This window comes from Nerophis ophidion, linkage group LG08, assembly GCF_033978795.1.
Source record: "Nerophis ophidion isolate RoL-2023_Sa linkage group LG08, RoL_Noph_v1.0, whole genome shotgun sequence".
NCBI classification, from domain to species: domain Eukaryota; kingdom Metazoa; phylum Chordata; class Actinopteri; order Syngnathiformes; family Syngnathidae; genus Nerophis; species Nerophis ophidion.
The window spans coordinates 9,135,616-9,207,704 of NC_084618.1; the positions used below are offsets into that span (position 1 = coordinate 9,135,616).

Below are 72,089 nucleotides of genomic sequence, written 5' to 3' on the forward strand. Positions count from 1 at the left end.
ATTTTAGCATCTTTGTTTTCTACCTGTCAACTGTCCCTTTAGCATCTTTGTTTTCTACCTGTCATCTGTCAGTTTAGCATCTTTGTTTTCCACCTGTCAACTGTCAGTTTAGCATCTTTGTTTTCTACCTGTCAACTGTCAGTTTAGCATCTTTGTTTTCTACCTGTCAACTGTCAGTTTAGCATCTTTGTTTTCTACCTGTCAACTGTCAGTTTTGCATCTTTGTTTTCTACCTGTCAACTGTGAGTTAAGCATCTTTATTTTCCACCTGTCAATTGTCAGTTTACCATCTTTGTTTTCTACCTGTCAACTGTCAGTTTAGCATCTTTGTTTTCTACCTGTCAACTGTCAGTTTAGCATCTTTGTTTTCCACCTGTCAACTGTCAGTTTAGCATCTTTGTTTTCTACCTGTCAACTGTCAGTTTAGCATCTTTGTTTTCTACGTGTCAACTGTCAGTTTAGCATCTTTGTTCTCTACCTGTCAATCGTCAGTTTAGCATCTTTGTTTTCTACCTGCCAACTGTCAGTTTAGCATCTTTGTTTTCTACCTGTCAACTGTCAGTTTAGCATCTTTATTTTCTACCTGTCAACTGTCAGTTTAGCATCTTTATTTCCCACCTGTCAACTGTCAGTTTAGCATCTTTATTTTCCACCTGTTAACTGTCAGTTTAGCATCTTTGTTTTCCACCTGTCAACTGTCATTTTAGCATCTTTGTTTTCTACCTGTCAACTGTCCCTTTAGCATCTTTGTTTTCTACCTGTCATCTGTCAGTTTAGCATCTTTGTTTTCCACCTGTCAACTGTCAGTTTAGCATCTTTGTTTTCTACCTGTCAACTGTCAGTTTAGCATCTTTGTTTTCTACCTGTCAACTGTCAGTTTAGCATCTTTGTTTTCTACCTGTCAACTGTCAGTTTTGCATCTTTGTTTTCTACCTGTCAACTGTGAGTTAAGCATCTTTATTTTCCACCTGTCAATTGTCAGTTTACCATCTTTGTTTTCTACCTGTCAACTGTCAGTTTAGCATCTTTGTTTTCTACCTGTCAACTGTCAGTTTAGCATCTTTGTTTTCCACCTGTCAACTGTCAGTTTAGCATCTTTGTTTTCTACCTGTCAACTGTCAGTTTAGCATCTTTGTTTTCTACGTGTCAACTGTCAGTTTAGCATCTTTGTTCTCTACCTGTCAATCGTCAGTTTAGCATCTTTGTTTTCTACCTGCCAACTGTCAGTTTAGCATCTTTGTTTTCTACCTGTCAACTGTCAGTTTAGCATCTTTGTTTTCTACCTGTCAACTGTCAGTTTAGCATCTTTGTTTTCTACCTGTCAACTGTCAGTTTAGCATCTTTATTTTCTACCTGTCAACTGTCAGTTTAACATCTTTATTTTCCACCTGTCAACTGTCAGTTTAGCATCTTTATTTTCCACCTGTTAACTGTCAGTTTAGCATCTTTGTTTTCCACCTGTCAACTGTCATTTTAGCATCTTTGTTTTCTACCTGTCAACTGTCCCTTTAGCATCTTTGTTTTCTACCTGTCATCTGTCAGTTTAGCATCTTTGTTTTCCACCTGTCAACTGTCAGTTTAGCATCTTTGTTTTCTACCTGTCAACTGTCAGTTTAGCATCTTTGTTTTCTACCTGTCAACTGTCAGTTTAGCATCTTTGTTTTCTACCTGTCAACTGTCAGTTTTGCATCTTTGTTTTCTACCTGTCAACTGTGAGTTTAGCATCTTTATTTTCCACCTGTCAATTGTCAGTTTACCATCTTTGTTTTCTACCTGTCAATTGTCAGTTTAGCATCTTTGTTTTCTACCTGTCAACTGTCAGTTTAGCGTCTTTGTTTTCCACCTGTCAACTGTCAGTTTAGCATCTTTGTTTTCCACCTGTCAACTGTCAGTTTAGCATCTTTGTTTTCCACCTGTCAACTGTCAGTTTAGCATCTTTGTTTTCTACCTGTCAACTGTCAGTTTAGCATCTTTGTTTTCTACCTGTCAACTGTCAGTTTAGCATCCTTGTTTTCTACCTGTCAACTGTCAGTTTTGCATCTTTGTTTTCTACCTGTCAACTGTTAGTTTAACATCTTTGTTTTCCACCTGTCAACTGTCAGTTTAGCATCTTTGTTTTCTACCTGTCAACTGTCAGTTTAGAATCTTTGTTTTCTACCTGTCAACTGTCAGTTTAGCATTTTTGTTTTCCACCTGTCAACTGTCAGTTTAGCATCTTTGTTTTCTACCTGTCAACTGTCAGTTTTGCATCTTTGTTTTCTACCTGTCAACTGTCGGTTTATTATCTTTATTCTACCTGTCAACTGTCAGTTTTGCATCTTTATTCTACCTGTCAACCGTCAATTTTGCATCTTTATTCTACCTGTCAGCTGTCAGTTTAGCATCTTTGTTTTCTACCTGTCAACTGTCAGTTTAGCATCTTTGTTTTCTACCTGTCAACTGTCAGTTTAGCATCTTTGTTTTCTACCTGTCAACTGTCAGTTTAACATCTTTGTTTTCTACCTGTCAACTGTCAGTTTAGCATCTTTGTTTTCTACCTGTCAACTGTCAGTTTAGCATCTTTGTTTTCTACCTGTCAACTGTCAGTTTAGCATCTTTGTTTTCCACCTGTCAACTGTCAGTTTTGGCTGCTCGCTGGCTCCTCATCACCACTTCAAGATGGCGGCCCAATTTCTCGCGTGACAGCAGCCAATGCTGCGTCTACTTACAAGATGTCTACGGTTATAACTGTCATATTATAATTGTAGACATGTTATAAGTAGACGCAGCATTGGCCGCTGTGATGCGAGAAATAGGGCCGCCATCTTGAAGTGGTGATGAGGAGTCGGCGAGCAGCCTAAACTGACAGCTTCAGTTAGGGTTTAGATCAAGGTGTATGCTGTACGTGGCGTTACGTCAGCAACTTTTCTCGGGCTGGAGCAAGTTCTCCGTATTTCTGTGCAGTCAAGTCAGCATCCCATAAAGACTAATGGCTGGCTCCCCGTGTTTACATGTGGGACGGCGGCTCAATCCCCCCGGCGGGTTCCGTACAGGACGGCGGGGGGTAAAAGTTTACATGTTCATGCCTCTTCCTGTGCAAAGTCACGTAAAAACCTGACGTCTTTTTCTAGCTGTTAGCAAGCACGGCCTCTTTATTGGAGCTCTGTCCTCCGGGGGAAAGTGATCCGAACTCAGTTTTAAATCCATGCAATTACCAACAAAAGACCGGAGGCCAATGTCAGCACTTCTGGCAGTTTGGGCTCGAACCGTGATTGTTGTAACGCTTCAATGTCGGTTAGTTGTTCTGGGGTTCTGTGTTGGTTGCAGGTGGACCAACAGTCTAGACCAGGATCAACCTACCTAAAGCAAGAGCAGCTAAGGCACTTATTGATTGGGTACATAAATAGTAGGGCCAGGGTGTGCGAGCAGAGGAGCATGTTTGGCAGTGCACGCACACAGAGTACTTACAAGCAGACACAGTGTGTGGACAGAAAAGGGAGAATGGATGCCTTTTGGTGTAAAAAGTCAAGACAAAGGTGAAGTTATAGCACTGAAACATTTAAGACATGGCTAGCTCATTAGCGGATAACGTCCATCTGCAGTCTTCAATCACTAATCTTCGCCTCCATGGCAACAGATTAGGTATGTTTCTTACAAGTATTAGTATCACCGGAGGACGAGGAATGCTGTAGCTAAACATTCTTCACTAAACACCATAGGGGGATACATTAGCTCACCGGCGTCACCGCTAACAAAAGCTAGCGCGCCAGAATGTAAACCAGGGGTCTCAAACTCAATGTACCTGGGGGTCACTGGATGCAGACACTGGGTGAGGCTGGGCCGCAAGAAAAGATTTCTTAAAAAAATCTAACATTTTAGCATATTTGTTATGTTTTTGGACATCGCAACTTGTCGTAGTTGTAAGCAATGCATGATGAGAATCCCGATGTTGTGTCGTTGAAGTGCTGGCTGAAATAAAGACACGCTAAGAAATAGCTCCGTGCCCGTCTACTTTTTGGGTCGTAGACAAACCTACAAATAAAAAACAATATTCAATAGCTTGGACCTTAAATCCTACTGAATAGCTCTTAATCTTCTTCCCTTTATGCGATTTCAAATGATTGAAATCAGCCTCCTCCATTTTGAAAATGATGACAGGTGAAGTGTCACTCGTGACGTGACGAGTTTGACCCGGTGGAAATTCTAGGCATGTGCTAATTATTTTGCAAAACGAGTTTGACCCGGCGGAAATTCTAGGCAGGCGCATACTATATACCCGGCGGCAATTCAAGGAAATACAGTAAGCGCAGAAAATATGACTTACCTTACTTAGCAACAACAAAAGCGATGAAAGGACTTTTTCATATGAACCGGTGCAAGCATATTTATTCATCTCAAACCACTATTGTATGTTCTACAAGGGCCCCAAGCTGCTTTTGAAATTGAACTACAGAAGCACCTACAGCAGGGGTCGGGAACCTTTTTGGCTGAGAGAGACAAAAAGCCAAATATTTTAAAATATATTACCGTAAGAGCCGTATAATATTTTTTTTTAACACTGAACAAAACTAAACACGTACATTTTTAAGTAAGACCAACATTTCTAGAGTATAACAGTTCTCTTATTCTTTGTAATAACACTGTTATTCTGAAGCTAACTGTGGAGGGGCGTGGCCTGCGGGCCTGCAGCGACAGGTGCGTAGATGGCCCACCTGGGCCTTGTTATCTAATCACCTGTCGCTCTGTTCTAAGCAGCAGCCAGGAGGAGAGACGGGGTTGGGACTGGAAATACTATTGCTGGAAAGCAACTGAGAGACTTATTGAAAAATAAAACAATATTGTAACCCTGAAACAGGCTCTCATGTCGGTGCTTGGGGGTCTGAAGAACCCCCAGGAGGGCAAGTCCCACACTAACCAATAATAAATAAATAACTTCTTACCATTAACGCAACTTCTTGAACAGGTGCGGTAGAAAACGGATGGATGGATTAAAAATGCATGAGAATGTTTTATAATTCTAACATTATTTTCAACACTGTGATTACAAGTGGAATTATTCATTACTTATCGTCAGATTTATCAGAGAGCCAGATGCGGTCATCAAAAGAGCCACATCTGGCTCTAGAGCCATAAGTTCCCTACCCTTGACCTAGAGCCACGATAAAACACCCCAGGATGCAGAAACAACTCAAATAAACAAAATCCTTGATCTTACCCAGTAAAAAAAAACTGTGACGACATCTAATAGGCGCTCAGTTTTTACCTTCAAACAAAAAGCTTTCATTGAAACGTAAATATGCAACATGGCTGAATATATTTCTACAATAAACAATAATGTAAATACAACAGATAACAGGACTAGAAACGGTACGTGGTTCAGCGCCGAGGAACTTGTCCAGCTTGTTGAGTACCGATCACAGGCTTTTGGCCGCGGAGAGGACAATGTTTTGTTCAGGTTGCGGCGTCCAAAAAACATCTGTTTTTTGTCCCTGCCGGACACATTGATGGCTTGGTCTTTACGGGTCTCAGACGGGGACGGGACTGGAGAAGTCGTTTGGCAGAGGACAGTAGAGAAGCTCCGCGAACAGTGTTTGGAAGAGGTATCGGAATCCCAACCATGGGATAATTCCGTCTCAGAAAATCAATGGGGCTTCGACAGGGTAGAATTTAGAATATACCAAAGATCATTGGACTCAGAGTTTGGGAACACACCTGCACCTTTTTGGACCGGGACCGGCTTTCTTGAAGTACAATAATTAGACCACGACAGATCCGTATGGCACCTCAATTTCTGACAGGGTAGACTTGAAATATATACCACACAGTCTCTGGACAAAACACGATTCAGGACTTCTCTTTGAGAGCACAGAACCATACCTGTATCTTTTTGGACAAGGAACCAAACAGCTCGTTGGAGCCCAATAATTAGTCTCCATATGTGTAGATCCTATGATAAGGGACAGATTCTAAGGGTGCCTACAGTTTTTTACAGGGTATACTTCAAAATACTCCGGACATCTGGACAAAACCAGACTCAAACCTTGCCTTCTAGGGGGTTTGGAACATACCCTGTTTGGACCGGGATCAGCTATCTTGGAGTAAAATAATTAGTCGACAGAACTCCAGATGGTACCACAGTGTAAAGACTATTAAAAGGTACCCCTATATCTGACAGGGTCAACAAATTGTCCAACAGTTTAAGAACAACATTTCTCAAGCAGCTATTGAAAGGAATTTAGAGATTTCCTAATCTACGCTCCGTAATATCATCAAAAGGTTCAGAGAATCTGGAGAAATCACTGCACGTAAGCAATGACATTACAGACCTTGGATCCCTCAGGTGGTGCTGCATCAAAAAGCCACATCAGTGTGTAAAGGATATCACCACGTGGGCTCGGGAATACTTCAGAAAACCACTGTCAGTAACTACAGTTGGTCGCTACATCTGTAGGTGCAAGTTAAAACTCTACTACGCAAAGCCAAAGCCATATATCAACAACACCCAGAAACGCTTTGCTGTGCCCGAGCTCATCTAAGATGGATCCATACAAAGTGGAAAAGTATTCTGTGGTCCTACGAGTCCACATTTCAAATAGTTTTTGGAAACTGTGGAAATTGAGTCCTCCGGAAAAAAGAAGAAAATAACCTGTTCTAGGGTGAAAGTGTTCTAGTCCGCATGTGTGATGGTATGGGGGTGTAATAGTGGCCAAGGTAGGGCTAACTTACACATCTGTGAAGGCACCATTAATGCTGAAAGGTACATACAGCTTTTGGAGCAATATATGTTGCCATCCAAGCAACCTTATCATGGACGCCCCTGCTTATCTCAGCAAGACGATGCCATCATTCATAGTAAAAGAGTGCGGGTACTAGACTGGCCTGCCTGTAGTCCAGACATTGAAAATGTGTGAAGGCTAAAAAATGAGGCGGGAGACTGTTGAACAACTTAAGCTGTACATCAAGCAAAAATGGGAAAGAATTCCACTTCAAAAGTGTGTCTCCTCAGTTCCCAAACCTGCACTGAGTGTTGTTCAAAGGAAAGGCTATGTAACACACTGGTAAAAATGCCTTTTTTGCAATGTGTTGCTGCCATTACATTCTAACTTCATGATTATGTGTTAAAACTCTACTATGCAGAGCCAAAGCCATTTATCAACAACACCCAGAAACTGACGAGTCCAAATTTCAAATTGTTTTTGCAAAAAATAACTTTTGTCAGTATGAAGATGAAATATCTTGACTTTGCAGTCTATTCAATTGAATATAAGTTGAAAAGGATTTGCAAATAATAATTTATTTAGCATTTACACAAAGTGACAACTTCACTTTGTAGATGTAAATAAGTGGCAGTCTTGTGACCGATTGTATTATTATTGGTTGTTAGTATCTTTCTGCACTATTTTGTTGTATATTGTCTGTAAACCTGAGCAAAAGAAGTAATAATAGTCCACTCTGTCACACTAAGCTTTGTCTTTAAACTTATGTCATGTCTGTTTGCAGCATTTTTGTTTTGTTTGTGTTGACAAAATAAATACAAATTAAAGCTGCAAGCAGCGATGGACGGGACCGACTTTTGCTGCTGTTTCCTACCTTTACCCATTCAACATGTGTTGCTGCCATTACATTCTAACTTCATGATTATTTGCAAAAGTTTCTCAGTGTGAACATGAAACACTCAGTGCAGGTTTGGGAACTGAGGAGGCACATTTTTGAAGTGGAATTCTTTCCCATTCTTGCTTGATGTACAGCTTAAGTTGTTCAACAGTCTCCCGCCTCATATTTTAGCCATCACACATTTTCAATGTCTGGACTACAGGCAGGCCAGTCTAGTACCCACACTCTTTTACTATGAATGATGGCATCGTCTTGCTGGAATAAGCAGGGGCGTCCATGATAAGGTTGCTTGGATGGCAAATTATGTTGCTCCAAAAGCTGTATGAACCTTTCAGCACACCGTATTTTCCTTCAATTGCCGCCAGGACGCCAATTAATTTAAAACCTCTTCTCACGCTTACTAAAGGCATGCGGTCAATTTAAGCCTGCGCTTATAAATTTGAGTGTGATGTAAGGACACCATCATAAAAGCACATTTTATTAAAAAAAAAGTTATTATGGTCATACCTTTACTTATAAATGAAGTCCATGCGCAGCTCCTTCTGATCAAAAGCATCAATAACTTGTTTATAGAAGTCTTCCTTATCTTTCTTCAGTTTTAAAAGTCTCTCTGTCTCGATAGAGATCTTCCTTTATTACCTCCTGCTTCGACTGAAAGTCCAGTTTAGAAAACTGTTTTATTTTAGATTTGTAATCCTCCATGTTAAAAGTGCAAGCGAGAGGAAAAAATAAACGATCGCTGCTCACTGTTGAAGTGAAGCGAATAATATTTATATAGCGCTTTTTCTCTAGTGACTCAAAGCGCTTTACATAGTGAAACCCAATATCTAAGTTACATTTAAACCAGTGTGGGTGACACTGGGAGCAGGTGGGTAAAGTGTCTTGCCCAAGGACACAACGGCAGTGACTAGGATGGTAGAAGCAGGGATCGAACCTGCAACCCTCAAGTTGCTGACACGGCCACTCTACCAACCGAGCTATACCGCCTCTTGCTGCTTGTTGTCACTTCTTCTGCAGCCGAGTAGTCGCAAGAAGGATCACCAGCGCCCTCTACCACCAGGAGGCGGGAGTCATTTAATGACTCATATTTGACACACGCAGCTACGGTATGCTAATAAAACATAGCTGCTTACTGTTCTTTTTAGCATATTCAATAGCTTGGACCTTAAATCCTACTGAATAGCTCTTAATCTTCTTCCCTTTATGCGATTTCAAAATGATTGAAATCAGCCTCCTCCATTTTGAAAATTATGACAGGTGAAGTGTCACTCGTGACGTGACGAGTTTGACCCGGTGGAAATTCTAGACATATGCTATTTATTTGGCGAAATGAGTTTGACCCGGCGGAATTTTTAGACACGCGCTAATAAAAATAAGATTTTGCGAAACGAGTAATTCTAGGCAGGCGCAGACTATACACCCGGCGGCAATTCAAGGAAATACGGTAAGTTAAAAAGGTTTTGTTGTATTCTCTTTTAATTTAGCATTTAAACAAGGTGACAACTTCACTGCTTTTTGGCTTTTGTAAAAGTTTACCGTCCCAAGCAAACTCCTACTCCAATCTAGAGTACACCATTCAAAAGCTTGGACTCACTTTCTTGCACTTTTGAATGCTAAATTCTGCACTGTTGATGGTTTGGGTGCGCCTCGGGGTTCTAACTGTTGCAGAGGAGACGCCACATTCAGAAGAGAACCGGAGAGTCGGGAGACAAAACCAGATTTAAGGGTGTCCACGTCACATTTTTGAAACAGCATTCATCTCTGGAGGAGGACGGGAGGGGGCGGGGCTCCACGCCAGAGCTCACGTTCCTGATTGGCTCCTCCCTGACGTCCAAATATAGACGGCGTGTCATGTGGCTGGAAGATGTCTGCTCTCAGCTCGATACAAACTATTACAAGTTATGAAAGTGCTTTTTTGTGTGTTATTATTATTATTATATATAACCTTGCACTTCCACCATGTTGACTGCACATACTTTCTCTTTGCTGAAACACAAAGTCAGCAGAGTGGCGCTGGCGAAAGGCTTCGTGCTTTTTCTGTTTTTTTTTTTTTTTTTTCAAGCCCTCCACCATTTGCTCATGTTATGCCTTCAATTGTTTCTTCTTCTCCTCTTCACGGTGTCCACGTCCGCAAGCGGGAGAGGAGGTGCTCTGACTCTCATCAGCGTTTGGTTTCCCAGGCCTGCCACATCCACAAAGGGAGGGATATGAGGAAAAATGTATCCAGAAGAAAGAAAAAAAAAAAAAAAAAACAGAAAGCGACGACCACAGAAGAAAAAAGGCGGAGCTGTAATGATGGTGATGATGATGATAATGGCGATGATGATGATGGGGGGATAGAGGGGGGTGAATGTGCTTTTTGCACTCTTTGACATGTCAAATCTTCGTTAAGAGTCGTGACAATATGGATTTTTATGTCTCATTATTATTTTTGGGGATGATTATGTCATGAGGAAGAAGAAGCAGGTGGTTTGAGTTAGGACAGTGTTATTCAACCTTTGCGTTGACAAAAATGCAGAGGCCCACCACCAGCAGAAATCATGAAAAAAACGTCAGTTGACAGTAAAAAGTCGTAGTCGCAATTGTTGGAAGTGACTTTAAAGCAGGGGTCGGGAACCTTTTTGGCTGAGAGAGCCAAGAATCCGAATATTTTATAATGTATTTCCGTAAGAGCCCATCCATCCATCCATCTTCTTCCGCTTATCCGAGGTCGGGTCGCGGGGGCAACAGCCTAAGCAGAGAAACCCAGACTTCCCTCTCCCCAGCCACTTCGTCTAGCTCTTCCCGAGGGATCCCGAGGCGTTCCCAGGCCAGCCGGGAGACCTAGTCTTCCCAACGTGTCCTGGGTCTTCCCCGTGGCCTCCTACCGGTTGGACGTGCCCTAAACACCTCCCTAGGGAGGCGTTGGGGTGGCATCCTGACCAGATGCCCGAGCCACCTCATCTGGCTCCTCTCCATGTGGAGGAGCAGCGGCTTTACTTTGAGTTCCTCCCGGATGGCAGAGCTTCTCACCCTATCTCTAAGGGAGAGACCCGCCACCCGGCGGAGGAAACTCATTTTGGCCGCTTGTACCCGTGATCTTATCCTTTCGGTCATGACCCAAAGCTCATGACCATAGGTGAGGATGGGAACGTAGATCGACCGGTAAATTGAGAGCTTTGCCTTCCGGCTCAGCTCCTTCTTCACTACAACGGATCGGTACAACGTCCGCATTACTGAAGACGCCGCACCGATCCGCCTGTCGATCTCACGATCCACTCTTCCCTCACTCGTGAACAAGACTCCTAGGTACTTGAACTCCTCCACTTGGGGCAGGGTCTCCTCCCCAACCCGGAGAGCCATATCATTTTTTTTTCAACACTGAACACACCTAAACGTGTGCATTTTTCAGTAAGACCAACAATACTAGAGTATAACAGGTTTCCTATTCTTTGTAATAACATTGATATTCTGAAGCTAACTGTGGAGGGGGCGGGGCCTGCGGACCTGCAGCGAAGCGGCGTGTGCCAGGACCGGCCTGGAAATCAGCAACAGGTGCGTAGACAACCCACCTGGGCCTTGTTTTCTAATCACCTGTCGCTCTGTTATAAGCAGCAGCCAGGAGGAGAGACAGGGTTGGAGCTGGAGCCAGAGTGCGAGCAAGAACGAAAGAGAAAAAGACAATTGCTGGAAAGCAACTGAGAGACTTATTGAAAAATAAGAAAATATCGTAACCCTGAAACAGTCTTTCATGTCGGTGCTTGGTGGTCTGAAGAACCCCCAGGAGGGCAAGCCCTAAAAAAAACAATAGTAAATAAACTGCGGTAGAAAAAAGGATGGATGGATTCAAATGCATCAGCATTTTTGATATTTTGAACGTTATTTTTAACACTTTGATTACAAGTGAATTGTGAATTGAATTATATTTATATAGCGCTTTTCTCTAGTGACTCAAAGCGTTTTACATAGTGAAACCCAATATCTAAGTTACATTTAAACCAGTGTGGGTAGCACTGAGAGCAGGTGGGTAAAGTGTCTTGCCCAAGGACACAACGGCAGTGACTAGGATGACGGAAGCGGGAATTGAACCTGCAACCCTCAAGTTGCTGGCACGGCCGCTTTACCAACCGAGCTAAGCCGCCCCATCGTTCTCTCGTACGGCTACGTTAGCAGCTAGCGTTAGCCACGTCGCTATGTATGTAAGAATGTGCGCCTGCTTGTCTGCGAGAAGTGGAATTAGTCATTACTTATCGTGTTAAGCAGTGTTAGCTCAGATTTATCCGAGAGCCAGATGCACTCATCAAAAGAGCCACATCCGGCTCTAGAGCCATAGGTTCCCTACCCCTGCTTTAAAGCATAAGCAAGCATGACTGACTATAGCTCTTGTCTCAAAGTAAGTGTACTGTCACCACCTGTCACATCACAACCTGACGCATTTGCACTTGTTGAGTGTTTTCCTGTGTGTAGTCTCTTACTTCTTGTCTTGCGCTCTTATTTTGGTGGCTTTTCCTCTTTTTCTGGCAGTTTCACGTAGGGCTGGGCGATATATCGCGGGTTGGTCTCTGTGCGATACAGAAAATGACTATATCGTAATATTCGAATATACGTTCACAAGCAGGACTTTTAGCTGCGGGCGTACACTTCAGGCTCTCCTCGCTCTTTCCTGTCTCTCCTTCTCGCAGACAAGCAGGCGCACATTCTTACATACGTCACATACGTAGCGACGTGGCTAACGTTAGCTGCTAACGTAGCCGTACGAGAGAAAGATGGTGCAGATCTGGTAACAAATGAAGGAAAACTTCATTCCCAATAACAACAGCAGGGTTTTCGTAGTCTGGCGGTGGTTTGGCTTCAATGGGAATATGTCGACCAGCCAACTGTAATTTGGGGGGAAGTATTGCTATAAAAAGTAGCATTACTGCTAATATGTAGCATCGTTTGTAAAGTCACTCGCTAGGGCAAGGGTCGGGAACCATTTTGGCTGAGAGAGCCATGAAAACCAAATATTTCAAAATGTATTTCCGTGAGAGCCATATCATATTTTTTAACACTGAATACAACCAAATGTGTGCATTTTTAAGTAAGACCAACATTTTTAGAGTATAATAAGTCTCTTATTCTTTTTAATAACATTGTTATTCTGAAGCTAACCAATAATAAATCAAATGCCATGTCTGTTGATCATGTTTTTGTTTGGCCATGTGCTGTTTGTCTTTTGGACTCTTTAAGTTCCTGTTTTTTTTCCACTCCCTTGTCTGGTTTCCTTGGTTACTCATTTTGTCCACCTGTCTCTAGTGGACAAAATGCCGCTCACCTGCTTCCCGAGCACTAATCAGAGGCAGTAATGAAGCTTGTCTTTGCCAGTCAGTCGCCCTGGCGTCAATGTGATCTTTTCTTGCTCTGTGCTGACTTGTTTCATGCCTTGCCATAGTTTCGTGCTTCATGCCATGCCAAGTAAGTTTGGATTTATGTTCATAGTCTGTTTATGCGTTAGCTTTGTTCCTTAGCCCAAGTTGTGCCTCCACTGTGAGCGATTTTTGTTTGTATATTTTTTTTAGTTTAAATGAAATCATGTTTTTACCCAAATGCCATGTCCCGAGTAGTCCGTCTACCTTCCTGGGAGAACGACTCTGCAGCAAGCTGCAACCCCCCCATCGTGACATTAAACACTGTTTACCATTAATGCGACTTCTTGAACAGGTGCGGTAGAAAACGAATGGATGGATTTAAATGCATGAGAATGTTTTATATTTTGCATGTTATTTTTAGCACTGTAATTACCGGCGAAATTATTCATAATTATCGCATTAAGCAATGTCAGCTGAGATGTATCTGAGAGCCAGATGCAGTCATCAAAAGAGCCACATCTGGCTCTAGAGCCCTAGGTTCCCTACCCCTGTTCTAGAGAATGAAGAGAATTTCATAACCTTAGTAACATCCCACATAGTGAAGGACGAATACTATTTGATTTCCTGTTATGCAACTCATTTTTATTTGACACTTAAAATGTCTCTGACAATCTTGCGATTTGCGTTTTGGAAATGACTTGAATGTTTGTGCCATTGCTTAAAAACTTTAATAAATACACTTTTGTTCAATTGACTTTGTTGTGATTTCCCTCTCTGCATGAAAGTTTAAAAGTAGCATATATTATTAATGCAGTATGAAGAAGAATGTTTGAATGTAGACACATAGAATCATCATACTGCTGTGATTATATGCATCAAGTGTTCATTCAAGGCTGAGGCAAAATATCGTAATATATATCGTGTATCGCGATATGGCCTAAAAATATCGCGATATTAAAAAAAGGCAATATCGCCCAGGCCTAGTTTCATGTCTTCCTTTGAGCGATATTCCCTGCATCTGCTTTTTATTTAAGCAATTTTTATCCTTCTTTGTGGGTGCATTGCCGATTGTCATGTCATGTTGGGATGTACTTTGTCTTTGCTCCACAGTAAGTCTTTGCTGTCGTCCAGCATTCTGTGTGTGTTTACTTTGTAGCCAGTTCAGTTGTAGTTTTTGTTCTGCATAGCCTTCCCTGAGCTTCAATGCCTTTTCTTAGGGGCACTCACTTTTTGTTTATTATTTTGTTTAAGCATTAGACACATTTTTACCTTCGCCCTGCCTTCCGCTGTTTCCGTCATCTACAAAGCAATTAGCTATTTGACATGGAAGAGTATTACACGGTTACTCTGCCCAGCTCTAGACGGTATCGACACACAACATCCATCCATCAATCCATTTTCGACCACTTGTCCTGTTCGGGGTCAAGTGGTCGAAAGGCGGTGTACACCCTGGACAAGTCTCCACCTCATCGCAGGGCCAACACAGATAGACAGACAACATTCACACACTAGGGACCATTTAGTCAACAACTGCCCTTTATTAGCAATTTCTAATTGCTTATTTGCAAAAAAATATATTTTTGACCCCTGATAGGTGAAATTAGATTATCTCCCACGACACACCAGACTGTATCTCACGGCACACTAGTGTGCCGCGGCACAGTGGTTGGAAAACACCGGGTTAGACTTTCTTTGCAGGACGTGGCGTGGCACAGGTGGCACTTCAGGCAGGTAACCACGGGAGATGCTCACTTTCTGTGTCGAAAGCGCGGCCAGCTTGTATTTTTCAAGTATTCTAAAAATATCACCCCCCCACCCCCAAAAAAGTGGAATATAAGAGTAAAGAGGTGTAATGTAATGAGAGAATGTTGCAATATTTACACAGATAACACAACAGGCAGTTTGCATCACTTTAAAACTCTCATTTCTTACAAAATGATAACTAATCAATTTACTTTTAAACGGTAATTCCTTAAAAAAGTATAACTAATCAAAATCTATATTTAAAAAAAAGAATGACTGTGCATGTGAGCTTGGTATTTTTATGTGTTTTTATGTATTTATCAGAGTACCATGTTCCATGTACCATATTCCAACTGCTCCCACAGTGGACTGTTTTAAGTCTCGTCTTAAAACCCATTTTTATTCTCTGGCTTTTAACAGAACGTGAGTTGTGTGGTCCTCTGTTGCCCTCTGTGTTTTGACATTTGGATTTCTATTTAATATTTTAATTGGTTTCACCCTTTTTAATCATATTTATTTTATATTGTTTTTATATTGGTGTTATATGTATTTATTTATTATTATTTATTTTTATTTTTATTCAGTCATTGGTGGAGCTCAGGATAGTATTTGAATGTTGTTTTTAATATTGTTGTGCAGCACTTTGGAAACATTTTGTTGTTTAAATGTGCTATATAAATAAAGCGGATTGGATGTTCTTATGTTTTTATGTGTTATTATCAATTTGCACTAAATTAATTTGCTTGCAATTTTCTTGTACAATGATAATAAAGATATATTCTATTATTGACTTGTTCATGTACTTCACATCAAATATTTCACGTTGGACAAAATACTGCATATTTTGTGTGTTTGTCATATAAATCAGTGGTCCTCAACCACCGAGCCGCGGCTCGATTGGTACTGGGCTGCAGAATAATTATTTATTATTATTATTTTATTAAATCAACATTAAAAAAAACACAAGATACACTTACAATGAGTGCACCAACCCAAAAAACCTCCCTTTTTCATGACAAAAAAAAAAAAAAAAAAAGAATCCCCCCCACCCTCGCCAGGCCACGGGAAAAACGATCGAGCGTTGACCGGACCGCAGCTACAAAAAGGTTGGGGACCACTGATATAAATAACACATTTCTTTGACTAAAAGGCATAAAACTGATCTGAAGCCGATCTTAAGATGTAAGTATTTCATGTCAAAATACTTTATTTTTTAACACCTCTATGAGTGGGCCTGATATATCTTTTTTTTTTTTAAACGGTCATTGCTCAAAAAACAATAATGAACCAAAATCGATGTTGTTATTTACATTTTTGCCAGTTGCTTCACATCAGATGTTCCACTTTAAACATTTTTGCATCTTTTGTCGTAAACGTTACTCAAATTAAAACTTTATGGAATTGATTTATGGATATTTAAGCTTCTCTTGAGGGTGCCTGGGTCCTTCAACATTAACTTGAAGTGAGCCCTGAGGGTTATGACACATGTTGTATTGGTTTTGAAAACATCACAATGGTCGCCGCTTGCTCTCATTTTTTTCAGTGTGCGGTCCTCGGTGTAAAAGTTGAGTCCGGACACCTGGACTGCAGCTGTGGAAAGTCCAAGAAAATAAATTCAAGACTTTATTTTTCCTTCCCGCTCCTGTCCCGACCTGCCTGGTGCATTGCTCAACTGCTTCACACAAACCATCCCCCCCCCCCCGCTGCCCGGGTCTAAAAAGGGTGTCCCACCCCAGGGCGTCGCTCTTTAAGCGTCCACGGGGGCGGCACATGAGGCAGACTCCGCCCCACTTCTCGTCTCAGGGCACGCCCATCGCCACTCCCTTCCAGCTTCACGCTGACTTCCTGCCAGATTTCTTATAAATTCAAACACATTGTCTTTTTGCTCACACGATGGCTCCTCCCAATTTGTCTCCCGGCAACTTTTGCCTCATATTAATAAAAAAAATAAATAAAAAGGCTTTCCTACTTGACGTGCTAAAAGTGAGATCCAAGTTGGAGAAGCAAAGCAAAATGGGCTTCAAACATCCTCCAGATGAGTGTGATTGCGGGACCATCTGGAATCGCTTAAAGTGACTTCAGCTTTTGGAAGAAAAAAAAAAAAAAAAGCTCCAGAAGGAAAAAATGAAAATAGTCCCAAACCAGCCTTTCGCTCTCCCTTTGGTTCCTGCGAGTGAACAAGCCAGCGTGTCCACAACACAACAAGACACTCTCCTCTTATTCTGCACTCTTGCTGAATAAAAGTGAGAAAAAGTGAGGATTACAACATCCGGGCCTGGAGGACTTGACAAGCCACAACACGTCAGCTTCCACCTGCACAACTACACACTACATCCATGTACTACAGTGTGTACATACACAATAACATACATAAACACTAGATCTACAACTCTCTTAAAAACTAATAATAATAATTAAAGGCAGCGATGGACGAGGCTGCTTGGGCTGCTGCCCCCGTGACCCAAGCCCGGATAAGTGGTAGAAGATGGATGGATGGATTATTACACAGAGAAAAAGTTGTATACACATGTGTTATACATCAGTCTCATAGTAATAACAGTTGTAAAGTGGCTTGGGCATTTTATAAGGACGCCATTTTGAGACTCTAATGCAGGGGTGTCAAACTCAAATACAAAGTGGGCCAAAATTTAAAACCGAACAAAGCCGCGGGCCGAGGTTGAACAAATTAACTTTTTAATAGGGACCCAAACAACTTTTGCATTGAATATTGAACAAGCAAGGCTTATATAACTTTATAGTGACATGCAAAATCCAGTTTCAAATAATAATAATAATTAAAAAATATCAATGGCATATCAAATAAAATGTAAATAAAAATTGGTGTATATTGTAGCGTCCTGGAAGAGTTAGTGCTGCAAGGCGTTCTGGGTATTTGTTCTGTTGTGTTCTCCCGAAATGTGTCTTTCTTGTTTGGTGTGGGTTCAAAGTGTGGCGCATATTTGTAACAGTGTTGTTTATACGGCCACCCTCAGTGTGACCTGTATGGCTGTTGACCAAGTTTGCGTTGCATTCACTTGTGTGTGTGTGTGTATAATCCGCATATATTATGTGACTGGGCCGGCACGCTGTTTGTATGGAGGAAAAGCGGATGTGGAAACAGGTTGTAGAGAACGCCAAAGGCAGAGCCTTTAAAGCCCACCCCAAATATTGTTGTCCGGGATGAAAATCGGGAGGGGCACGGAACTTCGGGAGTCTCCTGGGAAAATCGGGAGGGTTGGCAAGTAAGAGTATTAGCGGTGAATGCTGTATAATACCGGCGGGCCAGCTCTAATGTTAATTTGATATTGCCTCAAGGGCCAAATGAAATTACACGGCGGGCCACATTTGGCCCGCGGGCAAGAGTTTGACACCCATGCTCTGATGCATGGTGAATGTAACGCAGTTGTTGTATTGAAGTGGGAATAGCAAACTTCCTGTTGATTTTAGTTGGGGGCGGTCAGTGTATGAAATATAGGTCTCAGTGAGACCTATATGGAGGCTTTTGTTTCATGTGTGTATGACAGTCCTACAGTTTTGTCTGAGCAGAAAGCTGCCATTTTGTGACAACAGCAGCAGCGCAATGGTTCTTTGCGGGCTCATAAAATCCAAACCGGGGTAGTAATTAAAACTCTTTCTTCAACTTTTAACCAGAAGGGTTCAATCTCTCGTCTGTGCTTTTTTGAAGCCGCAACGACAAACGGCCTCAGGGGAGATAATATTTGAAAAAAAGCAACATTTTTTTAGCCAACTTTTGTATTGAAGTGGGAATAGCAAACTTCCTGTTGATTTTAGCCGGGGGTTCTCAGTGGATGAAATATAGGTCTAACTGAGACCTACGTGGTGGTTTTTGTTTCATGTTTCTACGACATTCCTACTGGAAGTTGAATTGATTAACGTGGACCCCGACTTAAACAAGTTCAAAACTTATTTAGTGGTCAATTGTACGGAATATGTGCTGAACTGTGCAATCCACTAATAAAAGTTTCAATCAATCAATCAATCAGTTACAGACAGTTGTGTCTGTGTTTTCTTCCTAGGGGGCGCTAGAGCGCAATTTTGAGTTTTAGGGTTTGGTTTTTTGATTAGATCTCAATTTTCGCCAGTCCTGATGTGTGTGTCAAATTTGGTGAGTTTTGAGCATGTTAAGGGGGTCAAATTACAACTCAACGAGGCAGCGGTATAATAATAAATAATAATAATAATAAAACCTTAGAAATTCAATAGGGTCGTCTGTCCCAAAGCACATCGGTCCCTAATAATTTGTACTGTAATTCTAAATAATTACATTAAATCAAATGAGTGTTTGAAATGAAGCCATCATGATTGTTGTACTGTTAATAATAATAACCAAAAGCACTTTGGTGAGGTCGCACACTGTTGTTGGTGGCTCTCAGTCTCCGAGGTGTTCCATCGGGTTTTGGTCAGGATCTCTGTGCAGGCCAGTCAAGTTCATCCACACCAGAGACTTTGTCATCCATGTCTTCATGGACCTTGCTCACAGTCATGTTGGAAGAGGAAGGGGGCCCACTCCAAACTTTTTATCACAAGGTTGGACGCATGAAATTGTCCAAAATGTTTTGGTATCTGGCCCTGCGATGAGGTGGCGACTTGTCCAGGGTGTACCCGCCTTCCGCCTGATTGTAGCTGAGATAGGCACCAGCGCCCCCCGCGACCCCAAAGGGAATAAGCGGTAAAAAAAATGGATGAATGGATGGGTTTTGGTATCCTGCAGCATTCAACGTTCCTTTAACTAGAACTAAGGGGAACTCCTGAAAAGCAACCCCGCACCATAATTCCTCCGCCACCAAATTTCATACTCGGCACAATGCAGTCCGAAATGTAGCGTTCTCCTGGCGACCTCCAAAGCCAGACTGGTCCATCAGATTGCCAGATGGAAAAGCATGATTCATCAGTCCTGAGAAGACGTCTCTACTGCTCTAGAGTCCAGTGGTGATGTCCTTTACAACACTGCATCCCACGCTTTGCAATGGACTTGCTGATGTATGGCTTAGATGAAGCTGCTCAGCCATGGAAACCCATTCCGTGAAACTCTCTGCTTACTGTACGTGGGCTAATTGGAAGGTGACATGAAGTCTGGAGCTCTGTAGGAACTGACTGTGCAGAAAGTATTTGCACTATGCTGACCTCTCTGTCAGTTTACCTGGCCTACCACTTGGTGGCTGAGTTGATGGTGTTCCCAAACTCTTCACTTCTCTTCTAATAAAGCCGACAGTTGACTTTGACAGTTAACATATTTGTGTTATACACTGTATACCGTATTTCCTTGAATTTCCACCGGGTATACAGTATAGTATGCGCCTGCCTAGACCTACTGCCGAGTCAAACTGGTTTTGCAAAATATTATTTTTATTAGCGCATGTTTAGAATTTCCGCCGGGTCAAACTCATTTCGCTAAATACTTAGCATATGCCTAGAATTTCCACCGGGTCAAACTCGTCACGTCACGAGTGACACTTCACCCGTCATCATTTTCAAAATGGAGGAGGCTGATTTCAATCATTTGAAATCGCATAAAGGGAATAAGATTAAGAGCTATTCAGTAGGATTTAAGGTCCAAGCTATTGAATATGCTAAAAAGAACAGTAAGCAGCTATGTTTTATTAATATACCGTAGCTGCGTGTGTCAAATATGAGTCATTAAATGACTCCCGCCTCCTGGTGGTAGAGGGCGCTAGCGATCCTTCTTGCGACTACTCGGCTGCAGAAGAAGTGACAACAAGCAGCAAGAGTGAGCATCGATCCTTTATGTTTTCCTCTCGCTTGCACTTTTAACATGGAGGATTACATATCTAAAATAAAAACGTTTTCTAAACTGGACTTTCAATCGAAACAGGAGGTAATAAAGGAAGATCTCCATCGAGACAGAGAGACTTTTATAACTGAAAAAAGATAAGGAAGACTTCTATAAACAAGTTATCGATGCGTTTGATCAGAAGGAGCTGTGCATGGACTTTATTTATAAGTAAAGGTAAGACCATAATAACGTTTTTTTTATTAAATGTGCTTTTCATGGTGGTATCCTTACATCACACTCAAATTTATAAGCACAGGCCTAAATTTACCACATGCCTTTGGTAAGCGCCGGAGTGAGAAGAGGTTTTAAATTAATTAGCATCCCGGCGGCAATTCAAGGAAATACGGTAATAATGTAGTATTTAGCATGATTAGATAATAAGGTTGAGTTTGTCGCCTGTGATCTAAGACCATGGCACAGTTTTCAGCCCTAGGTTACAATGTAGAAATGAGCCACATCGGCATGAACATCTCATCCATTGAGCACGCACTGAAAATCCCGGGCAGGATTTTCTGCACTGGGACTTGTTCTGACATCATGACGTAGTAACACCACTTCGCCGACAAGTCGGGCCCGTGTGTGAGACGCTCGCCACCGCCGTGCTAAGGCCTCACGCAAACAGAGGACGCGAGGCCATCAACAAGTCTCAGCAAACTGTGGAACACCAGGAACCTGAAGTCTTATTTAGACAGCGTGGTTTCTCAGTGTGACGCGGATATAGCGCCGCTCCTCCATTAGCGAGCTCGCCGTGTAAACACTACTCGGCAGGGAGAGCGGTGATGTATGCAGACGCATTTTTGGGGTGGGGTCGGAGGGGGGGGGGGGTCTCATTGGTCGGTGGGTGTGGACGCCAGGACTCGGTGGAGAAATGTGAGATCTCGGATGGTGTGGACTGTGGAGCAGAAGACTGATTAACTCTTTCACTCTATGGAGAGATTGATAAAAGATCTTGAAACTCCTGCATTTCCACTTATAAAGAGTACCGTGTTTTATGGACCACCGGATTAAAAGGCGCACTGCCAAAGAGCGGGTCTAGTCAGGTCTATTTTCATATATCACACTGGATTATAGGGTGCACTAAAGGGGTCCATACAGCCATCCATCCATCTTCTTCCGCTTATCCAAGGTCAGGTCGCGGGGGCAGCAACCTAAGTAAGAAAGCCCGAGGCGTTCCCAGGCAAGCCAGGCGACACAGTCTTCCCAACGTGTCCTGGGTCTTCCCCGTGGCCTCCTACCGGTCGGATGTGCCCTAAACAGGGAGGTGTTTGACCAGATGCCAGAACCACCTCAACTGGCTCCTCTCCATGTGGAGGAGCAACGGCTTTACTTTGAGCTCCTCCCCGATGGCAGAGATTCTCACTCAATCTCTAAGGGAGAACCCCGCCATCCGGCGGAGGAAACTCATTTGGGCCGCTTGTACCCGCGATCTTGTCCTTTCGGTCAAAACCCTAAGCTCATGACCATAGGTGTGTCAGTACGTGGACTATGAGGTGGTTGTTTTCCCGAGATGGCGTGAAGGTAGAGACATCTTTTATTTTAACACTACAACTACTACAAAACAGGAACAAACAAAAGGCGCTGACAAGGAGGTACAAAAACTTGGCAGAGAAAACAAAATTAGCACTAACGCAAAACTATGAACATAAAACAAAAACTTGCACTGTGGCATAAATAACGAAAAGCTTACTTGGAACTGAACGAGAGCGGGACATGGATCGTTGGCATGGTTCATTACAAGGTGCGTAGCAGGTGATAGGTGGTGATGTTGCCAGGACGAACAACAGAAACAGACCGGCTTAAATAGCAGTGACATGATCAGTGAAAACAGTGTGCCAGTGCAAAACGTGAGACAGGTGCGTGACATGTGGACAGGGGAAAACTAATGGGTAGTCATGGAAACAAAACAAACAAGGAAGTGCAAAAACAGGACATACACCTGGTGATAGGCCCCTCCCACCTCTAAAGACATTCACCTGGGCATAGGTTGATTGGCAACACTAAATTGGGAATGTTGTCTATCTGTGTTGGCCCTGCGATGAGGTAGCGACTTGTCCAGGGTGTACCCCGCCTTCTGCCTGAATGCAGCTGAGATAGGCTCCAGGACCCCTCTGCGACCCCAAAAAGGGACAAGCGGTAGTAAATGGATGGATGGACAACATAATACATATTGTGTGTACATGTATTTTTTTCTAATAACCCTGACCTAAGTCTAAGGTTTATTTGTTAAATCAATAATATAATCTTCGTGATTGACTCATGCTTTTATATAATTTTACAAGATATTAAACTGTAAGTAGGGTAGATATTTAATTTTATTGAATATGATCAAAATCAAGAGTGAGATTACTAATTTAGTGTTAATATTGGAGTGGTCCCCTGGTCTTTGTGTCACTGTTTTGTGGGCGATTTTATCTACGTGCCTCCACTTGGACAGCGTCTTCTCCCCGTCATCTTTGTTGTAGCGGTGTAGCGTGCAAGGACGGGAGTGGAAGAAGTGTCTAAAGATGGCGCTAACTGTTTTGATGACATTCAGACTTGACTTCAATCACGAGTGCAACAACAACGCCCGAAATGTGTCCCGTGAAAAATATGTCTGACCGGAACTTTCTAATAAGTAAAGTTCCTTGGGTGAATAATGTAAAGTCACTACACCGGTATGTTTTAGTGATTTCATGGCGAGTTTACTGACCGATAAAAGTAAGAACTTTACACTACTTTATATTACAAATGGCAACACCGGAGGATGAATGTCACATAACAAGAAGATAGAGAAAAAGAAGCTTATCGACACCTAGTACAAAGGCGGACATGCACAAATTTACAGGACTTATGCAGACCCTAAATACACATCAGCAGGTATCAGAAGGTAAGAAAAGTTGGTTTTGCATGATATTGTGAAACAAAACGCCAGATAATATGTCTGCTAATGGGTGTCCTTACACACACACCATAGTAATACCGGTATCTCTGACTACGGTAGCCCTAATGGCCGACAATCCATCAAGCGGTGTGGCTTCAAAGTCCAACTAAAAACAATTTGACAGATCTTTTTAAGCGCCGTGTGTAATGTTCTTTATTATCAATGGAACATTTAAAGTTTTGGTGTTGTTTACTGGCGTCACATTGCAGTCCGTACGTTATCTCTTATGTGTGACTGCCATCTACTGGTCGCATTTATCATGACACCATGTACCAAATAAAAGAGTTTCGAGGTCGGTAAGCACAACCAGAATCATCCTGTACAATAGGCGCACCGGGTTATAAAGCGCACTGTCCATTTTTTTTTTGAAAATTAAAGGACACATCTGTGAAGGCACCATTAATGCTGAAAGGTACATACAGGTTTTGGAACAACATATGCTGCCATCCAAGCGCCGTCTATTCCATGAACGCCCCTGCTTATTTCAGCAAGACAATGCCAAGCCACATTCAGCACGTGTTACAACAGCGTGGCTTTGTAAAAAAAAGAGCGTGGGTACTTTCCTGGCCCGCCTGCAGTCCAGACCTGTCTCCCATGGAAAATGTGTGGCGCATTATGAAGCGTAAAATATGACTGTTGAAGGACTGAAGCTCTACATAAAACAAGAATGGGAAAGAATTCCACTTTCAAAGCTTCGACAATTAGTTTCTTCAGTTCCCAAACGTTTATTGAGTGTTGTTAAAAGAAAAGGTGATGTAACACAGTGGTGAACATGCCCTTTCCCAACTACTTTGGCACATGTTGCAGCCATGAAATTCTAACTTAATTATTATTTGCAAAAAAAAAAAAAAGTTTATTAGTTTGAACATCAAATATGTTGTCTTTGTAGCATATTCAACTGAATATGGCTTGAAAAGGATTTGCAAATCATTGTATTCTGTTTATATTTACATCTAACACAATTTCCCAACTCATATGGAAACAGGGTTTGTAAATATGTACCAAAATATTTAATTGCAATGCATTAGGAAAATATACTAAACATTCAGTGGCAAGTACAATAGTTTACAACAACAACATGAAAGACTTATATTTGGAATATGTGCTAAAATGTGAACTATTTTAAATGGAAAGTGCAAAACTATTTGATCTGCCCAACCACTAAAAAGAACTAAAACCTACATAAAATATTTAAACAAGTTAGTCACATTGATTTTATTGTAAATACTAATAGCGGCTTTCACTTAATTACGTAAATAATTACTTAAATATTTCTGAATATAATTAATCAAAAATTGAACTAGCTAACAATGATTGACAGAATGCCAGCAAGCAATCACTTTAACAGCAAATTAGATGGTGAATAAATAACAATCTGTTTTTAATAAAACAACAAAAAACATTATTTTCCTTTGATGGTTCCCACAACAGACACAAAAATAGTAAGAAACGGCCTTACTTCATCTTGGCTGGTGACGTCATCTGTGAGCTGGTGACGTCATATGTGAGCTGGTGACGTCATATGTGAGCTGGTGACGTCATCTGGGAGCTGATGAGAACATCTGTGAGCTGGTGACGTCATCTGTGAGCTGGTGACTTCGCTCGCTCACGTTAGCTTCGTGCTAACTCCCCGTTAGCTTCGTGCTAACTCCCCGTTAGCTTCGTGCTAACAACCCGTTAGCTTCGTGCTAACTCCCCGTTAGCTTCGTGCTAACTCCCCGTTAGCTTCGTGCTAACTCCCCGTTAGCTTCGTGCTAACTCCCCGTTAGCTTCGTGTTAACTCCCCGTTAGCTTCGTGCTAACTCCCCGTTAGCTTCGTGCTAACTACCCGTTAGCTTCGTGCTAACTCCCCGTTAGCTTCGTGCTAGCATCTTCGTTGACAATCTTCCACAGAAACATGCTCTTCTATTTGCGCCCTTTGTGTATCTTAATCAACACTTTGTTGTTTTTTTTTACACTTTAAACCCTTTAACTCACTTGGTTGTTAGCATAGGTGAGCTACTCTGACGTCACCAAGTACAGGCTGTGCGTCAGTCTAATAGGTGTACCAGGAACAAGGACACGCAGAAGAAGAGTACCGCGACATTTGTGACTAATTTATCAAAATGAGGTATAAATTCTATAACTAAAACAATAATATACGCTTATAGTTTCCCCCATGCTGCCTGGCGTTTTTAAAACTACCCTATGATGCAATTGTGTCCAAAATGGGTGTTTTTAATGGCCTGTGACACATTCTAAACATACTATAAAAAAAAAAATTAAATAAAAAGGACAGACAGGTTTAATGTAACAACAAACATTAGCAATGTTGACTAATAACACAAAGCTGATATGCAAGATTTTATTTTATTCGTCATTGCTCAAAAAAAAAAAAAAAGAATCAAAATCAACGTTGTTAGGAATTATTAACCTATTGACATCAAATATTCCACTTTGAAATATTCTTTGAGGGAAAAATACTCCATATTTTTTTGTTTTCGGCATTTTGAAAACAAAGTTTACTTTGTGAAAAGGGCATAAAACTAACCAAAAAAAATGTATGACTTTCTTTTTTAAACAATTATTAATGGGGCCCTTTTGGATTCCAAAGAATCTTAGTGGGACTTTTTGGTTTTTAACTGTCATTGCTCAAAAAATGATAATGAAAAACAAATCAATGATGTTATGAATTATTGACCAATTTAATTTTGCATATTTTGCGGTTTGCCATAAGAAAAGGCCGTAAAACAAACAAACACAAAACATTTTTAACTTTGACAGACACACCTGAAATTTATTTAGAAATTCAAGCATTGAAAAATGAAAAAATAATATAGAAAATATAAATATTATAATTAGATGTAAATGTATATATAATGTGTGTATGTATATATATATATATATATATATATATATATAAAATTAACTGTGGGCCACACTTTAAACACCTGTTATATAAAGATAGAGGCGGGTTTAGCAAATGAAGTGTTCTGATTGGCTGTCTGAGCAAAAAAAAAACAAAAAAAAACAGGCCGAACCTTTCAAAGCTGCAAATGTGTTTCAATTCTCCATTTGGCCCAATGGGGGCGCTGCATGCTCCCCCCTCTGCTCGACCCTCACAAGAACTGATCCTCTCCGGCCCGCTCTTGTGAGATTCCCGTCTGATTGGGAGCAGCTGTGACCCAGCCGGCGGTGGGAGGCGGCTTCAGGCTGGTGGGAGGGGCTTCAACATCTGGAAATAGAGAAGAAAGCTGACACGAGGGAGGACCAGAGTTGTGGTGTTAGCTTCGCACCCGTCGCTGCTCCTTGTGCTTGGAAAGGGACTTATGGTACAGAGTGGACCTCGACTTCTAGGACCTGACCCGGGCTGAGGGCCTCTGCTGAGGGGCCCTCAGCCTGGGTCCCCAAACATGTGGGCACAGTGAAGTTTGAGTTAAGAAGAACTTCCCCTCCCACATTAATGTTCCAGCAACAACACTAAAACACTTTTAGGCATCCCATGCTGGAATTCCTCATTGTAGACAACCACCACGTATCAATGGCATCTGTGAGTTTGTGCATTCTTCTGTGCCAGGAGTGGTTTCCACTGAGGGCCACTTTGCCGTTCCAGCTGCAATATTTAGTCATTAGAATATGTCATCGTCTCATTATGCTTTTGTACTTTTTATCCTTTTACAAGATTTAATTGTTCATTTTAAACCAGAATCAGAATCAGAAATACTTTATTCATCCCCCAGGGGGAATTAAAATTTACAGCACAATCCCATTCAAGATCAAACAAACATTACAGGGAGACAGAACAGGATCAGACATTACAGGGAGACAGAACAGGATCAGACATTAAAGGGAGACAGAACAGGATCAAACATTACAGGGAGACAGAACAGGATCAAACAATACAGGGAGACAGAACAGGATCAAACATTACAGGGAGACAGAACAGGATCAGACATTACAGGGAGACAGAACAGGATCAAACATTACAGGGAGACAGAACAGGATCAAACATTACAGGGAGACAGAACAGGATCAAACATTACAGGGAGACAGAACAGGATCAGACATTACAGGGAGACAGAACAGGATCAGACATTACAGGGAGACAGAACAGGATCAGACATTACAGGGAGACAGAACAGGATCAAACATTACAGGGAGACAGAACAGGATCAAACATTACAGGGAGACAGAACAGGATCAAACATTACAGGGAGACAGAACAGGATCAGACATTACAGGGAGACAGAACAGGATCAAACATTACAGGGAGACAGAACAGGATCAAACATTACAGGGAGACAGAACAGGATCAAACATTACAGGGAGACAGAACAGGATCAAACATTACAGGGAGACAGAACAGGATCAGACATTACAGGGAGACAGAACAGGATCAGACATTACAGGGAGACAGAACAGGATCAAACATTACAGGGAGACAGAACAGGATCAAACATTACAGGGAGACAGAACAGGAGCAGACATTAAAGGGAGACATAACAGGATCAAACATTGCAGGGAGACAGAACAGGATCAAACATTACAGGGAGACAAAACAGGATCAAACATTACAGGGAGACAGAACAGGATCAAACATTACAGGGAGACAGAACAGGATCAAACATTACAGGGAGACAGAACAGGATCAAACATTACAGGGAGACATAACAGGATCAGACATTACAGGCAGACAGAACAGGATTGCTGACGGGTCTGCTAACTTCCGGCGCTCCTTAAAAAAAAGGTGAGATACAGGTAAACAAAAAAAAAGTGGGTGTAAGTCTGGGCCCCTGGAGACGGGGTCCAGACTGAGGCCAAGGGAAAAAAACAACTCGTGATCAAGCCAATTAGAAAATGTAGCTTTTTCTTTAAAAAATCGACATTTATGTAGAATGATTTATGTATATTATTTAGATTTATTTTTCTTTTTTGGTCGAATGTGTAGACTTCTTCTTCTACTCACCCACTGCTGATGCATTGTGGCACATGTGCCTCGCTGTTGCCCCCCACAGGGTGGCGGGAGGACTGCATGCAGGAGCTGGAGAGCTTGCAAAAGTGTTGCTTGGAGCGCGTTTGCAGAATGGAAACATCAGAATAGAAACATCAGAATAGAAACATCTGAATATAAACATCAGAATAGAAACTTCAGAATAGAAACTTCAGAATAGAAACATCAGAATAGAAACATCTGAATATAAACATCAGAATAGAAACATCAGAATACAAACTCGCCCAATGGCAAGAAAAAAGGTATTTCCCTTTCAGCAAGAAGTGGTAAGTTGGTCTACTTGGGTTAATGGCAGTGTTGAAAGTGTCTCCCCTCACAGACCCTCCACGTCCTGCAGGGCAGCGCTGGTTCTGGTTCTGGTCCCACACTCAGGTGGGGACAGAGGAGAGCATTCATCTCCTCGGACTCCTCACCGCCGAGGCTGGCAGGGCCGCCGTTTACTTGAGGAAATGTCCACTTAGCACAGGAAGTGTGAGGTTTCCCTCAAATGTTTGATTTCGCTGGTCGAGCAAACACCAGCGGGGTGAGACGTCGGGTCAGGACTACTCAGGTGGGACATCACACGGGTGTTGACGAGGGGGGACTCCGGGAACCCAGCCGTGCACTTTGTCCTCTGTAAGGGACCGTGCACTGTGTCCTTACATGCACTTTGTCCTCTGTAAGGGACCGTGCACTGTGTCCTTACATGCACTTTGTCCTCTGTAAGGGACCGTGCACTGTGTCCTTACATGCACTTTGTCCTCTGTAAGGGACCGTGCACTGTGTCCTTACATGCCCGTTGTCCTTACATGCACTTTGTCCTTACATGCACTTTGTCCTCTGTAAGGGACCGTGCACTGTGTACTTACATGCACTTTGTCCTCTGTAAGGGACCATGCACTGTGTCCTTACATGCACTTTGTCCTCTGTAAGGGACCATGCACTGTGTCCTTACATGCACTTTGTCCTCTGTAAGGGACCGTGCACTGTGTCCTTACATGCCCGTTGTCCTTACATGCACTTTGTCCTTACATGCACTTTGTCCTCTGTAAGGGACCGTGCACTGTGTCCTTACATGCACTTTGTCCTCTGTAAGGGACCATGCACTGTGTCCTTACATGCACTTTGTCCTCTGTAAGGGACCGTGCACTGTGTCCTTACATGCACTTTGTCCTCTGTAAGGGACCATGCACTGTGTCCTTACATGCACTTTGTCCTCTGTAAGGGACCGTGCACTGTGTCCTTACATGCCCGTTGTCCTCTGTAAGGGACCGTGCACTGTGTCCTTACATGCACTTTGTCCTCTGTAAGGGACCGTGCACTGTGTCCTTACATGCACTTTGTCCTCTGTAAGGGACCATGCACTGTGTCCTTACATGCACTTTGTCCTCTGTAAGGGACCGTGCACTGTGTCCTTACATGCCCGTTGTCCTCTGTAAGGGACCATGCACTGTGTACTTACATGCACTTTGTCCTCTGTAAGGGACCATGCACTGTGTCCTTACATGCACTTTGTCCTCTGTAAGGGACCATGCACTGTGTCCTTACATGCACTTTGTCCTCTGTAAGGGACCGTGCACTGTGTCCTTACATGCCCGTTGTCCTTACATGCACTTTGTCCTTACATGCACTTTGTCCTCTGTAAGGGACCGTGCACTGTGTCCTTACATGCACTTTGTCCTCTGTAAGGGACCATGCACTGTGTCCTTACATGCACTTTGTCCTCTGTAAGGGACCGTGCACTGTGTCCTTACATGCACTTTGTCCTCTGTAAGGGACCATGCACTGTGTCCTTACATGCACTTTGTCCTCTGTAAGGGACCGTGCACTGTGTCCTTACATGCCCGTTGTCCTCTGTAAGGGACCGTGCACTGTGTCCTTACATGCACTTTGTCCTCTGTAAGGGACCATGCACTGTGTCCTTACATGCACTTTGTCCTCTGTAAGGGACCGTGCACTGTGTCCTTACATGCACTTTGTCCTTACATGCACTTTGTCCTCTGTAAGAGACCGTTCACTGTGTCCTCACATGCACTTTGTCCTCTGTAAGGGACCATGCACTGTGTCCTTACATGCACTTTGTCCTCTGTAAGGGACCATGCACTGTGTCCTTACATGCACTTTGTCCTCTGTAAGGGACCATGCACTGTGTCCTTACATGCACGTTGTCCTCTGTAAGGGACCGTGCACTGTGTCCTTACATGCACTTTGTCCTCTGTAAGGGACCGTGCACTGTGTCCTCACATGCACTTTGTCCTCTTTTTTTACTGTTACAAAAAAATGTAACAGTAAAAAAAATGAACATAAAAAGAGAAAGTAGGCAATAGTGACCATGTTAGGAAAACATGAAATACAAATAAAATTAAAGCTGCAAGCAGTGATGGACGGGACCGAGTATTTAAACATGTACATACAAAAAAATAACTTACCATGGACCTGAAAGGGCTTATCAAAACTCTCTCATCAACTTTTAATCAGAAAGGTCCAATCTCTCTCCTGTGGTAGTTTGAAGCCGACACGACAAACGCGCTCAGAGGAGATAATGTTTGAAAAAAGGTGACTGTTTTGAAGGGGGAATTGTCAACTTCCTGTTGATTTTTGCTATGAGTTGTGAGTGTATGAAATATAGGTCTAAGTGAGATCTACATAGAGATTTTTGTTACAAGTTTCTACGACATTCCTACTGGAAATTAGAGACAGTTTTGTCTGTTTTCTTCCTTGGAGCAGTTTTGTCTGTGTTTTATTCCTAGGGGCTCTAGAGCGCAATTTTGAGTTTTGGGGTTAGGTTTTTTGATTAAATCGTAATTTTCGCCAGTCCTGATGTGTGTGTCCAGTTTGGTGAGTTTTGAAGCATTTTAAGGGGGTCAAATTACAGCTCAAAGAGGCAAAGGTGAGTGTTTTTACAAAAATGTAGTTTTGAAGGGGGAATTGCCACCTTCCTGTTGATTTTTGCTGGGGGTTGTCACTGTATGAAATATAGGTCTAAGTGAGACCTACATAGAGGTTGTTGTTTCATGTCCCTACGACATTCCTACTGGAAGTTACAGGCAGTTTTGTCTGTGTTTTCTTCCTAGGGGGTGCTAGAACGCAATTTTTAGTTTTGGGGTTAGGTTTTTTTGATTAAATCACAATGTTCGCCAGTCCTGATGTGTGTGTCAAATTTGGTGAGTTTTGAAGCATGTTAAGGGTGTCAAATTACAGCTCAAAGTTGCGGAATAATAATAAAGAAAGAATAAAACGCCAGAAATTCAATAAGGTCCTCTGTCCCAAAGGGACATTCGGTCCCTAAAAATGAAGAAAAATGGTAACAGTGTGGATTCTATGAGAGATGTGATGTGTATGTTGCACCTTTAAAATCTTATTTTATGTTTTTGTTTTTTGTTGCACTTTATTCCAGCAATGTTATTGCTTTGCATCCCCCTCATTATATATTGGAAATAAAAATAAACTAGTATTTTGTGGGTGTCCGCGTATTAAAGAGGAACTCGGGTTCAAAGTAGAATAAAGAAAAAGTCAATAAAAGGCAGCAAGGATTGTCTTTTTTGTTTTTTAAATATGCATCAAACATGTACAACATAAACAACATCATTACACGGCTCATAAAAAAACATTCTGTCCGCCATAAAATCTACAAACCAATAAATATGCCGGTGATTATTTGTATACAATACAATCAAATTGTGGACGATGAATTGGGCGAGAAGAAAAGGTCACAGTGGTGTGCAACAGGCGGCACCTGAGAAGAAAAGGTCATAGTGGTGTGCAACAGGCGGCACCTGAGAAGAAAAGGTCATAGTGGTGTGCAACAGGCGGCACCTGAGAAGAAAATGTCACAGTGGTGTGCAACAGGCGGCACCTGAGAAGAAAAGGTCATAGTGGTGTGCAACAGGCGGCACCTGAGAAGAAAAGGTCATAGTGGTGTGCAACAGGCGGCACCTGAGAAGAAAAGGTCATAGTGGTGTGCAACAGGCGACACAGGTGCACCTGCAGCTCAGTGTTATTTCTCCAGGAGCCCGTTGGAGGCAGAGTGGCGTCACTGCAGCTTCTTGAGGCCCAGCTGGGCCATCTCCTTGGCCTTCTGCCTCTTCAGCTTCTTCTTCAGGAAGAGCAGGTCCACATAGACGATGCGATCGAGTACGGCCGAGGCGCAGAGGATCCCGCCGTGCAGCGCCCCGGCGATGCCGCAGCTAAACACGTCCTGGCCTGCGGCGTCACCCACAGCTGGGGGTCAGCTAACGTGCTAATGCTAACCAGGTCGGCGCGGTGGACACGTACCGGAGAGGAAGAGGTTCTTGACGGGGGTGTCACACCGGTTCCTCGCCACCGCCTCGGCTTGGAAGCGCTCCAGGTTGTGCTCGGCGGAGTACATGGCGCCGCGCTGGGAGCCCAGGTAGTGCATGTTGGTGAGGGGCGTGGCCACGTCCTGGAAGACCAGCTGCGGGGCAAACATCCCCGTTCACAGAACAATGTTGGACGGTTACATACTAACATTAGCATGCTAATATAAGAGACGTTAGCATACCACCAAGATAGCGGCAAATACCCAAATCAATCCATCCATTACATACCGCTTGTCCCGTTCCCATGATTTTTTAAGTTTGAAAATACAAAATAAGCCAAAAAAAATAGCATTAAACATTATTTTTAGGTTTGAAAATACAAAAATAAGCAAAAAACTAGCTTTAAAAATGTGTATGCTAACATTAGCATGCTAATATTAAAAAAACTAGCATTAAACATTTGCATGCTAACATAAGCATAGCATACCACCTATATGGCGCCGAGTATCCAAATCCATATTTTTTTAGGTTTGAAAATACAAAATAAGCAAAAAAAAAAACTAACATTAAACATTTCTATGTTAAAATTAGCATGCTAATATGAGAGACGTTAGCCTACCACCAAGATGGCGCCGAGTATCCAAATCCATGATTTTTTTTTTAGGTTTGAAAATACAAATTAAGCCAAAAAAACTACCATTAAACATTTCTATGTTAAAATTAGCATGCTAATATTAGAGACGTTAGCATACCACTAAGATGGCACCAAGTATCCAAATCCATGATTCTTTAGGTTTGAAAATACAATATAGGCAAAAAAAATAGCATTAAAAATATGTATGCTAACATTAGCATGCTAACATAAGGGACGTTAGCATACCACCTATATGGCGCCGAGTATCCAAATCCATGATTTTTTTAGGTTTGAAAATACAAATTAAGCCAAAAAAACTAGCATTAAACATTTGCACGCTAACATAAGAGATGTTAGCATACCACCTATATGGCGCCGAGTATCCAAATCCATAATTTTTTAGGTTTGAAAATACAAAATAAGCAAAAAAAAACTGCATTAAACATTTATATGTTAAAATTAGCATGCTAATATGAGAGACGTTAGCATACCACCAAGATGGCGCCAAGTATCCAAATCCATGATTTTTTTTAGGTTTGAAAATACAAATTAAGCCAAAAAAAATAGCATTATATCTTTTTTTAGGCTATAGTAAAATAAGCACCAAAAAATTGTATTAAAAATGTACGCTAACATTAGCATACTATTATAAAATAAGTTAGCATACCACCAAGATGGCGCCGAGTATCCAAATCCATTATTTTTTAAGTTTGAAAATACAATACAGGCAAAAAAAAAAAACTAGCATTAAACATTTGCACGCTAACATAAGAGATGTTAGCATACCACCTATATGGTGCCAAATCCATATTTTTTTACGTTTGAAAATACAAAATAAGCAAAAAAAAACTAGCATTAAACATTTCTATGTTAAAATTATCATGCTAATATGAGAGACGTTAGCATACCACCAAGATGGCGCCGAGTATCCAAATCCATGATTTTTTTTAGGTTTGAAAATACAAATTAAGCCCAAAAAGCTAGCATTAAACATTTTTTTAAGGTTTGAAAATACAAAAATAAGCACAAAAAAATAGTATTGAAAATGTGTACGCTAACATTAGCATGGTAATATAAAATAAGTTAGCATACCACCAAGATGGCGGCAAGTATCCAAATCCATGATTTTTTTAGGTTTGAAAATACAAATTAAGCCAAAAAAACTAGCATTAAACATTTTTTTAAGGTTTGAAAATACAAAAATAAGCACAAAATAATAGCATTAAAAATGTGTAGGCTAACATTAGCATGCTAATATAAAATACGTTAGCATACCCCCAAGATGGCGGCAAGTATCCAAATCAATGATTCTCTAGGTTTGAAAATACAATCTAGGCAGAAAAAAAATAGCATTATAAATGTACGCTAACATTAGCCTGCTGATATTAGAGACCTTAGCCTAGCACCAAGATGGCGCCAAGTATTCAAAGCCAAGTTTTCTTTAGGTTTAAAAATACAAAATAAGCCAAAAAAAAAAGCTTTGAACGTTTTTTAGGCTTGAAAATACAAAAATAAGCACAAAAAAAAACTAGCAATAAAAATGTGTATGCTAACATTAGCATGCTAACACAAGAGACGTTAGCATAGCACTAAGATGGCGCCAAGTGTCCAAATCCATAATTTTTTAGGTTTGAAAATACAAAATAAGCAAAAAAAAATAGCATTAAGCATTTCTATGTTAAAATTAGCATGCTAATATAAGAGACGTTAGCATACAACCAAGATGGCGCCGAGTATCCAAATCCATGATTTTTTTTAGGTTTGAAAATACAAATTAAGCCAAAAAAACTAGCATTAAATATTGTTTTTGGGTTTGAAAATACTAAAATAAGCACCAAAAAATAGTATTAAAAATGTACGCTAACATTAGCATACTATTATAAAATAAGTTAGCATACCACCAAAATGGCGCCGAGTATCCAAATCCATACTTCTTTAGGTTTGAAAATACAATCTAGGCAAAAAAAAGCTAGCATTATAAATGTACGCTAACATTAGCATGCTAACACAAGAGACGTTGGCATAGCACCAAGATGGCGCCAAGTGTCCAAATCCAAGTTTTCTTTAGGTTTAAAAATACAAAATAAGCTCAAAAAAAAAAGCTTTGAACGTTTTTTAGGCTTGAAATTACAAAAATAAGCACAAAAAAATTAGCAATAAAAATGTGTACGCTAACATTAGCATGCTAACACAAGAGACGTTGGCATAGCACCAAGATGGCGCCAAGTGTCCAACTACTTTCTTGACATCACAGAGTGTCCAAACCATCATTTTTAGGTTTAAACTTCAGGTTTAAACATATTAAAGCTAATCTAAGATGGCGCCAAGTGTCCACCCCCAGTTGACAGGACAACTAGTGCTGACTCACCTTGTCTCGGATGTTGGGGAAGAGCTGACAGGCCCAGTCGAAGAGTTTGTTGGCAAACCTCATCTTGTAGTTGAGGTAGTCGTCACCCCGACGGCGCACGGCGGTGTCGCTCCACTCCTGGAACCACTCGTACTTCACCATGGTCAGGATGGTCATGCAGGACTTGCCTGGAGGAGGACATATTTAGTTGGACACCATCGATAACGTCAACGTGACTAAGTTTGGTTGGACACCATCGCTAACGTCTACTTGACTAAGTTTGGTTGGACACCATCGCTAACGTCAACGTGACTAAGTTTGGTTGGACACCATCGATAACGTCTACGTGACTAAGTTTGGTTGGACACCATCGCTAACGTCAACGTGACTAAGTTTGGTTGGACACCATCGATAACGTCTACGTGACTAAGTTTGGTTGGACACCATCGCTAACGTCAACGTGACTACGTTCTGTTGGACACCATCGATAACGTCTACGTGACTAAGTTTGGTTGGACACCATCGCTAACATCTACGTGACTAAGTTTGGTTGGACACCATCGATAACGTCTACGTGACTAAGTTTGGTTAGACACCATCGCTAACATCTACGTGACTAAGTTTGGTTGGACACCATCGATAACGTCAAAGTGACTAAGTTTGGTTAGACACCATCGCTAACGTCAACGTGACTAAGTTTGGTTGGACACCATCGCTAACGTCAATGTGACTACGTTTGGTTGGACACCATCGCTAACGTCTACATGACTAAGTTTGGTTGGACACCATCGATAACGTCTACGTGACTAAGTTTGGTTGGACACCATCGATAACGTCAAAGTGACTAAGTTTGGTTAGACACCATCGCTAACGTCAACGTGACTACGTTTGGTTGGACACCATCGATAACGTCAAAGTGACTAAGTTTGGTTGGACACCATCGCTAACGTCAACGTGACTACGTTTGGTTGGACACCATCGATAACGTCAAAGTGACTAAGTTTGGTTGGACACCATCGCTAACGTCTACGTGACTAAGTTTGGTTGGACACCATCGATAACGTCAAAGTGACTAAGTTTGGTTGGACACCATCGCTAACGTCAACGTGACTAAGTTTGGTTGGACACCATCGCTAACGTCTACTTGACTAAGTTTGGTTGGACACCATCGCTAACGTCTACTTGACTAAGTTTGGTCGGACACCATCGCTAACGTCAACGTGACTACGTTTGGTTGGACACCATCGATAACGTCAAAGTGACTAAGTTTGGTTGGACACCATCGCTAACGTCAACGTGACTAAGTTTGGTTGGACACCATCGCTAACGTCTACTTGACTAAGTTTGGTTGGACACCATCGATAACGTCAAAGTGACTAAGTTTGGTTAGACACCATCGCTAACGTCTACTTGACTAAGTTTGGTTGGACACCATCGCTAACGTCAACGTGACTACGTTTGGTTGGACACCATTGATAACGTCTACATGACTAAGTCTGGTTAGACACCATCGCTAACGTCTACGTGACTAAGTTTGGTTGGACACCATCGCTAACGTCAACGTGACAAAGTTTGGTTGGACACCATCGCTAACGTCAACGTGACTACGTTTGGTTGGACACCATCGCTAACGTCAACGTGACAAAGTTTGGTTGGACACCATCGATAACGTCAACGTGACTAAGTTTGGTTGGACACCATCGATAACGTCAAAGTCACTAAGTTTGGTTAGACACCATCGCTAACGTCAACGTGACTACGTTTGGTTGGACACCATCGATAACGTCTACGTGACTAAGTTTGGTTGGACACCATCGCTAACGTCAACGTGACTAAGTTTGGTTGGACACCATCGCTAACGTCTACTTGACTAAGTTTGGTTGGACACCATCGCTAACGTCAACGTGACAAAGTTTGGTTGGACACCATCGCTAACGTCAACGTGACTAAGTTTGGTTGGACACCATCGCTAACGTCTACTTGACTAAGTTTGGTTGGACACCATCGATAACGTCAACGTGACTACGTTTGGTTGGACACCATCGCTAACGTCAACGTGACTACGTTTGGTTGGACACCATCGATAACGTCTACGTGACTAAGTTTGGTTAGACACCATCGCTAACGTCTACGTGACTAAGTTTGGTTGGACACCATCGATAACGTCAAAGTGACTAAGATTGGTTAGACACCATCGCTAACGTCTACGTGACTAAGTTTGGTTGGACACCATCGATAACGTCAACGTGACTAAGTTTGGTTGGACACCATCGCTAACGTCTACTTGACTAAGTTTGGTTGGACACCATCGCTAACGTCAACGTGACTAAGTTTGGTTGGACACCATCGCTAACGTCAACGTGACTAAGTTTGGTTAGACACCATCGCTAACGTCTACGTGACTAAGTTTGGTTGGACACCATCGATAACGTCTACTTGACTAGGTTTGGTTAGACACCATCGATAACGTCTACTTGACTAGGTTTGGTTAGACACCATCGATAACGTCTACGTGACTAAGTTTGGTTAGACACCATCGCTAACGTCTACGTGACTAAGTTTGGTTGGACACCATCGATAACGTCTACTTGACTAGGTTTGGTTAGACACCATCGATAACGTCTACTTGACTAGGTTTGGTTAGACACCATCGCTAACGTCAACGTGACTAAGTTTGGTTAGACACCATCGCTAACGTCTACGTGACTAAGTTTGGTTGGACACCATCGATAACGTCTACTTGACTAGGTTTGGTTAGACACCATCGATAACGTCTACTTGACTAGGTTTGGTTAGACACCATCGCTAACGTCTACGTGACTAAGTTTGGTTGGACACCATCGATAACGTCAAAGTGACTAAGATTGGTTAGACACCATCGCTAACGTCTACGTGACTAAGTTTGGTTGGACACCATCGATAACGTCAACGTGACTAAGTTTGGTTGGACACCATCGCTAACGTCTACTTGACTAAGTTTGGTTGGACACCATCGCTAACGTCAACGTGACTAAGTTTGGTTGGACACCATCGCTAACGTCAAAGTGACTAAGTTTGGTTAGACACCATCGCTAACGTCAACGTGACTAAGTTTGGTTGGACACCATCGCTAACGTCAACGTGACTACGTTTGGTTGGACACCATCGATAACGTCTACGTGACTAAGTTTGGTTAGACACCATCGCTAACGTCTACGTGACTAAGTTTGGTTGGACACCATCGATAAAGTCAACGTGACAAAGTTGTTACCGGGGTGGCGGATCTTGGCTTCCGGGTCTTTGGATGAAGGCATGGTGATGAACATCATGGGGATGTTGTCCGGCGCTTCCTCTTTGCTCAGAGCGAAAAACTCCTCCATCCTAAAAGAGTCAGGTCAAATATTAGGACAGTCTTTGGCTCTATCAAGAGGACATCACGTGAACTGCAGCTTGCAAAACTCCATCCTCAAACAGTCATGTCAAATATTAGGACAGTCTTTGGTTCCATCTAGAGGACACCAAGTGAACTGCAGCTTGCAAAACTCCATCCTCAAACAGTCATGTCAAATATTAGGACAGTCTTTGGCTCCATCAGGAGGACATTATGTGAACTGCAGCTTGCAAAACTCCATCCTCAAACAGTCATGTCAAATATTAGGACAGTCTTTGGCTGCATCTAGAGGACACCAGGTGAACTGCAGCTTGCAAAACTCCATCGTCAAACAGTCATGTCAAATATTAGGACAGTCTTTGGCTCCATCTAGAGGACACCAGGTGAACTGCAGCTTGCAAAACTCCATCCTAAAACAGTCTTGTCAAATATTAGGACAGTCTTTGGCTCCATCAAGAGGACATTATGTGAACTGCAGCTTGCAAAACTCCATCCTCAAACAGTCATGTCAAATATTAGGACAGTCTTTGGCTCCATCTAGAGGACACCAGGTGAACTGCAGCTTGCAAAACTCCATCGTCGAACAGTCATGTCAAATATTAGGACAGTCTTTGTCTCCATCTAGAGGACACCAGGTGAACTGCAGATTGCAATGCTTTGGCTCCAGCTGTCCAAAGTCTGTCAGAGATAGTTTTTTTTTGTGAAGTGCAGTTGACCTGAGACATAAGTGTTGAAAATAAAAACAAACTGTATGACACCTTTATGAGTGGGGCCCTTTTGGATCCCCAATAATTTAACTTTTTTTTTTTAAACTGTCATTGCTAAGAAAAAAAAAAAAAAGAGATTTAATATCAATGTTGTTATGAATTATTGACCTATTTAAGACTCCAATGACTTCACATCAAATATTACACTTGGAAAAATATTGCATATTTTTGTCATTAAAAGAGGCATAAAACGTTAAAACAAAAATATTTTTTTTATCGACAGAAGTTGCTCCATTTAAGTGTTGATATAAAGAATAAGAAATAATGATATAAAGTTAGGACCAGAAATATTTGTACTTTGACACTAGTTTTGTTATTTTAGCTGGAAAAAGTTTGGACACCCCTGTTCGAGCGCTCGAACAGCGCCCTCTATTGGCGACTATTAAAGTGCAAGCATCCTGACAAGGAACACAACAGCACCCTCTAGTGGCGACTATTAAAGTGCAAGCATTTTGACCAGGAACACAACATCACCCTCTAGTGGCGACTATTAAAGTGCAAGCATTTTGACCAGGAACACAAGTGCAGGAGTTATGTACGCACGATTTGTCCATGTCGTTGTTTTTGAAGAGCCAGAAGTTGGTGGAAACTAGGCCCAGTTCTTCTTCAGTGCCATCGAAACCAGAGAAGACCAGGAAGGAACCTCGGCCGTGTTTCATCATGTTCAGCCTCTCCTGGATGTCTGAAAAGTTGACAATTATCGTAAAACAATAATCCCGAAAATTCCTTCGGAAATTCTGATGGGCTCGCTCTGTGTGCCCTGGACTTTTGCCAGCATACGTCTAAGATTTGTGTGCTAACAATAGCATGCTACTATAAGAGACGTTAGCATACCACCAAGATGGCGCCAAGTATCTAAATCCAAGATTTTTTAGGTTTGAAAATACAAAAATAAGCAAATAAAAGTAGCATTAAAAATGTGTACGCTAACATTAGCATGCTAATAGAAGAGAAGCTAGCATATCACCAAGATGACGCCAAGTATCCAAATACAAGTTTTTTTTTGTTTGAAAAATACAAAATAAGCCAAAAAAACTAGAAATAAACATTTATATGCTAACATTAGCATGCTAATACAAGAGACGCTAGCATATCACCAAGATGACGCCAAGTATCCAAATAAAGGTTGTTTTTTTTTGTTTTAAAAATACAAAATAAGCCAAAAAAACTAGAAATAAACATTTATATGCTAACATTAGCATGCTAACACAAGAGACGCTAGAATACCACCGAAATGGCGGCAAGTATCCAAATCCATGATTTTTTAGGTTTGAAAATACAAAATAAACCAAAAAAAAACCCCTAGCATTAAACATTTTTTTAGGTTTGAAAATATAAAAATGAGCAAAATAAAGTAGCATTAAATGTGTACACTAACATTAGCATGCTAATATAAGAGACACTAGCATACCACCAAAATGGCGCCAACTATCTAAATCCATTACTTTTTAGGTTTGAAAATACAAAAATAAGCAAATAAAAGTAGCATTAAAAATGTGTACGCCGACATTAGCATGCTAATATAAGAGACGCTAACATATCACCAAGATGGTGCCAAGTATCCAAATACAAGTTTTTTTTTAGTTTTAAAAATAAAAAATAAGCAAAAAAAACTATAAAAAAAACATTTGTATGCTAACATTAGCATGCTAACATAAGAGACGCTAGAATACCACCGAAATGGCGGCAAGTATCCAAATCCATGATTTTTTAGGTTTGAAGATACAAAATAAGCCCCAAAAAACCCCTGGCATTAAACATTTTTTTAGGTTTGAAAATACAAAACTAAGGAAAAAAAAGTAGCATTAAATGTGTACGCTAACATTAGCATGCTAATATAAGAGACGCTAGTATACCACCAAGATGGCGCCAAGTATCCAAATCTTTGATTTTTTTTAGGTTTGAAAATACAAAATAAGCCAAAAAAACCTAGCATTAAACATTTTTTCAGGTTTGAAAATACAAATTTTTTTTTAAAAAAAGTAGCATTAAAAGTGTATGCTAACATTAGCATGTTAACATAAGAGACATTAGCATACCACCAAGATGCCGCAAGGTATCCAAATCCATGATTTTTGAAAATATAAAATAAGCCAAAAAACCTAGCAATTAAATTGTGTATGCTAACATTAGCATGCTAACATAAGATACATTAACATACCACCAAGATGGCACCAAGTAACCAAATCCAAGTTTCCATTAGGTTTAAAAATACAAAAAAAGCAACAACAAAAAATCGCATTAAACATTAGTATGCTAACATTAGCATGCTAATATAGGAGACGTTAGCATACCACCAAAATGGCGCCGGGTATCCAAATCCATTATTTTTTAGGTCTGAAAATACAAAATAAGCCAAAAAAACTAGCATTAAACATTTCTATGCTAAAATTATCATGCTAATATAAGAGATGTTAGCATAGCACCAAGATGGCGCCGAGTATCCAAATCCATGATTTTTTTTCACGTTTGAGAATACAAAATAAGCACAAAAAAAATAGTATTAAAATGTGTATGCTAACATTAGCATGCTAATATAAGAGATGTTAGCCTACCACCAAGATGGCGCCGAGTATCCAAATCCATGATTTTTTGTACGTTTGACAATACAAAATAAGCACAAAAAAATAGTATTAAAATGTGTATGCTAACATTAGCATGCTAATATAAGAGACATTAGCATACCACCAAAATGGCGCAGAGTATCCAAATCCATTATTTTTTTAGGTTTGAAAATACAAAAATAAGCAAAATAAAGTAGCATTAAATGTGCACACTAACATTAGCATGCTAACATAAGAGACGCTAGTATACCACCAAGATGGCGCCGGGTATCCAAATCCATTATTTTTTAGGTTTGAGAATACAAAATAAGCACAAAAAAAAATAGTATTAAAATGTGTATGCTAACATTAGCATGCTAATATAAGAGATGTTAGCATAGCACCAAGATGGCGCCGAGTATCCAAGTCCATTATTTTTTTTTTACGTTTGAGAATACAAAATAAGCAAAAAAAAAAGTATCAAAATGTGTATGCTAACATTAGCATGTTAATATAAAATTTTAAATCGGCACCTGGTTTGACTTGGATCTCAGGAGGAAGAAGTTTCTGGAAGGTGGTGAAGATGCCGCAGTTGGAGACCACCACAGGAGCATGGATCTCCACGTCCTTCCCGCCTTTGCTCACCTTCACCCCTGCCACACCCGGGAAGAAGACCTCAGTCCGCCATCACCTCAGACTTTGACGCGGTAAAGTCCGCGGTCCCTACCGTACGCCGCCCCCTTGTGGTCCACCAAGACCTGGGAGACCGGAGCTCTGACCAGGCAGGTGCCTCCGTGTCTCTGGATGGTGCGGATGATGTTGAAGGCTATCTCGCTGCCGCCACCTTTGGGGTAGTAAGCACCTCGCTTGTAGTGGTGGACCAGCAGGGCGTTGATCAGGATACTGGACTCCTTTGGAGGCACGCCTGCCACAAAACTCTCTTTCTTAGCCTTGTTCTTATGCATTTTCATTATTTATTTATTTTTTATAGTTATTCATTAAAAAAAAAAAAACTTAGCATGCTAACATTAAAATGCAAACTTTTTTTCAGCTAATGTAACATGTTTTACTCTTGTTCCCCAGCCATAGACCTTAGGACAGGGGTCACCAACACCAGGTCGCCCGTAAGGACCAGATGAGTCGTCCAGTGGCCTGTTCTAAAAATAGCTCAAATAGCAGCACTTACCAGTGAGCTGCCTCAAATTTTTAAATTGTATTTATTTACTAGCAAGCTGGTCGACATTTTTAATTGTAAGAGAGACAAAACCTAAATAGAATTTGAAAATGTAAGAAAATATTTTAAAGACTTGGTCTTCACTTGTTTAAATAAATTCATTTATTTTAGGTGGCGACTTGTCCAGGGTGTACCCCGCCTTCCGCCCGATTGTAGCTGAGATAGGCGCCAGCGCCCCCCGCGACCCCAAAAAGTGGTAGAAAATGGATGGATGGATTTTTTTACTTTGATTCTTATAAATTTCAGAAAAACAATTTTAGAGAAAAATTACAACCTTAAAAATGATTTTAGGATTTTTAAACACATATACCTTTTTACCTTTTAAATTCCTTCCTCTTCTTTCCTGACAATTTAAATCAATGTTCAAGTATTTTTTTTATTTTATTGTAAATAATAATAAATACATTTTAATTTAATTCTTCATTTTAGCTTCTGTTTTTCTGACCAAGAATATTTGCGAAATATTTCTTCAAACTTATTCTGATTAAAATAAAACAAATATATATTCTGGCAAATCTAGAAAATCTGTACAATCATATTTAAATATTATTTTAAAGTATTTTGAATTTCTTTTAAAATTTCTGTAATGACTGCGATGAGGTGGCGACTTGTCCAGGGTGTACACCGCCTTCCACCCGATTGTAGCTGAGATAGGCGCCAGCGCCCCCCGCCACCCCAAAAGGGAATAAGCGGTAGAAAATGGATGGATGGATGGTCTTCACTTGTTGAAATAAATTCATTTATTTCTTTACTTTGCTTCTTATAACTTTCAGAAAAACAATTTTAGAGAAAAATTACAACCTTAAAAATGATTTTAGGATTTTTAAACACATATACCTTTTTAGCTTTTAAATTAATTTCTCTTATTTCCTGAGAATTTAAATCCATGTTCAAGTAATTTAATGTTTTTTTATTGTAAATAATAATAAATACATTTTGATTTAATTCTTCATTTTAGCTTCTGTTTTTCTGACCAAGAATATTTGTGATATATTTCTTCAAACTTATTATGATTAAAATAAAAAATATATATATTCTGGCAAATCTAGAAAATCTGTACAATCATATTTAAATCTTATTTTAAAGTCTTTTGACTGTCTTTTAAAATTTTTGTAATGATTTGTCTTTGTTAGAAATATAGCTTGGTCCAATTTGTTATATATTCTAACAAAGTGCAGATTGGATTTTAACCTATTTAAAACATGTCATCAAAATTCTAAAATAATCTTAATCAGGAAAAATTACTAATGATGTTCCATAAATTATTTTTTAATTTTTTTCTAAAAGATTCGGATTAGCTAGTTTTTCTATTCTTTTTTTCGGTTGAATTTTGAATTTTAAAGAGTGGAAATTGAAGATAAACTCAAAATCTAAATTTTATTTTTTTCCTGTTTTCTCCTCTTTTAAACCGTTTAAGTTTTTTTTTCATAATTTATTCTCTACAAAAAACCTTCCGTAAAAGGAAAAAAAATATACGACGTAATGACAGACAGAAATACCCATTTTTTTTTAACTATATATAGATTTATTTATTAAAGGTAAATTGAGCAAATTATCTATTTCTTGCAATTTATTTATGTGTGTATCAAACTGGTAGCCCTTGGCATTAATCAGTACCCAAGAAGTAGCTCTTGCTTTTAAAAAGGTTGCTGACCCCTGCCTTAGAGTCATATAACGTGGTATGTGACACAAGCTATCTGTTAGCATGCTAACCTTAGCTTGCTAACATTACCATGCTAACTTTTTAAGCTAGTTTTGCAACTGTTTACACCAGAGTCATATCACTTAGTACGTGACATTTGTGACTGGTTAGTATGCAAACAATAGCTTGCTAGCAAGCTAATTTCAGCCTGCTAACTTTTTCATCACATTTTACATTTCTTTTTTTTCCCGCCGCCATCCACTTTTAGAATAGAATAGAATAGAAAGTACTTTATTGATCACTGGGGGACATTTTGAGTGGAATAACTTAGCAAATGAAACATGCTTACTGTTCTCATGCTATCGTTAGCACATTTTCTAAGTGTTAGCATTTTTATGTAAACATGCTACTGTTCTAGGCTAGCTCGGTGGTTCATTGTGTACAGTTACTCTTAAAAGTCACAGATTGAGATGCTCGTCACCATCTAATAAATACGGCGGTTTCCGGTGGGCCCTGGCCAGCGGTCCGGGGCACGGATAGCAGGCACCATCAAAATTTTCGCAGAAACTTTCTCGTCAAACAAACCTGCGGCGCTAACTGGACTATCCATTTTTATTTATCTTATCGTGTTTTTTTTAATATGTATTAATTTTGCTACCGTTTACTCAATAGTCATATAACTTGGTACGTGACACTTGTCATCTGTTAGTGTGTTACCGTTAGCATGCTAACATTAAAATGCTAACTCTTTTTTAGCTAATTTAACACTTGTTACTCTAGTTCCCCAGCCCTACACCTTCGAGTTATATAACTTGGTATGTGACACAAGCTAACTGTTAGCACACTAACCTTAGTATGGTAACTTTAGCTTGCTAACCTGCTAATATTATTATTTTCACTTTTTGAACTAGTTTTGCAACCGTTTACAACACAGTCACATAACTTGGTTTGGGACATTTGTTACCGGTAATATGCAAACAACAACTTATTTTATTTATTTTATTTGATTATGTTATTTATGTTATTAATGTAATTTATTTTATTCATTTTATTTATTTTATTGATTAATTTATTACATTTTGTATTTATTTATTTATTTATTCATGTATTTATTTTATTATTGAGCAACAAACATACATCTATAATGTGCACACTTTCCACATAACCAACAATCCACACATCAAGTTGAGTAAATCACGATATAAGCAAAACAAGTCGAGGAAAGAAAACAAAAGCAAATACAAATACAGTATGAAAATAATCATAAATAATAATAATAAACAATACGATAAAATACAAAGAACAACGCACATCAGGCTCCGCCCACAGGTCCTTTTCTCAATTTTTTTTTTTTGCTGTTTTCAAAGGTCATTTAGGGTGTTCACATTTTAATCGCGATTCTAAATTGATTCATAATTTCCAAAAATCGATTTAAATGTTTTTTTTCATCATTTTGTTATAAGAAGCTAATTTTTTACAACACATTTTAGGCCACGCCCATGCAACCAGAAGGTCTTTTTCTGACCTGTCAGCTGAAATATTTTCCTTATAATTATCAAACCCAAAAATACCCTGCGAGAATTGGTTTGAGCCGAGAATCGTTACTGAATCAAATCATCATGACGGGAATTGGATCGAATCGAGAGGTGGCCAAAGACTCCCACCCCGCATAATTATGCTCATCCTAAGAGGGTGGAGTGCTTCAGGAAACAAAATACCTTTTACACGACTTCCACGGTTTCCAAAAACAATTTGAAATGTGGACTCATCAGACCACAGAACACTTTTCCACTTTGCAATCAGTCCAGTCTCTGGGTGTTGTTGATAAATGACTGTGGCTTTGCATAGTATAGTTTTAACTTGCACTTACAGAAGTGGCGACCAACTGTAGTTACTGACAGTGGTTTTCCGAAGTGTTCCTGAGCACATGTGGTGATATCCTTTACACACTGATGTCGCTTTTTGATATTGAGGGATTCAAGTTGCGTAATATCATGGCTTCAGTGCAGTGATTTCTTTACATTCTCTGATAGATAGTGAAATCCCTAAATTCCTTGTTGAGAAATGTTGTTCTTAAACAATTTGCTCCGACATTTGTTGACAAAGTGGTGACCCTCGCCCCGTCCTGGTTTGGGACCGAGTGAGCATTTCACGGAAGCTGCTTCTAGAGCCAATCATGGCACCCACCTGTTCCCAATTAGCCTGTTCGCCTGTGGCATGTTCTACATAAGTGTTTGATGAGCGTTCCTCAACTTTCTCAGTCTTTTTTGCCACTTCTGCCAGCTTTTTGGAAACATGTTGCAGGCATCAAACTCCAAATGAGCTGATATTTGCAAAACAAAAAATTACAAAGTTAAATATCTTGTCTTTGCAGTCTATATAATTGAATATACGTTTTTAAAAAGATTTGCAAATCATTGTATTCGCTTTTTATTTAGCATTTACACAACGTGACAACTTCCCTGCTTTTGGGTTTTGGTAAAAGGATCTGGGAGGACCCGCTCCCAAAAATACGAAATAGTTTTTTGTCAAGAAATAGGAAATATTTTGGACTCTTCCGCAGGGATTGCCGACAGCGAAAGAGTCCGAAAGCCAAAGAAGATTCTAGATCTCACCGTAGAAAAGGTAGGAAAAGATGACGTGGAGGTCTTTGTTGGTGGTCAGCTTGTTCACCAAGTCCGTGGCACACGTTCCGGAGAGGCGGAAAACCGGCGAGACCGCGTCTGCGATTCCCGACTTCAACAGGAACAAGGACAGCCACTGTGGGAGGAGCTTGAGGGTCGCCAGGTAGTGAGTCTTCTTGGCTGAGATCTGTTGGACGGACCAGTGAGGACTCCATTTCCTTGAAGGGGAACTCGCCTGGGGGGGTTTACCTTCATGATCTGGAAGAAGGTCTCGATGGCTTCCTTGTCGTCGGGGAACTGCTTCAAGAGGTGAGCCTTCATTTCCGTTTTCCCGGAGAAGATGCTGTACTCCCGCTTGTTGTCCTCCAGGCCGATCTGGATGGTGTCAAAGTGTTGGTTCAGCTCCTGGAACTCCAGTTGTCCCTCAGACAGCTGGTCAAAGATGATGCGGAGAAGGCTGTTCTCATGGAGCTGGCCCAAGTAGTGGAGGCCTAAGGACGCACGAACCGTCAAACCTCTGGTCCAACCACTCATTAGCATGAGCGCTAGCCTACCAACGTCAAACTCGAAGCCTTTCTCCACGTAGGTGTGACAGCAACCGCCCGCCTGGTCGTGCTGCTCCAGAACCAGAACCTTCTTGCCCGCCTTGGCCAAGGTGGCGCCCACCGCCAGCCCGCCGATTCCGCTGCCGATCACTACGACGTCCAGGTTCTCAGGCACCTTGTCAGGGCTGAAACCTGCACAGGTGCGCATTGTAATTAGTTAATGAGGTCATTAGAGACAACAATCTTACCGTCATTGGTCTCAGCAAAACCTGCCACAAACCAGACAATTTTTTTGTGCTGAACAAGGCATCTTCTGCTAACTATATGAATGCACATATTGCCCGTCCCCTTAAAAGGGGCAGGGGGTCGCCCAGAGTCCAAAAAAAAAGTCTGTGAGCTATAGAGCATTTCTATTGGGGCTCCAGTACTCTGGAATGCCCTCCCGGTAACAGTTAGAGATGCTCCCTCAGTAGAAGCATTTAAGTCCCATCTTAAAACTCATTTGTATACTCTAGCCTTTAAATAGACCCCCCTTTTAGACCATTTGATCTGCCGTTTCTTTTCTTTTCTGCTCTGCCCCCCTTTCTCTTCTGGAGGGGGAAGGGGGGGCGGCACAGGTCTAGTGGCCACGGATTAAGCATTGGCTGTCCAGGGTCAGGACCCTGGGTGGACCACTCGCATGTGTATCGGTTGGGGACATCTCTGCGCTGCTGACCCGTCTCCCCTCAAGATGATCTCCTGCTGGCCCAACTATGGACTGGACTCTCACTATTATGTTGGATCCACTATGAACTGGACTCTCACTATTATGTTAGATCCACTATGGACTGGACTTTCACATTATTAACTCAATCCACTATGGACTGGACTCTTAAATTATTAACTAGATCCACTATGGACTGGACTGTCACACTATTATGTTAGATCCACTATGGACTGGACTCTCACACTATTATGTTAGATCCACTATGGACTGGACTCTCACACTATTATGTTAGATCCACTAAACATCCATTGCAGTCTCCTCTAAGGTTTCTCGTTGTCTGAGTGGGTTGAGTTTTTCCTTGCCCTGATGTGGGATCTGAGTCGAGGATGTTATGGCTTGTGCAGCCCTTTGAGACACTCATCATTTAGGGCTACTTAAGTCAACATTGATTGATTGATTGAATGTTCGGCGTTGTACAGTCGGAAGAGTTATCTACTATCTGCTTCCCCGCAGCTGTAAACCTTGTCAGACGCTATCAGTCACCTCGTAATTCCAGTCCAACAAAACCTCGTATCTCTGCTCGACTGCAGCCAGCAGGTCATTTAGATAATAGTCAACTGGGGATGATAGCTTGTGCAGTGAGTTAGCATGCGTAAGAACCATGTCTGCTAACTGACAGTCCAAGGTCTTAGCTAATACAGTAGCAATTAGCATCGTCCCAATACCAATAAAATGTATTTCCATACTTTTCTAAATAAAGGGGACCACAAAAAATGTCATTATTGTCTTTATTGTAACAAAAAAACTTAATGTACATGAAACATATGTTTATTATTGTCATTTAGTCCTTAAATAAAATGTTGAACATACTAGACAATTTGTCTTTTAGTAGTAAGTAAACAAACAAAGACTCCTAATTAGTCTGCAGTAACATATTGTGTCATTTATACACCTATTATTTTATACACATTAGGAGGGACAAACTGTAAAAATAGATTATTCACCTACCTGTTCATTTACTGTTAATATCTGCTTATTTTCTGTTTTAACATGTTCTATCTACACTTCTGTTCAAATGTAATAATCACTTATTATTTTCTTCTTTGATACTTTGCATTAGTTTTGGATGATACCACACATTTAAGTATCGATCCGATACCAAGTAGTTACAGGATCATACAATAAAATATAATACCTAATAAACCAATAATAATATGGTTAAGAAATACTGATGTAAAGGGTAGGTGTCGCGCTGTTTTTTGTTTTAACATGTTCTATCTACACTTCTGTTCGAATGTAAAAATCACTTAATCTTCTCTTCTTTGATACTTTACATTAGTTTTGGATGATACCACACATTTTGGTATGGATTCAATACCAAGTAGTTACAGAATCATACAATATAATATAATACCTAATAACCCAATAATAATATGGTTAAGAAATACTGATGTAAAGGGTAGGTGTCATGTTGTTTTTATCTATTCTTCTGTTAAAATGTAATAATCACTTATTCTTCTCATCTTTGATATTCGACATTAGTTTTGGATGATACCAAACATTATAGTATCAATCCGATACCAAGTAGTTACAGAATCATACAATATAATATAATACCTAATAAACCAATAATAATATGGTTAAGAAATACTGATGTAAAGGGTAGGTGTCGTGCTGTTTTTTATCTACACTTCTGTTCAAATGTAATAATCACTTATTCTTCTCTTTTTTGATACTTGACATTAGTTTTGGATGAAACCACACATTTGGGTATCGATCTGATACCAAGTAGTTACAGGATCATACATTGGTCATATTCAAAGTTCTCATGTGTCCAGGGACGTATTTACTGACTTTATAAACATAATATACATTGTTTTTAAAAGGAAAAGAGATTTTGTGATGATAAAAAAAATATTGATGTAATCATGGTAGTATCGACTAGATACGCTCCTGTACTTGGTATCACTACAGTGGATGTCATGTGTAGATCCACCCATGGTGTTTGTTTACATTATGACGCCGGTATGTTTACCTATTACTTGTCTTCCGTTGATAATGCTACGTGTAAGAAATGTACTTTCTTTGTCGCCGTGGAGACCAGGATTAGTGATTTAGAAGTAGCTCAAACACTGCGGATGGATGTTAGCCGCTAACTAGCTAGTCATGTCTTAAAGCACCTCTTCCTGAGGGCGTTTCAGTGTTATAACTTCAGTGTTGACTTTTCCATTCCAGTTAACAATGCACCATTGTCTAAACTGTCCACTGTTGTGTCACATGCTCTCTCAAACCGTGCTTACTCCTCCCTCCCGTCCTTAGTGACTCGCTCGAGCCATTCCATAAACTAAAGAAAGAAAAACAAAAACTACTCAGTGGCCTAGGCCCTCGGGGTTAGAGCAGGCCTGGACAATTATTTTGACTTGGGGGCCACATTTAGAGAGAAAAATGTGTCTGTGGGCCGGTGTATCTGACTTTTAGGAACAGTAATACAAAACCTCACAATGTCTGATTGAATGCTAAAAACGTAATGGAATTGAAAAGTTTTCTATGAACGATAAAACACTGAATATTGACTAAATATGAACGTCACACCCGCTTTCCATCGACATATTTTACAGTCAAGGGAAACGCGAGAAAAATGCAACAAACAGTGAAATATGAACGTGAAGAGTACAAAATAAACTCACCTAAAATCTGATGTACTGTATTTCCTTGAATTACCGCCGGGTATATAGTATGCACCTGTCTAGAATTACTGCCGAGTCAAACTCGTTTCGCAAAATAATTAGCGCATGCTTAGCATTACCGCCGGTTCAGGATTAACGCCGGGTCAAACTCGTTTCGCAAAATATCATTTTTATTAGCGCATGTCTAGAATTTCCACAGGGTCAAACTTGTCACGTCACGAATGACACTTCACCTGTCATCATTTTCAAAATGGATGAGGCTGATTTCAATCATTTGAAATTGCATAAAGGGAAGAAGATTAAGAGCTATTCAGTAGGATTTAAGGTCCAAGCTATTGAATATGCTAAAAATAAATGATAAATGGGTTGTACTTGTATAGCGCTTTTCTACCTTCAAGGTACTCAAAGCGCTTTGACACTACTTCCACATTTACCCATTCACACACACATTCACACACTGATGGAGGGAGCTGCCATGCAAGGCGCCAACCAGCACCATCAGGAGCAAGGGTGAAGTGTCTTGCTCAGGACACAACGGATGTGACGAGGTTGGTTCTAGGTGGGATTTGAACCAGTGTCCCTCGGGTTGCGCACGGCCACTCTTCCACTGCGCCACGCCGTCCCAAAAAGAACAGTAAGAAGCTATGTTTTATTAGTATACCGTAGCTGCGTGTGTCAAATATGAGTCATTAAATGATTCCCGCCTCCTGGTGGTAGAGGGCGCTAGTGATCCTTCTTGCGATTACTCGGCTGCAGAAGAAGTGACAACAAGCAGCAAGAGTGTTTATTCTTTCCTCTCGCTTGCACTTTTAACATGGAGGATTACATATCTAAAATTAAACAGTTTTCTAAACTGGACTTTCAATGGAAGCAGGAGGTAATAAAGGAAGATCTCCATCGAGATGGAGAGACTTTTAAAACTGAAGAAAGATAAGGAAGACTTCTATAAACAAGTTATCGATGCTTTTGATCAGTAGGAGCTGCGCAGTAAGACCATAATAATGTTTTTTTTTAATTAAATGTGGTTTTCATGATGGCATCCTTACATCACACTCAAATTTATAAGCGCAGGCCCAAATTTACCGCATGCCTTTGGTAAACGCCGGAGTGAGAAGAGGTTTTAAATGAATTAATGACCCGGCAGCAATTTAAGGAAATACGGTATCACCAAGCTTTAGAACTTTATTGTGTAAATTTTCATCCGTTGTCTGTGGAAACGCTTTCCGCCCACACTACTCTGTGCCTCGTCTGAGCTGCTGTGACGTAGATTGCCATAGTAACTAATTAGACGACCATAGTAACTAATTAGATTACTGTAGTAAATAATTAGACGACCATAGTAACTAATTAGATTACTGTAGTAACTAATTAGATGACCATAGTAACTAAATAGATTACTGTAGTAACTAATTAGATGACCATAGTAACTAATTACATTACTGTAGTAACTAATTAGATGACCACAGTAACTAATTAGATTACTGTAGTAACTAATTAGATGACCACAGTAACTAATTAGATTACTGTAGTAACTAATTAGATGACCATAGTAACTAATTAGATCACTGTAGTAACTAATTAGATGACCATAGTAACTAATTAGATCACTGTAGTAACTAATTAGATGACCATAGTAACTAATTAGATTACTGTAGTAACTAATTAGATGACCATAGTAACTAATTAGATGACCATAGTAACTAATTAGATTACTGTAGTAACTAATTAGATGACCATAGTAACTAATTAGATTACTGTAGTAACTAATTAGATGACCATAGTAACTAATTAGATTACTGTAGTAACTAATTAGACGACCATAGTAACTAATTAGATTACTGTAGTAACGAATTAGATGACCATAGTAACTAATTAGATTACTGTAGTAACTAATTAGATGACCATAGTAACTAATTAAATTACTGTAGTAACTAATTAGATGACCATAGTAACTAATTAGATTACTGTAGTAACTAATTAGATGACCGTAGTAACTAGTTAGATTACTGTAGTAACTAATTAGATGACCGTAGTAACTAATTAGATGACCATAGTAACTAATTAGATTACTGTAGAAACTAATTAGATGACCATAGTAACTAATTAGATTACTGTAGTAACTAATTAGACGACCATAGTAACTAATTAGATTACTGTAGTAACTAATTAGTTGACCATAGTAACCAATTAGATTACTGTAGTAACTAATTAGATGACCATAGTAACTAATTAGATTACTGTAGTAACTAATTAGATGACCATAGTAACCAATTAGATTACTATAGTAACTAATTAGATGACCATAGTAACTAATTATATCACTGTAGTAACTAATTAGATGACCATAGTAACTAATTAGATTACTGTAGTAACTAATAATATGACCGTAGTAACTAATTAGATTACCGTAGTAACTAATTAGATTACTGTAGTAACTAATTAGATGACGTAGTAACTAATTAGATTACTGTAGTAACTAATTAGATGACCATAGTAACTAATTAGATTACTGTAGTAACTAATTAGATGACCATAGTAACTAATTAGATTACTGTCGTAACTAATTAGATGACCATAGTAACTAATTAGATTACTGTAGTAACTAATTAGATGACCATAGTAACTAATTAGATGACCATAGTAACTAATTAGATTACTGTAGTAACTAATTAGATGACCATAGTAATCAATTAGATTACTGTAGTAACTAATTAGATTGCCATAGTAACTAATTAGATTACTGTAGTAACTATTTAGATGACCATAGTAACTAATTCGATTACTGTCGTAACTAATTAGATGACCATAGTAACTAATTAGATTACTGTCGTAACTAATTAGATGACCATAGTAACTAATTAGATTACTGTAGTAACTAATTAGATGACCATAGTAACTAATTAGATTACTGTAGTAACTAATTAGATGACCATAGTAACCAATTAGATCACTGTAGTAACTAATTAGATGACCATAGTAACCAATTAGATTACTGTAGTAACTAATTAGATGACCATGGTAACTAATTAGATCACTGTAGTAACTAATTAGATGACCATAGTAACTAATTACATTACTGTAGTAACTAATTAGATGACCATAGTAACTAATTAGATTACTGTAGTAACTAATTAGATGACCATAGTAACTAATTAGATTACTGTAGTAAATAATTAGATGACCATAGTAACTAATTACATTACTGTAGTAACTAATTAGATGACCATAGTAACTAATTAGATTACTGTAGTAACTAATTAGATGACCATAGTAACTAATTAGATTACTGTAGTAACTAATTAGATGACCGTAGTAACTAATTAGATAACTGTAGTAACTAATTAGATGACCATAGTAACTCATTAGATTACTGTCGTAACTAATTAGATGACCATAGTAACTAATTAGATTACTGTAGTAACTAATTAGATGACCATAGTAACTAATTAGATGACCATAGTAACTAATTAGATTACTGTAGTAACTAATTAGATGACCATAGTAATCAATTAGATTACTGTAGTAACTAATTAGATTGCCATAGTAACTAATTAGATTACTGTAGTAACTATTTAGATGACCATAGTAACTAATTAGATTACTGTAGTAACTAATTAGATGACCATAGTAACTAATTACATTACTGTAGTAACTAATTAGATGACCATAGTAACTAATTAGATTACTGTTGTAACTAATTAGATGACCATAGTAACTAATTAGATTACTGTAGTAACTAATTAGATTACCGTAGTAACTAATTAGATTACTGTAGTAACTAATTAGATGACCATAGTAACTAATTAGATGACCATAGTAACCAATTAGATTACTGTAGTAACCAATTAGATGACCATAGTAACTAATTAGATGACCACAGTAACCAATTAGATTACTGTAGTAACTAATTAGATGACCATAGTAACTAATTAGATTACTGTAGTAACTAATTAGATGACCATAGTAACCAATTAGATTACTGTAGTAACTAATTAGATGACCATAGTAACTAATTAGATTACTGTAGTAACTAATTAGATGACCATAGTAACTAATTACATTACTGTAGTAACTAATTAGATGACCATAGTAACTAATTAGATTACTGTTGTAACTAATTAGATGACCATAGTAACTAATTAGATGACCATAGTAACTAATTAGATTACTGCAGTAACTAATTAGATGACCATAGTAACTAATTAGATTACTGTAGTAACTAATTAGATGACCATAGTAACTAATTAGATTACTGTAGTAACTATTTAGATGACCATAGTAACTAATTCGATTACTGTCGTAACTAATTAGATGACCATAGTAACTAATTAGATTACTGTCGTAACTAATTAGATGACCATAGTAACTAATTAGATTACTGTAGTAACTAATTAGATTACTGTAGTAACTAATTAGATTACTGTAGTAACTAATTAGATTACTGTAGTAACTAATTAGATAACCATGGTATATCATGCAAAAGTGCAGATTCCAACCATTGAAAGATTGAGTATAGTTGAGGACTTTGGGTCATTAGAAAAGTTGAGTCCACTTCATAATGGCAGCTACCCTTTACATCTTAAACATCTAAAACAAATATTTGGGAGTGACCAGCGGGCCGGATTGAAAATCTTAACGGGCCGCATGTGGCCCCGGGCCTTAATTTGCCCAGGTCTGGGTTCAAGTGTCCTACCAAAGACTTTAAAAATGGAGCCGTTACCTGGCTTCTTGGCACTCAGCATCAAAGGTTGGAATTGGGGGTTAAATCAGCAAAAATGATTCCCGAGCGTGGCCACCGCCGCTGCCCACTGCTCCCCTCACCTCCCAGGGGGGGGGGGGGGGATCAAGGGTGATGGGTCGAATGTAGACAATAATTTCGCCACACCTCGTGTGTTTCTGACAATCATGGGCACTTTAACTTGAACTTAATTAAAGAAAGACAATTTTGTTTGACTACTTGATTAGAAAATTGCCAATACAGTTTGTCACACAATTGGAGATCCTTTCTTGAAAGTGTCTAATATTTAACATCAGCACTGCCGTTAGAGACCTAATATTTGCGGACATCGTGTCAGTTTGAGAATTGTGGTTTTCCATCTGGCAGAAAACTACGGCTTTGATCCACTATCGTTACCAAACTCAACCAAAAGTAAAAGTTCCTAGGTGGGGCTTTAAAACAGGGATGTCCAAAATTTTTCCACTTAGGGGCGCAGACTGAAAAATCAAAGCAAGTGGGGGCCATTTTGACATTTTTTCATTTTAAAAACCAATACAATATATGTATAACAAATATACATTTCGGCCTCCACTCAAGCTGGATCCCGGGGACCCCAAAGGGTTTTGGTCAAAAAAATATTAAAAATGTGTCATTATTCTGTATTATTTAGTTTTATTATTATTCAAGTTTTAAAATCTCCAGATCAACATTAAGTCCATCTGTCAATATAATGGTTTTAAAGATTTAAGTTGTATGTTTTTTTTTGTCAAAGAAAACCCTGTTTTTTGATGGAAAAAAACACGAAATGTCATGTCTCCGGGATCATGTTTTGTTTTGGTCATGTTCGGTGTTGTTTTTTGGACAATCAGTTCCTGTTTTTGCACTTCCTGGTTTGTTTTGTTACCACAGCAACTCGTTAGTTTTCACCTGTCCTCATGTCTCACACCTGTTTTCACTAATCACCACAGTATTATTTAAGCCTGTCTGTTTCTGTTGTTCATTCTGGCAACATCACCTCCTGCACCCATGATATCCATGCTGCTTTTTTCCTCATATCCTTGTCTCAGTCACAGTAAGTGTTACCGTTATTCATGCCATAGTGCAAGTTTTTGTTTTCTTTAGTCAAGTTTGTTATTCGCCATTGCGTGCGCCTTTTGTTTGCTTTTTTTTTAGTTTTTTAATGTTTAAATAAATGATGTACTTACATTCACGTCTTGCCCGTGCCAACTTATCTTTGCCTCGGAAAAACGTCCATTCCCAAGTCCAAGTCCATCCATCCGTCCATTTTCTACCGCTTATTCCCTTTTGGGGTCGCTGGCGCCTATCTCAGCTACAATCGGGCGGAAGGCGGGGTACACCCTGGACAAGTCGCCACCTCATCGCAGCCCAAGTCCAAGTCGTGACACAAAATATGCAATATTATCACCCAATATTTTTTTTAAGTGGAATATTTGAGATGATATAATAATTGGAGCATTAAAAAGGTCAATAACTCATAACACCATTGATTTTGATTCATTATTATTTTTTGAGTTATGACACCTCAAAAAAAATCACAATAAAATGGGTTCTTCCGAGGATGTTGTAGTCGTAATGATTTGTGCAGTCCTTTGAGACATTTGTGATTTGGGGCTATATAAATAAACATTGATTGATTGATTGATTGATTGATTGATTGACATTGATTGAATAAAATGATGGGGGATCCTACTCATTAAAGTGTTAAAAAATAAATTATACATTTTTTTACCTTTTACTTTTAACACAATAATCTCCAGATCAACTTCAGATCTATCTTTTAATTATAAGTTTTATTGTTGTTTATGTTTTTTGTTTTTTCATTTTTGGCGCTTCTTTAAAAAAAAACGCTCAGTTTTTTACATGGCAAACACAGAATATGCAACATTTTCCCCAAACAATATCTCAAAGTGGAAAATTTAACGTGACATAATTGGAGCCCCAAATAGGTCAACAATTCTTAATGACATTGATTTTGATTCATTATTATTTTTTGAGCAATGACCATGAATTGATGAAGGTGGACCCCGACTTAAACAAGTTGAAAAACTTATTCGGGTGTTACCATTTAGTGGTCAATTGTACGGAATATGTACTGTACTGTGTAATCTACTAATAAAAGTATCAATCAATCAATCAATCAATCAAAGACACTTAAAAACAAATCACAATAAAATTATTGGTAATCCAAAAGTGTCCTACTCATTAAAGTGTTAAATAATTAATTATACATTTTTTTACTTTTTACTTTTAACAGAATAATCTCGAGATCAACTTCAGATCTATCTGTCAATTATAAGTTTTACTGTTGTTTATGTTTTTTGTTTGTTCATTTTAGGCGCTTCTTTAAAAAAAACAGCTCAATTTTTTACATGGCAAACACAAAATATGCAACATTTTCACCAAAAAATACCTCAAAGTGGAAAATTTAACATGACATAATTGGAGCCCCGTCAAAAATTCTTAATGACGTTGATTTTGATTCATTATTATTTTTTCAAGAAAGAAACAGCCTGCATGGCAGCTTTGTGTTATTAGAGTAAACATTGCAACATTTTCTTGTTACATTTCACCCGTTTGCTTCTAATTTTGCGTTTTAAACGTTTTTCAATCGTATTTTTAAAATGTGCCGTGGGGCCGTTAAAAATGTACCTGTGGGCCGCAAATGGCCCCCGGGCCGCACTTTGGACACCCCTGCCTTAAAAGTATGTTTTTACAACCAGAAGGAGCTGTTTGGAAAAAGTTCCATTCTAATTATTACACCAGATTTAAAATTGGTGAATCGGTGCCCAAAATTTCCCACCCTTTCTAACAGTCGGGAGTTTTCCCGCCATTATTGTCACCGTCCATCCTTCCATCCCTAAGACTAAGTACTGGAAACCACATCGATCCGGCTCCACTTGGTCACGCGATACCTTGCTTGATGACTTTGTCCCTCTTCTTCTGGTCAAACTCTCGAGGTCCAGGAGGCCGGACCGAGTCCAGGGAGAAGGGACTGGTCTTGCCGAACAAGTACCAGTAGGTCCCCCCTGCCCAGACCACCAAGCACGCCAACACCACCAGGAACCACATCGTGCAAAAAAAAAGGATCAAAATGAAAAGTAATGCTCGTCAGGACTCAAGTCTGCCTTTTTATCAGACGGCCGCAGGTGTGGCGAGGGGGGCGGGGCTTGACATGTAACACTTGACATGTCATAACGAGCAATAAAGATAAAAAAGGTGTATTTTGTTTAGTTGGGACTTTCACAGGCGCGGCACACAAACACACATCAATATCACAATATTCCTGTCATTTTTGTTAGGCCTCACTTTGCCGGGGAGAAACGTTTCGAAAGGTTTGACGATTGCGAGAAGTTGCAACACGTTTTGTTTTGCTCCCGGGTGATTTTTAGGAACCGGCTGGCGAGATTAGCTTAATCTTCTCGGTGGTGCTTATCAGATAAGGCAATTAAGATAAGCCGTGAGTCACTGTAGACTTTATCCGTGCAGCGTTTCATGTTTTCACTCATGAGTCCAGTCGCTGCGAGATAAGGACACGCTGTTGCCAAACCTCTATCGTTTTTAATCACCTGAAGGAACATTTCCCACTGCATATTGTCAACATATATTTTACAAACATCTAATGAACCGAGCGTCGAAATCTTTGTAAAGACATATTTACAAGCTGTAACTAACGTACTGAACAACACATTGCTTCACTATGAAATATAAACCATACGACTTTAGATATAAAGGGTAGGTGAGCGACCCCTACTTTGTTTACTTCCCCATTGACCTCAATAAAGTTTGGTGATCAATCAGAAATATCTTGCCGTTAAAATGCGCCAAACAGTGGGCAGGTGTTGGTTTTTAATTACAAACCCCGTTTCCATATGAGTTGGGAAATGGTGTTAGATGTAAATATAAACAGAATACAATGATTTGCAAATCCTTTTCAAGCCATATTCAGTTGAATATGCTACAAAGACAACATATTTCATGTTCAAACTGGAAAACATTGTTATTTTTTGCCCATTTTAGCTAAAAACGTGTTCCAAAAAAAGCTGGCATACGTGGCAAAAATGACCGAAAAAGTTAAGGAGTATTCATCAATCACTTTTTTTTTTACAAACTCTGTTTCCATATGAGTTGGGAAATGGTGTTAGATGTAAATATAAACAGAATACAATGATTTGTAAATCCTTTTCAAGCCATATTCAGTTGAATATGCTACAAAGACAACATATTTCATGTTCAAACTCATAAACATTTTTTTTTTGGAGCAAATAATCATTAATTTTAGAATTTGATGCCAGCAACATGTGACAAAGAAGTTGGGAAAGGTGGCAATGAATACTGATAAAGTTGAGAAATGCTCATCAAACACTTATTTGGAACATCCCACAGGTGTGCAGGCTAATTGGGAACAGGTGAGTGCCATGATTGGGTATAAAAACAGCTTCCCAGTCTTTCACAAGAAAGGATGGGGCGAGGTACACCCCTTTGTCCACAACTGCGTGAGCAAATAGTCAAACAGTTTAAGAACAACCTTTCTCAAAGTGCAATTGCAAGAAATTGAGGGATTTCAACATCTACGCTCCATAATATCATCAAAAGGTTCAGAGAATCTGGAGAAATCACTCCACGTAAGCGGCATGGCCGGAAACCAACATTGAATGACTGTGACCTTCCATCCCTCAGACGGCACTGTATTAAAAACCGACATCAATCTCTAAAGGATATCACCACATGGGCTCAGGAACACTTCAGAAAACCACTGTCACCAAATACAGTTGGTCGCTACATTCTGTAAGTGCAAGTTAATATGCAAAGCCAAAGCAATTTATCAACAACATCCGGAAACGCCTCCGGCTTCTCTGGGCCCAAAATCATCTAAGATGGACTGATGCAAAGTGGAAAAGCGTTCTGTGGTCTTGACGAGTCCACATTTCAAATTGTTTTTGGAAATATTTGACATCGTGTCATCCGGACCAAAGGGAAAGAGAACAATCCAGACTGTTATCGACGCAAAGTTCAAAAGCCAGCATGTGTGATGATATGGGGGTGCATTAGTGCCCAAGGCATGGGTAACTTACACATCTGTGAAGGCACCATTAATGCTGAAAGGTACATACAGCTTTTGGAACAACATATGCTGCCATCTAAGTGACGTCTTTTTCATGGACGCCCCTGCTTATTTCAGCAAGACAATGCCAAGCCACATTCAGCACGTGTTACAACAGCTTGGCTTCGTAGTAAAAGAGTACGGGTACTTTCCTGGCCCGCCTGCAGTCCAGACCTGTCTCCCATGGAAAATGTGTGGCGCATTATGAAGCCTAAAAGATGAATGTTGAATGACTGAAGCTCTACATAAAACACTGAAGCTCTACATAAAACACTCTGCAAATTGGCGTCAATGCTCATGGTCGATACCTAACAATATTGAAACGATCCATTGAATAGTATCACATTTGTAATGTTATCAAAAAGTTACTTGGGACCCCTGCGCCAACTGTAAAATAACCAGGGTCAAAGATCCTCTATACAGATCTACTGCCAAAAAACTAATCAAAGATCCTGTATAATTACAGAAGCACTCTGCTGTTTTTAGGCAATTATTGTAAGAATAAAATAAAATAATGCTAGCAAAAGATTTATTTTTATGACAGGCGATTGTAGCTGGGATAGGCTCCAGCGCCCTACCGCCAACCCAAAGGGAATAAGCGGTAGAAAATAGATGGAGTACTGTGCTGTTTTTAAGTACCTACTTGAAAAAAAAAAGCACCTTACTCAAAGATCCTCTATATGACAAAAACACTTGGCTGTTCTAATGCACCCAAAGTGTGAGTCAAAGATCCTCTATATCACAGTAGTGTGTGGCTATTTTCAAGCACCCACTGCAAAAAAAACAAAAAAAAACATGCTAGTCAAAGATCCTCTATATCACAGAAGTGTGCTGCAGTTTTTAAGCACCCACTGCAAAAAAAACAACCTTTACTCAGAGATTCTCTATATGACAAGAGCGCTACGCTGTTTTTATGCACCTCAAGCGTGAGTCAAAGATCCTCTAGTGCACAGTAGTGCCTGGCTATTTTCAAGCACCCACTGCAAAAAAAAAAAAAAAAAACATGCTAATCAAAGATCCTCTATATCACAGAAGTGTGCTGGTGTTTTTAAGCACCCACTGCAACGTAAAAAAAAAACTTTACTCAGAGATTCTCTATATGACAAGAGCGCTACGCTGTTTTTATGCACCTAAAGCGTGAGTCAAAGATCCTCTATATCACATTAGTGCGTGGCTATTTTCAAGCACCCATTGCAAAAAAAAACAAAAAAACATGCTAATCAAAGATCCTCTATATCACAGAAGTGTGCTGCTGTTTTTAAGCACCCACTGCAACGTAAAAAAAAAACTTTACTCAGAGATTCTCTATATGACAAGAGCGCTACACTGTTTTTATGCACCTCAAGCGTGAGTCAAAGATCCTCTATATCACAGTAGTGCGCTGCTGTTTTTACGCACCCACTGCAAAAAAAACTTTCTCAAAGATCCTCTATATGACAAAAACACTTTGCTGTTTTTATGCACCTAAAGCGTGAGTCAAAGATCCTCTATATCACATTAGTGCGTGGCTATTTTCAAGCACCCATTGCAAAAAAAACAAAAAAAACATGCTAATCAAAGATCCTCTATATCACAGTAGTGCGCTGCTGTTTTTACGCACCCACTGCAAAAAAAACTTTCTCAAAGATCCTCTATATGACAAAAACACTTTGCTGTTTTTAAGCACTTCAAGCGTGAGTCAAAGATCCTCTATATCACAGTAGTGCGCTGCTGTTTTTACGCACCCACTGCAAAAAAAAACTTTCTCAAAGATCCTCTATATGACAAAAACACTTTGCTGTTTTTAAGCACTTCAAGCGTGAGTCAAAGATCCTCTATATCACAGTAGTGCGCTGCTGTTTTTACGCACCCACTGCAAAAAAAAACTTTCTCAAAGATCCTCTATATGACAAAAACACTTTGCTGTTTTTAAGCACTTCAAGCGTGAGTCAAAGATCCTCTATATCACAGTAGTGCGCTGCTGTTTTTACGCACCCACTGCAAAAAAAAACTTTCTCAAAGATCCTCTATATGACAAAAACACTTTGCTGTTTTTATGCACCTAAAGCGTGAGTCAAAGATCCTCTATATCACATTAGTGCGTGGCTATTTTCAAGCACCCATTGCAAAAAAAAACAAAAAAACATGCTAATCAAAGATCCTCTATATCACAGAAGTGTGCTGCTGTTTTTAAGCACCCACTGCAACGGAAAAAAAAAACCTTTATATGACAAGAACGCTACACTGTTTTTATGCACCTAAAGCGTGAGTCAAAGATCCTCTATATCACAGTAGTGCGCTGCTGTTTTTACGCACCCACTGCAAAAAAAACTTTCTCTAAGATCCTCTATATGACAAAAACACTTTGCTGTTTTTATTCACCTAAAGCATGAGTCAAAATTCTCTATGAGAAGAGCACAGTACTATTTTTTTATTGCTTTCAGCAACAACAAAAACCCCCACTAGTCAAAGACCCTCTATATGACAAGAGCGCTTGGCTCTTTTAAAGCATCTAAAGCCTGAGCCAAAGATCTTCTATATTACGGTGCCGTTTTAAGCACCCACTGCAAAAAAACAACATGCTCTTCAAAGATCTTTTATATGACAAGAGCGCCATACTGTTTTTAACCATCTACTGCAAAAAACACCAGTCAAACATCCTTTATATGACAAGATTGCTATGCGGTTTTTATGTACCTATACTGATAAAAAAAATCACTATAGTCAAAGATCTTTTATACGACAAGAGCGCTCTGCAGTTTTTATATACCTATATTGTTAAAAAAATACACTAGTCAAAGATCCTTTGTATGACAAGAACACTCTGATGGTTTTATGTCCCTATACAGATTTTTTTAAACTTTAGTCAAAGATCCTTTATACAACAAGAGCTCTGTAGTGTTTCTATGTACCTATATTGACAAAAAAAAAAACTTTAGTCAAAGATCCTTTATGTAATAAGAGCGCTCTGCTGTTTTTATATACCTATACTGTTTAAAAAAAAAACAATAGTCAAAGATCCTTTATGTGACAAGGGCGCTCTGCTATACTGATAAAAAAATTAAAAAAAACTAGTCAAAGATCTTTTATATGACAAGAATCCTCTGATAGTTTTATGTACCTTTACTGTTAGAAAAAAAATGCTAGTCAAAGATCCCTTATATGACAAGAGCGCTAGTTAATACTAGTCAAAGATCCTCTCTGCATGACAGGACTACTACTGTTTTACACACCTACTGCAATGATCAAAGATCTTTTTTAATACACGATCACTCTGCTGCTTTTAAGCACAAACTACAAAATAATATTGCTCGTCAAAGATCCTTTACAGGATTTAGACAGGAGCGCTCTGCTGTTTTTATATACCTATACTGTTAAAAAAACACTAGTCAAAGATCCTTTATATGACAAGATTGATATGCTGTTTTTATGTACCTATACTGATTAAAAACAAACACTGGTCAAAGATCTTTTATATGACAAGAGCACTCTGATGGTTTTATGTACCTATACTGATTTTTTTTTAAACTTTAGTCAAAGATCTTTCATACAACAAGAGCGCTGTTTCTATGTACCTATATTGATAAAAAAAAAACTTTAGTCAAAGATCCTTTATGTAATAAGAGCGCGCGGCTGTTTTTATATACCTATACTGTTAAAAAAAAAACAATAGTCAAAGATCCTTTATGTGACAAGGATGCTCTGCTGTTTTTGTGTACCTATACTGATTAAAAAAAACAAACACTACTCTAAGATCTTTTATATGGCAAGAATGCTTTGATGGTTTTATGTAACTATACTGTTAAAAAAAAACAATAGTCAAAGATCCTTTATGTGACAAGGGCACTCTGCGGTTTTTATGTACCTATACAGTACTGTTAAAAAAAGAACACTAGTCAAAGATCTTTTATATGACAAGAATGCTCTGATGGTTTTATGTACCTTTACTGTTAGAAAAAAAATGCTAGTCAAAGATCCCTTATATGACAAGAGCGCTAGTCAATACTAGTCAAAGATCCTCTCTGTTTGTATGCACCTACTGCAAAAAAACACAAACACTGGTCAAAGATTCTTTATATAACAAGAATGCTCTTCTGTTTTTGTGAACCTGTACTGTTAAAAAAATAGTCAAAGATCCTTTATGTGTCAAGAGCGCTAGTCAATACTAGTCAAAGATCCTCTCTGCATGACAGGACTACAACTGTTTTACGCACCTACTGCAATGATCAAAGATCTTTAATTAATACAGGATCACTCTGCTGTTTTAAAACAATATTACTCATCAAAGATCCTTTACAGTAGAACAGGAGTGCCGTGCTGTTTTTTTTTACCTCCCTATCGCCAACACACTGGTCAAAGACTCTAAGAGCATGTTGCTGTTTCCAAGGACCAATGACAACAAATGTAAGTCAAAGATCCTCTATAAGACAGAACCTCTGTTGTTTTGAAGAAGCTGGTGCAGGTGAAAGGTCACACTCCCCTTCAACACCACCTTTGGTCCTTGAAGGACAACAGGGGTGGTAAATAGTTGGTAAGCAGGTCATCGGGGGATGGGCAGCAAGTTGTAAAGGTGCTGATACAACGTGGTCGCCATCTTTGCTACGCAGAAGAAGGATCATTTGGACAAATTGTACCATAAAAAGCTGCATTCATTTTACAAACCCCGTTTCCATATGAGTTGGGAAATTTTTCCGGTCCCGGAATATCCCTAAATAAAGATTTAAAGTGCCTTATTTTCGCTATCTTCGAAACCACTATCCATTTCCCTGTGACGTCATACAGTGCTGCCAATACAAACAACATGGCGGTTACCACAGCAAGATATAGCGACATTAGCTCGGATTCAGACTCGGATTTCAGCAGCTTAAGCAATTCAACAGATTACGCATGTATTGAAACAGTTGGTCGGAGTATGGAGGCATATAGCGAAAACGAAATTGAAGAAGAAACTGAAGCTATTGAGCGAAAAGCTATCGACGCTATTCGGCCATAGCGTGGGTGTACCTAATAAAGTGGCCCATAGCATGGCTGCCTTATTAGCATCGCCGGTAAAAATGTGCGGACCAAACGATCAGGACTTTCGCATCTTGTGACGCTGGAGCAACTTAAATCTGTCGATTGGTAAGTGTTTGTTTCGCATTTAATGTGGGTATCTAGTTTCAAATGTACATACAGCTGGCGTAAATAGCATGTTAGCATCGATTAGCGTAGCATGTTAGCATCGATTAGCTGGCAGTCATGCTGCGACCAAATATGTCTGATTAGCACACAAGTCAACAACATCAACAAAACTCACCTTTGTGATTTTGTTGACTTAATCGTTGCAAATGCATCTGCAGGTTATCCATACATCTCTGTGTCATGTCTGTCTTAGCATCGCCGGTCAAATGTGAAGACACTTTGGTACATTCAATGGGGGTCTGGCGGAAGACACTTTGGTACATTCAATGGGGGTCTGGCGGGGGACACTCTGGTACATTCAATGGGGTCTGGCGGAAGACACTCTGGTACATTCAATGGGGGTCTGGCGGCAGACACTCTGGTACATTCAATGGGGGTCTGGCGGAAGACACTCTGGTACATTCAATGGGGTCTGGCGGCAGATTTCTTGCCAGTGGTGCAACTTGAATCCCTCCCTGTTAGTGTTGTTACACCCTCCGACAACACACCGTCGAGGCATGATGTCTCCAAGGTTCCAAAAAATAGTCGAAAAAACGGAAAATAACAGAGCTGAGACCTGGTGTTTGTAATGTGAAAATGAAAATGGCGCGTGTGTTACCTCGGTGACGTCACGTTCTGACCTCATCGCTAAAAGACCGATAAACAGGAAGGCGTTTGATTTGCCAAAATTCACCCATTTAGAGTTCGGAAATCGGTTAAAAAAATACATGGTCTTTTTTCTGCACCATCAAGGTATATATTGACGCTTACATAGGTCTGCTGATAATGTTCCCCTTTAAAGATAGTCATTCCACTTTTTTTTTTTAAATAGTATTTTAAAAACCTGGCTTAACTTTGTAAATAATTCATAACAATGCTTTGTATTTATTATTGTTTTTGTACTGTGTAAATCCAAAAGGCCTCCACAATTATTAAAGATAAATCATGAATAAATATATTTAATTTTTACTTTCAACGCTTAAATCCTTGAAGCAACATCCGATTTATCTGTAATCTTAGCCATAAATACGTAGATGATTAATAACAACAATGCTTTGTATTCATAATTTTTTATTAACTGTATAAATCCAAAAGGCCTCCACTTGTCAAAAAGTTAAAAATAAGTCGTATATCAATATTTGTTTTTTTTTACTTTCAACGCTTAAATCCTTAAAACATCTTCCGATCCATCTGTAATGTTAGCCATAAATACGTAAATAATTCATAACAATGCTTCGTATTCATTATTGTTTTTTGACTGTGTCAATCCAAAAAGCCTCCACTCATAAAGTTGTTAAAAAATAAGTCGTATATCAATATATTTAATTTTTATTTTCAACGCTTAAATCCTTGAAGCGAATTAGGATCTAGCTGTCGATTATTTACATTTTTGATGTGTAAAAGTAATAAAATAATACAAATATTAACATAAACGTACATGTCCTTAATGTTGCATATTTTGTGTTTTGGCCATAAAGGGTTTTTCTCTAACATTTGACAACCAAATAATTAAACAAGGCGACACGGTAAAGAATCTGGGTATTATCTTTGACCCAACTCTCTCCTTTGAGTCACACATTAAAAGCGTTACTAAAACAGCCTTCTTTCATCTCCATAATATCGCTAAAATTCGCTCCATTTTGTCCACTAAAGACGCTGAGATCATTATCCATGCGTTTGTTACGCCTCGTCTCGATTACTGTAACGTATTATTTTCGGGTCTCCCCATGTCTAGCATTAAAAGATTACAGTTGGTACAAAATGCGGCTGCTAGACTTTTGACAAGAACAAGAAAGTTTGATCACATTACGCCTTTACTGTATATACCTTTATATACATATATACATACATATATACCTATACTGTATATACCTTTATATACATATATACATACATATATACCTATACTGTATATACCTTTATATACATATATACATAGATATATACCTATACTGTATATACCTTTATATACATATATACATACATATATACCTATACTGTATATACCTTTATATACATATATACATACATATATACCTATACTGTATATACCTTTATATACATATATACATACATATATACCTATACTGTATATACCTTTATATACATATATACATACATATATACCTATACTGTATATACCTTTATATACATATATACATACATATATACCTATACTGTATATACCTTTATATACATATATACATACATATGTACCTATACTGGCTCACCTGCACTGGCTTCCTGTGCACTTAAGATGTGACTTTAAGGTTTTACTACTCAGGTATAAAATACTACACGGTCTAGCTCCATCCTATCTTGCCGATTGTATTGTACCATATGTCCCGGCAAGAAATCTGCCCTCAAAGGACTCCGGCTTATTAGTGATTCCCAGAGCCCAAAAAAAGTCTGCGGGCTATAGAGCGTTTTCATTTCGGGCTCCAGTACTCTGGAATGCCCTTCCGGTAACAGTTCGAGATGCTACCTCAGTAGAAGCATTTAAGTCTCACCTTAAAACTCATGTGTATACTCTAGCCTTTAAATAGACTCCCTTTTTAGACCAGTTGATCTGCCGTTTCTTTCCTTTTTCTCCTATGTCCCACTCTCCCTTGTGGAGGGGGTCCGGTCCGATCCGGTGGCCATGTACTGCTTGCCTGTGTATCGGCTGGGGACATCTCTCCGCTGCTGATCCGCCTCCGCTTGGGATGGTTTCCTGCTGGCTCCGCTGTGAACAGGACTCTCGCTGCTGTGTTGGATCCGCTTTGGACTGGACTCTCGCGACTGTGTTGGATCCATTATGGATTGAACTTTCACAGTATCATGTTAGACCCGCTCGACATCCATTGCTTTCGTCATCTCCAAGGTTCTCATAGTCATCATTGTCACCGACGTCCCACTGGGTGTGAGTTTTCCTTGCCCTTATGTGGGCCTACCGAGGATGTCGTGGTGGTCTGTGCAGCCCTTTGAGACACTAGTGATTTAGGGCTATATAAGTAAACATTGATTGATTGATTGATTGATTATGCCTCATTTGTAGCTACCGTATTTCCTTGAATTGCCGCCGGGGCGCTAATTAATTTAAAACCTCTTCTCACTCCTGCGCTTACCAAAGGCATGCGGTAAAAGTAAGCATGCGCTAATTATTTTAAAACCTCTTCTCACTCCGGCACTTACCAAAGGTATGCAGTAAACATTTGAGTGTGATGTAAGCCTGGACCTTAAATCCTACTGAATAGCTCTTAATCTTCTTCCCTTTATGTGATTTCAAATTACCGGTATTGAAATCAGCCTCCTCCATTTAGAAAATGATGACAGGGGAAGTGTCACTCGCTAATTATTTTGGGAAGCGAATTTGACCCGGCAGTAATTCAAAGCAGGTGCATACCATATGCCCTGCGGCAATTCAAGGAAATACAGTATATTTGAGCTCATTTAGTTTCCTTTAAGTCCTCTTAATTCAATGTATATCTCATGACACACTATCTGTATGTAATATGGCTTTTAAATTTGTTTTGCAGCTTCATTTGTTTTTGTATTTTTGGTCCAAACGGGCTCTTTTGTCAAACTTGTGTTGGACTTGGATTGTTTCTTCTACGCAAAGGATGATTGGCACGAGCCAGGCGTGAATGTAAGTACATTTTATTTTACTATTAACACAAATAAACTACAAAAAGGCAAAAAAGGGCGCGCACAATGGCGTAGAACAAATACTTGGCTACAAAAAAAACAAATGACTAACAAAAAGGCTGCAAACTATAAACTTGAAACAAAAACTCTTGCACTGTGGCATGAACAACAAAACTTACGTAGCGTGGACAAAACGAACAGCATAGCATGGCATGAGGCAGATGGGGAATATGGAGGTAAGGTAAAGTTGCCAGGGCTTCACGGTGGCAGAGGGGTTAGTGCGTCTGCCTCACAATACGAAGGTCCTGCAGTCCTGGGTTCAAATCCAGGCTCGGGATCTTTCTGTGTGGAGTTTGCATGTTCTCCCCGTGAATGTGTGGGTTCCCTCCGGGTACTCCGGCTTCCTCCCACTTCCAAAGACATGCACCTGGGGTTAGGTTGATTGGCAACACTAAATTCTCCCTAGTGTGTGAATGTGAGTGTGAATGTTGTCTGTCTATCTGTGTTGGCCCTGCGATGAGGTGGCGACTTGTCCAGGGTGTACCCAGCCTTCCGCACGATTGTAGCTGAGATAGGCGCCAGCGCCCCCCGCGACCCCGAAAGGGAATAAGCGGTAGAAAATGGATGGAAATGGATGGTAAAGTTGCCAAACTGAACGCTTGGCCACTGTGGCTTAAATAATAGCTATGATAATGACAAGCAGGTGTGAGAACTGAGGACAGGGGCGTGACTTGAAGACAAGGTGGAAATCAATGAGTAGCCATGGTGACAAAGAAAACAAGGAAGTGCAAACGCGAGAACTGAAAGTCCAAAAAACAAAACATAACATGGCCAAAACAAAACATGATCCAAAGGCGTGGCATCGTTCAACATTTTTGGGACGGCGTGGCGCAGTGGAAGAGTGGCCAAGTGCAACCCGACGGTCTCTGGTTCAAATCCCACCTAGTACCAACCTCGTCACATCCGTTGTGTCCTTGAGCAAGACACTTCACCCTTGCTCCTGATGGGTGCTGGTTAGCGCCTTGCATGGCAGCTCCCTCCATCAGTGTGTGAATGTGTGTGTGAATGTGGAAGTAGTGTCAAAGCGCTTTGAGTACTTTGAAGGTAGAAAAGTGCTATATAAGTACAACCCATTTATCATTTTGGGTTGCTGACCCCTGTCCTGCTGCCACTTTTTAATCAGTGGACTTGTTTTGTATTCTTCCAAATATTCTACCACAAATATGTGCCATTACCAAAAAATAAACCTCATACCAAAACGATTTAATAGTCTTTCTTAATATTATTATAACTAATACATTTATGATAACGTCTGTGTGTGTGGTTATGGGCGCATGCGCGTACGCAATTGAGATAACGTCTGTGTGTGTGGTTATGGGCGCATGCGCGCACGCAATTGAGATGACATCTGTGTGTGTGTGGTTAAGGGCGCATGCGCGTACGCAATTGAGATAACGTCTGTGTGTGTGTGGTTATGGGCGCATGCGCGCACGCAATTGAGATAACGTCTGTGTGTGTGTGGTTATGGGCGCATGCGCGCACGCAATTGAGATGACATCTGTGTGTGTGTGGTTAAGGGCGCATGCGCGTACGCAATTGCGAGCAGACTTATTGGGAAGTAATACTAAGAACAGACTTCCCATTTTTGTGGCCGCAGTGTGTGAAAATGTGTCACAAGGAAGAAATAGGACAGAAGGAGAAACATGTGAGTCTGTCTGCCGCCAGTAGAAACCTTGTA

General features: G+C 39.8%; 2 protein-coding genes and 1 long non-coding RNA gene across 3 annotated transcripts in view; 2 read left to right on the forward strand and 1 right to left on the reverse strand.

Moving 5' to 3' along the window:
• The first annotated feature begins 15,725 nt into the window (after positions 1–15,725).
• On the forward strand, positions 15,726–16,823 carry LOC133557016 (uncharacterized). Its single transcript, XR_009807647.1, has 2 exons — positions 15,726–15,845; positions 16,207–16,823. It is a non-coding gene; the product is annotated as an uncharacterized LOC133557016 (long non-coding RNA).
• A 15,077-nt stretch (positions 16,824–31,900) lies between these two features.
• Positions 31,901–59,587, reverse strand: si:ch1073-13h15.3 (inactive all-trans-retinol 13,14-reductase). Its single transcript, XM_061907302.1, has 11 exons — positions 59,397–59,587; positions 48,363–48,545; positions 48,058–48,299; positions 47,800–47,995; positions 43,036–43,233; positions 42,842–42,961; positions 40,309–40,447; positions 38,879–38,988; positions 35,650–35,816; positions 32,643–32,802; positions 31,901–32,570 (listed from the first exon to the last, which is right to left on the reverse strand). Exons 1-11 carry the CDS (start codon positions 59,551–59,553, stop codon positions 32,401–32,403), a joined length of 1,842 nt encoding a protein of 613 aa, XP_061763286.1. The 5' UTR covers positions 59,554–59,587; the 3' UTR covers positions 31,901–32,400.
• Positions 59,588–71,927: 12,340 nt separating this feature from the next.
• arhgap27 (Rho GTPase activating protein 27) overlaps positions 71,928–72,089 on the forward strand; it is an 88,049-nt gene continuing 87,887 nt past the window's right edge. Inside the window, exon 1 of the mRNA XM_061907636.1 lies at positions 71,928–72,089. This exon is cut by the window's right edge and continues 1 nt beyond it. The gene's annotated coding sequence lies outside the window, so the exon portion shown is untranslated.

What these genes read in the sequence shown, in the direction of transcription:
- si:ch1073-13h15.3 (XM_061907302.1), bottom strand. Translation starts at nt 59,553, where the DNA reads ATGTGGTTCCTGGTGGTGTTGGCGTGCTTGGTGGTCTGGGCAGGGGGG. An exon ending in TGAGATCCAAGTCAAACCAG is followed by an intron (nt 40,448 to 42,841) that starts GTGCCGATTTAA and finishes TCAACTTTTCAG; the next exon opens with ACATCCAGGAGAGGCTGAAC. An exon ending in AACAACGACATGGACAAATC is followed by an intron (nt 38,989 to 40,308) that starts GTGCGTACATAA and finishes TGACTCTTTTAG; the next exon opens with GATGGAGGAGTTTTTCGCTC.